The 68,357-nt window shown below is 40.7% G+C and overlaps 21 protein-coding genes across 21 annotated transcripts in view; 8 read left to right on the top strand and 13 right to left on the bottom strand.

Annotated features, from left to right (window-relative positions):
- Positions 1–42: 42 nt before the first annotated feature.
- VTP21DRAFT_10823 (uncharacterized protein) lies at positions 43–351 on the bottom strand (the record flags this gene model as incomplete). The annotated part of the gene is made up of 1 exon (XM_069390201.1): positions 43–351. The coding sequence occupies one exon, from the start codon at positions 349–351 to the stop codon at positions 43–45; it is 309 nt and encodes a 102-aa protein (XP_069252373.1).
- Positions 352–708: 357 nt separating this feature from the next.
- Positions 709–2,221, bottom strand: VTP21DRAFT_10824 (uncharacterized protein; the record flags this gene model as incomplete). The annotated part of the gene is made up of 3 exons (XM_069390202.1): positions 709–1,975; positions 2,041–2,083; positions 2,155–2,221. The coding sequence occupies 3 exons, from the start codon at positions 2,219–2,221 to the stop codon at positions 709–711; spliced, it is 1,377 nt and encodes a 458-aa protein (XP_069252374.1).
- Positions 2,222–2,650: 429 nt separating this feature from the next.
- VTP21DRAFT_10825 (uncharacterized protein) lies at positions 2,651–4,495 on the top strand (the record flags this gene model as incomplete). Its single annotated transcript, XM_069390203.1, has 4 exons — positions 2,651–3,486; positions 3,559–3,694; positions 3,757–4,074; positions 4,154–4,495. The coding sequence occupies 4 exons, from the start codon at positions 2,651–2,653 to the stop codon at positions 4,493–4,495; spliced, it is 1,632 nt and encodes a 543-aa protein (XP_069252375.1).
- A 1,023-nt stretch (positions 4,496–5,518) lies between these two features.
- VTP21DRAFT_10826 (uncharacterized protein) lies at positions 5,519–6,867 on the bottom strand (the record flags this gene model as incomplete). The annotated part of the gene is made up of 2 exons (XM_069390204.1): positions 5,519–5,724; positions 6,618–6,867. 2 exons carry the CDS (start codon positions 6,865–6,867, stop codon positions 5,519–5,521), a joined length of 456 nt encoding a protein of 151 aa, XP_069252376.1.
- Positions 6,868–7,174: 307 nt separating this feature from the next.
- Positions 7,175–8,479, top strand: VTP21DRAFT_10827 (uncharacterized protein; the record flags this gene model as incomplete). The annotated part of the gene is made up of 3 exons (XM_069390205.1): positions 7,175–7,255; positions 7,372–7,939; positions 8,061–8,479. The coding sequence occupies 3 exons, from the start codon at positions 7,175–7,177 to the stop codon at positions 8,477–8,479; spliced, it is 1,068 nt and encodes a 355-aa protein (XP_069252377.1).
- Positions 8,480–10,473: 1,994 nt separating this feature from the next.
- On the bottom strand, positions 10,474–11,280 carry VTP21DRAFT_10828 (uncharacterized protein; the record flags this gene model as incomplete). The annotated part of the gene is made up of 1 exon (XM_069390206.1): positions 10,474–11,280. One exon carries the CDS (start codon positions 11,278–11,280, stop codon positions 10,474–10,476), a length of 807 nt encoding a protein of 268 aa, XP_069252378.1.
- A 483-nt stretch (positions 11,281–11,763) lies between these two features.
- Positions 11,764–12,603, bottom strand: VTP21DRAFT_10829 (uncharacterized protein; the record flags this gene model as incomplete). The annotated part of the gene is made up of 3 exons (XM_069390207.1): positions 11,764–12,048; positions 12,127–12,414; positions 12,487–12,603. 3 exons carry the CDS (start codon positions 12,601–12,603, stop codon positions 11,764–11,766), a joined length of 690 nt encoding a protein of 229 aa, XP_069252379.1.
- Positions 12,604–13,264: 661 nt separating this feature from the next.
- Positions 13,265–14,008, bottom strand: VTP21DRAFT_10830 (uncharacterized protein; the record flags this gene model as incomplete). Its single annotated transcript, XM_069390209.1, has 1 exon — positions 13,265–14,008. One exon carries the CDS (start codon positions 14,006–14,008, stop codon positions 13,265–13,267), a length of 744 nt encoding a protein of 247 aa, XP_069252380.1.
- Positions 14,009–15,106: 1,098 nt separating this feature from the next.
- Positions 15,107–17,340, top strand: VTP21DRAFT_10831 (uncharacterized protein; the record flags this gene model as incomplete). Its single annotated transcript, XM_069390210.1, has 4 exons — positions 15,107–15,867; positions 15,943–16,306; positions 16,386–16,596; positions 16,691–17,340. The coding sequence occupies 4 exons, from the start codon at positions 15,107–15,109 to the stop codon at positions 17,338–17,340; spliced, it is 1,986 nt and encodes a 661-aa protein (XP_069252381.1).
- Positions 17,341–22,478: 5,138 nt separating this feature from the next.
- Positions 22,479–22,862, bottom strand: VTP21DRAFT_10832 (uncharacterized protein; the record flags this gene model as incomplete). Its single annotated transcript, XM_069390211.1, has 1 exon — positions 22,479–22,862. One exon carries the CDS (start codon positions 22,860–22,862, stop codon positions 22,479–22,481), a length of 384 nt encoding a protein of 127 aa, XP_069252382.1.
- A 2,068-nt stretch (positions 22,863–24,930) lies between these two features.
- VTP21DRAFT_10833 (uncharacterized protein) lies at positions 24,931–27,318 on the bottom strand (the record flags this gene model as incomplete). The annotated part of the gene is made up of 1 exon (XM_069390212.1): positions 24,931–27,318. The coding sequence occupies one exon, from the start codon at positions 27,316–27,318 to the stop codon at positions 24,931–24,933; it is 2,388 nt and encodes a 795-aa protein (XP_069252383.1).
- A 4,624-nt stretch (positions 27,319–31,942) lies between these two features.
- Positions 31,943–34,326, bottom strand: VTP21DRAFT_10834 (uncharacterized protein; the record flags this gene model as incomplete). Its single annotated transcript, XM_069390213.1, has 4 exons — positions 31,943–32,139; positions 32,197–32,881; positions 32,952–33,851; positions 33,940–34,326. The coding sequence occupies 4 exons, from the start codon at positions 34,324–34,326 to the stop codon at positions 31,943–31,945; spliced, it is 2,169 nt and encodes a 722-aa protein (XP_069252384.1).
- A 3,556-nt stretch (positions 34,327–37,882) lies between these two features.
- Positions 37,883–38,838, top strand: VTP21DRAFT_10835 (uncharacterized protein; the record flags this gene model as incomplete). The annotated part of the gene is made up of 3 exons (XM_069390214.1): positions 37,883–38,248; positions 38,315–38,690; positions 38,759–38,838. The coding sequence occupies 3 exons, from the start codon at positions 37,883–37,885 to the stop codon at positions 38,836–38,838; spliced, it is 822 nt and encodes a 273-aa protein (XP_069252385.1).
- Positions 38,839–39,011: 173 nt separating this feature from the next.
- VTP21DRAFT_10836 (uncharacterized protein) lies at positions 39,012–41,487 on the bottom strand (the record flags this gene model as incomplete). Its single annotated transcript, XM_069390215.1, has 10 exons — positions 39,012–39,695; positions 39,780–39,949; positions 40,014–40,275; positions 40,353–40,493; positions 40,550–40,655; positions 40,710–40,797; positions 40,862–40,957; positions 41,030–41,130; positions 41,192–41,294; positions 41,355–41,487. 10 exons carry the CDS (start codon positions 41,485–41,487, stop codon positions 39,012–39,014), a joined length of 1,884 nt encoding a protein of 627 aa, XP_069252386.1.
- A 2,211-nt stretch (positions 41,488–43,698) lies between these two features.
- Positions 43,699–46,223, top strand: VTP21DRAFT_10837 (uncharacterized protein; the record flags this gene model as incomplete). The annotated part of the gene is made up of 4 exons (XM_069390216.1): positions 43,699–43,826; positions 43,894–44,134; positions 44,197–44,431; positions 44,491–46,223. 4 exons carry the CDS (start codon positions 43,699–43,701, stop codon positions 46,221–46,223), a joined length of 2,337 nt encoding a protein of 778 aa, XP_069252387.1.
- A 701-nt stretch (positions 46,224–46,924) lies between these two features.
- Positions 46,925–50,282, top strand: VTP21DRAFT_10838 (uncharacterized protein; the record flags this gene model as incomplete). Its single annotated transcript, XM_069390217.1, has 2 exons — positions 46,925–47,027; positions 47,086–50,282. The coding sequence occupies 2 exons, from the start codon at positions 46,925–46,927 to the stop codon at positions 50,280–50,282; spliced, it is 3,300 nt and encodes a 1,099-aa protein (XP_069252388.1).
- Positions 50,283–51,414: 1,132 nt separating this feature from the next.
- On the top strand, positions 51,415–53,619 carry VTP21DRAFT_10839 (uncharacterized protein; the record flags this gene model as incomplete). Its single annotated transcript, XM_069390218.1, has 6 exons — positions 51,415–51,650; positions 51,738–51,999; positions 52,071–52,658; positions 52,725–53,016; positions 53,087–53,410; positions 53,528–53,619. The coding sequence occupies 6 exons, from the start codon at positions 51,415–51,417 to the stop codon at positions 53,617–53,619; spliced, it is 1,794 nt and encodes a 597-aa protein (XP_069252389.1).
- Positions 53,620–53,967: 348 nt separating this feature from the next.
- On the bottom strand, positions 53,968–55,525 carry VTP21DRAFT_10840 (uncharacterized protein; the record flags this gene model as incomplete). Its single annotated transcript, XM_069390220.1, has 3 exons — positions 53,968–54,992; positions 55,059–55,313; positions 55,390–55,525. 3 exons carry the CDS (start codon positions 55,523–55,525, stop codon positions 53,968–53,970), a joined length of 1,416 nt encoding a protein of 471 aa, XP_069252390.1.
- A 1,525-nt stretch (positions 55,526–57,050) lies between these two features.
- On the bottom strand, positions 57,051–61,351 carry VTP21DRAFT_10841 (uncharacterized protein; the record flags this gene model as incomplete). Its single annotated transcript, XM_069390221.1, has 17 exons — positions 57,051–57,898; positions 57,964–58,271; positions 58,339–58,481; positions 58,545–58,641; positions 58,703–58,881; positions 58,953–59,040; positions 59,103–59,321; positions 59,400–59,543; positions 59,626–59,792; positions 59,858–60,013; positions 60,071–60,186; positions 60,246–60,351; positions 60,427–60,676; positions 60,733–60,799; positions 60,869–61,052; positions 61,122–61,201; positions 61,258–61,351. 17 exons carry the CDS (start codon positions 61,349–61,351, stop codon positions 57,051–57,053), a joined length of 3,246 nt encoding a protein of 1,081 aa, XP_069252391.1.
- A 271-nt stretch (positions 61,352–61,622) lies between these two features.
- Positions 61,623–64,619, bottom strand: VTP21DRAFT_10842 (uncharacterized protein; the record flags this gene model as incomplete). Its single annotated transcript, XM_069390222.1, has 9 exons — positions 61,623–61,884; positions 61,954–62,048; positions 62,140–62,274; positions 62,338–62,901; positions 62,962–63,462; positions 63,519–63,710; positions 63,792–64,238; positions 64,304–64,349; positions 64,420–64,619. 9 exons carry the CDS (start codon positions 64,617–64,619, stop codon positions 61,623–61,625), a joined length of 2,442 nt encoding a protein of 813 aa, XP_069252392.1.
- Positions 64,620–65,883: 1,264 nt separating this feature from the next.
- VTP21DRAFT_10843 (uncharacterized protein) overlaps positions 65,884–68,357 on the top strand; it is a gene marked incomplete at both ends in the record, with an annotated part of 3,940 nt that continues 1,466 nt past the window's right edge. The window contains 9 exons of the mRNA XM_069390223.1: positions 65,884–66,078; positions 66,144–66,267; positions 66,340–66,483; positions 66,553–66,616; positions 66,680–67,119; positions 67,188–67,251; positions 67,310–67,452; positions 67,514–67,627; positions 67,683–68,357. The exon at positions 67,683–68,357 is cut by the window's right edge and continues 1,466 nt beyond it. Coding sequence (XP_069252393.1) covers positions 65,884–66,078; positions 66,144–66,267; positions 66,340–66,483; positions 66,553–66,616; positions 66,680–67,119; positions 67,188–67,251; positions 67,310–67,452; positions 67,514–67,627; positions 67,683–68,357 — 1,963 coding nt within the window. The remainder of the gene's footprint in view (positions 66,079–66,143; positions 66,268–66,339; positions 66,484–66,552; positions 66,617–66,679; positions 67,120–67,187; positions 67,252–67,309; positions 67,453–67,513; positions 67,628–67,682) is intronic.

The following is a 68,357-nucleotide window of genomic DNA, read 5'->3' on the forward strand; positions in this document are numbered from 1 at the left end:
ATTCTCCATCGCTTCTCTTTTTTCTGCTGATTTGGAAGGGGGTCAAGAAAAATAGTTGGTTTCCAGGCGCAACTTTTCATCAAGTTTGAGTCTACTTCTCTCCAAGTTCACCCGCAATTGGACCACGTCGATCTTGTTTGTCAGCGGAGCATTGTATAAAGAAACTGACCTCTCTATACCAAGGAATGTATTGAGTTTGCGAAACCAGGAGGCATCGTCGGGACGTGACACTAAACTCTTAATTCGATGACATATGTACGCCGCCAGCCATCTCGGCGGATGACCCCTTTCATCATACGGTAAACTGGCAAGACTTCTCGAAAACTCGGAAAGGGCCAGGAGGCGCAGCATTTTGTATGCATTAACGCATTAACGCATTAACGCATTAACGCTTTGTCAAGCTTGAAAAATGGCTTCGCGTCGATAAAGGACCCCAGTTTCTCGGGTATCGTCTCAATAAACCTGGGGACGTTCCGATAGTGGAGGCGATATTCAACGCGAACGCCATAATTTATATCTTTTGCCTCCTTCCATGCGCGCTTCATTAGGACTGTAATAATACGATAGTTTAGTTGTATAATTTTGACTATTGACCCTGGTTACTATTTGCGTAACTCTTGTAATGTAATTTGCCCATTGTATAATTTAATGGAACGTACACTGTAATAAAGATTATTTAGTTCTTTTCTGTGAATCGAGTCGTAACCACTACAAGGACTGCTCCATCGGACTGCTGTAATTCGGCACATCCTGGATGGAGAATTTTTTTGGGCCCTTTTGAATTGTCGTACGTATAGAGTCCCCTTTTTCGTTCATGTAGAACTGCATCTTCAAAAGTCCATATTGCTGCTCCACTACTTTTCGCGCCTCTCCTCGCATTCTAGCAACTTCTGAGGTATAGCACCAGCGGTCCACCTGTCCCGCCTTCATCCCACTACGCCGGAACATTTCTTTAACTGAAGCCGCCTTCCAGGGAAGGGTGCTGGAAACACCTCGCTTTTGCTGCTTCTTGGGAAATATCTCGACATTGGGGTCGAGATAAAGATTGCTCATGTCGATTTTGTCCCAATCGATATCTCTCAGTTGAGCTCGCAATAAGTCAAGCGGATGTTCTTTGGACGGCCGGTGAATCATCTTAAGGCCTTTGGCGTAGATGTGATAGAAGAAACCCAGGAATACACTAAAGTGCTCATTGCTTTCGCATCTCTTACGCGAAGCCGAGAAAACCTTGGCCACATATTGGCTTGCAATCCATTTGCCGCTAAAGTGAAAACCCCCTTTACCACAACTTAAACCCTGCGCAACACGATAGGACGAAGGGAACCGGGTGAAATCATTTTCTGGGAGAATCTTTTTGAGTACCGGGAGTATAAGTCCGTCGTAAAACAATTCGTAGTAGTCTGAATCAACAAAGTTAACCCATCTCCCTTTTTTGCGGCGTAAGTTGGGAAAAGATATGAGCACCTTAATGCAACCATGTAGTCCACAAACTCTCAGCTCAAAGTCGGGCACTGTGGACAGTTTAACCCGTTCGAGCTTGCCTCGGCCATTTCGAATTTCAACCGTGACACTGTTGTCGAAGCGCAGTGTCGCATTCCGATTCGGAAAAGGATAATAATAGAGATTCCCACGCACCGGTAGTGTGTCGCCTGTCCACAAAACGCTATCGATGTCTATGGTGCTTTTCAAATCGCTATGAGTGTAGGGCAAGCTCGATGCCTCGAAAGATATGGGCAATATGGCACCTTGATGAACCCCAGAAAGGATAATTTGCAAGAATTCGTTCCCGGACTTCGATCTGGCAATCTGCACCCATCGTGAAAGATCGACTGCTGAGTGAGCAATTCTCTGGCGTGCATCTGTTTCAGCAGAATTGCTCCAAGGATTTAAATCTGCTTGAACATTCCGCGCGGGCACAAGAACCCGATCCTCTATCGACTTGAACTTAAACTTTCCCTTGTTCTTTGAACCGGATCTAATGAATCAACGACGAAAGTTCATCGACTAATCTTCTACATCAGACTAGAAATCATCACTTACCTTTTTCGCGCTGAGGCACGGTTTGGCTCATATTCAGAGTGATCTGAATCGTCAGAAACAGAGATGTGGTCGGAGCTGGAGGCGTAGTATAGAAATATCCGCGTTAGTATGCACAGGGGTGGGGAGAGAGGAAAATTAAAATTAGGTAAGGCTGCAATTCAAGCTCCACGGCCACTCCCATACCTCTCGTCCGATAGGACCACCAGTTCAACACTTGGCTCTCGCTCCCCTCGGCCCTCAGGCCCAAAATAGTCAGTAATTTCCAGAGACTGAAAAATTTAAAGGCCTAAGCCTTGCACTCCCTCACCTGGCTTTGTCGGTGTAGGGTCCAGGGACTTGCTCACTAAAAATAATAGAAAATTTCCGCGTATTACTTGAGTGGATTTCAATCCTAAATGTTAGGGCAAATGATATTTCTATACACCTAGCCTGGATTAATAAGTATCTCGCGGGATGCAGTACTTGACAGTATAGGGAAGAAATTCTCTTCCCAAGAGAATTAGGTATGTCCAATCAATGACCACTTACAAAAGGACCTAAAATCAAGTAGAAATTTGGATAAATCTCTATTACTTGTATATAATACTCAATTGATTTCCTTCGCGCAGTAATGCACAATTTGAAATCATCGCCACCAGTCAATACAAGAACTCAATCTGCTCCACTTCGATATCCAGGGCAATTGCTCAATGCCCCAAAAACTTCAAATGACCATGATGATACTGAAGATTGCTTCCAAGATCCAATGAATGCTTGGCATCTCTCAACTGCAGATGCTTTGCGTGTTGAACTCCGATTAAATTCACTCGGAGATCTCGAGCGTCTTTTAAGTGCTCAATTTATAGGTTTAACCGCTTATCTGCACGAAAATCGATTTCAATTCAATTTTCCTGGGGATGGCGATAGCATATCTTCTCGACCCTGTACATTGTTTTTCTATAATCTAATCTCAAAGCCAGTCAAAGAAATAACATTCAAGAAGTCCGCAAAGACCCCTGCAGTAAAACGTAAACTTTTAGATTATCTCTTTCACACATACCTATCCGGATGTTTTGTAGGACTGATGCATCCCGATGAGGCCTCCTTTCTCGATAGCTATTATCGCAACGAACTTGAACCTGCATTGGTCTATACCGCCACCGCTTTCTCAGCTGTCCACCTTCTCGTGGCACATCCCCAGGCACCCATCATAGGAAAACTTCGTATCGTTATAGGCGAAATACTTACCCAAGCACAACAATCCTTAGAAAATATTTTCGATGTCCCTTCTCCACATGCGGTGCTCGCCTTTCTTAATATGGAAAATTGTATGCGCTGGCTTGGTCGCTTTGATGACGCATATCGCTTTTACTCTCATGCTGCTCTGATGTCTCTTTCACTACGATTGCATAACGACGACCCAGGTGAACACGATCATATACAAATAGAATTTCGAAAGAGAATCTGGTCAGTGTGGTTTACTAGTCAAGTATACCTAAGAGATCATCTAATTATTTTTCATTTTTTTTTCATTTAAAGGGCATTGATTTTTAAGCGCGAACTCACATATAGACTTAGCTTTAACAAACCTGCACTGATTAGTTTGGAAATAGTTAAGAATTCTTCTAAACCTACAGTTAATTCGAACGATAGAGTAGGGTTCAAGCTGTTTATGGTAACTATCTTCATTTCATTTTAAGATGAACGCACGCTAAACTAAATATTTAATTATGACAGCTACTTGCCATGATGGATGTTATTTCTGCAGAAGAGTATACATATCTACGTGATATTGATTGGTCACTTCCTGACCATCTTATCGTCCACCATGTCCTCAGTATTGCTATCCTCTTACAGAAAGAACTAGCTGAATTGAAACATTATTGCGATAATGAACTCCTAAACAAATATTATAATTTTGATTCTGAATTTTATTTTTGGCTTCAATGGTGCACCCTTTGGCAATGCTTTATTAAATCGAATGCACCTCCCGGTAGACTAGAAACAGACTTGATGAAGCAGTTGCGTGAAAAAGCTCTCAATGAATATATCAAGGTAATACGCTGGATATTTAAAGAAATATCCAGCGATACAACAGAGGCAATCTTATCAGTTATTTTTTTTTCTTTATCAGGGCTTGCTTCACAGCCTTATGTCTCTGAAGACCGCAATTAGCCGTCAAAATTGGTGCAAAGATTATCCCTTTGTAGCTATTCAAATTATATGTGAGAAATGTAAATTCATCTCGCAGACTCATCCTAATATTGCAATGCGACGCCTGGTCTTTCAGGAGTTAGCTCAAGTACACCGTTTACTGCTCTCGGTTAAATTCACAGGTATAGTGGAACGGTGTTTATTGCAGCAAATTGTAGAGACGCTAGAAGAGATGAGACCAAACGTATTTTCGAAGAAGGAGCTTGAAAATTCGAACATTTCTAAATTAAGGCCTCTTGCCATTAAACCAACCGCACTATGATCTAATATTGTTCTCTTCTAAGTGGGCTGATGTAGATTTTTTATCCTCTCCCATCACTAATCAAATTTACAACGTATTATTAAAAAGGTGCTGGACGAAGACAGCATAGCTTGTCTCTCATCTTACGGGACCGTCAAGTTGTGACTTATATGTAATATGATGTTTTATTTTTTTGTAACCTATGGAGTCAATTTTCAATTTCAATGATATTTGGCAACTTCAAACCTATTCCCCTTTTGAATCTAGAATGAACGTAGGTTCATTATCTCCCGAAAAATTGGAGTAACCATATTTTGAATGTAATTTGAAAAGACCCAGGAATGAAATTGTGAATTTTTACCGTAACTTGAAGATAGATAGGGCGTTTTTTTGGCGGAGGGAGGAATAGGTAGGAGGGAGTCGCATTAACTAATCATTGTAATACAAATGGCTCATTCTTGGCACTATATTACATACTGATTTGTTGTTCATATGATAGAAACTCGTGGCATTCCATTTACACTATATACAATTTAAAATAGACTGTGGGTTTCATCAACAGTCCACGCTTCCTGAGGATGAGACAGTTTTATTAACCGAAATGGGCTTTTCCAAAAGGATTATTTTGAATATAAAAAATAATTATGTAAAATCCTGAGGAGTGGAATTTATCAAAGGCCGATCTAATAATTAAATCAATAGCTATTTAAGATTCTTGTCTGGAATATGAATTCTTGGCCATTTTTAAGCCGGTGATTTCCGTTTGAAGATGGATTCCCGAACGATGAATTCGTGTACAGAACAAGGAGAGCTACAACCAGCACAACTCTAATTAACGTGACGACAAGTATCTGTGATATAAATATTAATATTAATTAAATACTTAAAAATATACGCAAGAAATCTAACTGTTCAACCAAAACAGTGCGTTTTTAATGACTGTGGATAATTCAGTCCATTCTATTTATTTATTGCGGTATCGTCGATACCTAAGTCATCAACTATTCCTTGTGCCTGCCGTATGAATAGGGAGGAGGGTGATTTTTAGGCACGAGTCACAGCAGTCCCATAAGCCAGGACTTCAGTCATGCCCTCCATAGTTTCATTAGCATCATATCGGATTCCAAGAACAGCATTTCCACCAGCTGCAGCCGCATGTTCCAGGAGGCGTTGAAAGGATTTCTCGCGTGCTTTTTCTGCCATTTCCAAATAACTAAAGTTTTCTCCACCGCTAATAGCGGCGAGTCCAGCTAAGAAAGCTTAACCAATCTAATCGTAACACCAGGTAAGAGACTAACATATACCAGTAGCCCCATTGGCTATGGGCGTTGTACTATCAGCGCATTGTTGAACATAATGGGGAGAAACTCACATTAGGATTTCGAACCGTAATTCCTCTCACCACCCCATGAACCCTGAGCAACGGTATAGCCAGGAAAATCGAAAGTAGTCTGATAAATTTGCGGTCAACTGCGTGAGTGGAGGTGGACATGCTCGTAAGAATAAAGAATTATTTGAAATTTCAAAGCGATTTCATCGAGGCAATAATAAGTATGGCTTTTCAAAGAGCAATCGATAATATAGGAAAATATTTAAAAGTAGTATTCGAATCTTCCACGATGATAAATTGGCAATATGCACAGCTCAGCCTCAAGTGTCTGTGGTAGTGTAAATTAGTTTAATAAGGGTTTGGTTAGGGACGATCTAACCTACTTTTTACTGCCAAAATGATCTACTAAGACGATAGTTTAGGAACCCATATTTGCACGTCGCATTCACGAAGTTGCTTTTGTGTTGTGATATTAAATTTATGTGCTGATATCAGATATCCGGATGTTTTCGAGAAGTTTGATATGGAAAGAGAATGATTAAGAAATTGTTTGCCTTTAGTTTGTTAACATAACATTAAGCAGATCAGTATATAGATCCGCTGTTTTCAGTATGATTAGTTTACCCCTTTATAAATAGTGATCTAAAATAAAATATCATGGGAACAAATAATCTGTAGGTATTTAAATCCTCTTTGAAAAGCAACCGAATCCTGAATGATTCCTGGATTCTCCAGCAGCTGTTTCAAGTTGATGAGCTTCTGGAAATAAGCGCATAAATGCTCATTTCGTACGTATTTTTTTTTCAAACGCACACTTCAACTCTCCCCAACTTGATATTGTCTCATTCGGATGGTCGTTAAACCAATCCTTGGCATCATGCGACAATTTTTGAGCAAGGGCGTGGATTCTTAAGCGGTCTGACCAGTTTTGTACTCTTGCAGTGAATTCTAGCTGCTCGATCCATTCATTCGCGTTATTCTGCGTTGCTCCCATGAATGGAGGAATATCTTGAAGGTCGGAAGTTGCTGCAAGTACATAGGCGGTATCTGTCTTGGGGGGCATCTTAGGATTCGATGCGAGTTCTCCACCAAATGTTATGGAGTGTTTGAGATAGGAGAGTAAGAGAAAACTCCGCTTATTATTCCAAAATGCAAAATGTCTTAACTATATACCCAAAGCAGAGTGATGTCAGCAAGTAGTCGCAAATTTAAGAATTATCTAAAACTAATTAATGTAACAGTTAAGTCAGCTATCCTAATGTCTACTCTTAAGATACGTAGGATAAACTCCATTATATGCTTTACCATTATCTTTGTTTGCTCACTTTTAACTCTCGCATTCACATTTGGTATCATTTCATTTTCTCACCATGACCTTCACTAGCCCTCCTAATCTCTACCAATCAGTTCTCGAGTCTAGCCGCAAATGTCGTGAGAACAGTAAGATCGAGGTGTGTTCTATAACATCATGCAGAGAATAATATTGCATTAATTTAGTGTGACAAAAAATCAAAAAAATCTCACACGGTGTTTATTATCATTGTATTGTTACCTTTCATCTGAACAGATTAAACGTGATGCAATCGTCCGATTCTTGACGGAGTTAACTGAAGAGTCATGGTCCCAAAACTCTGTAGCGAATGGTATGAGCTTCCCCCTCAAGTTCGAATCCTTGGAGCAAGAATGCAACATTCTCGGCTTGATTGATATCTTGAACACTGGCCATGGATTCCGCAAGGAATTGCACGAGTCGTGTGATCGCGGTGCATTTGAGACAATTGTGTTTGGTGTCATGTCATTCCATATTGGGTCGACATCTACAACTGCCGATTCGCTCTCTAGGCTGACTAGTTGGGAGGTTGCTTCACATTTTGGGTTAGAGATTGAACAGGATGTTCCCACAAATCTGCCACATGTCACAATGAGCAAGCCTACAGAGCTGGCTAAGCTCGCGAAGCAGATCCAAGAAGTGTTAAATGAAACCGGTCGTATTTTACAAGAAAAGGGATTCAAGACCTTTGGCGCGTTTGTGATTGATGCCGCTAAGCAAGCCAATAGATCCGCTGAAAAGTTTTCTGAAGCTTTGATCAATACCTTCCCAGCATTCCAAGATGCCACTGAGCTGGATGGTCAACGTAAGTATATACCATATAGATCATTGCTTCCCTTATACTGAAATTATTAGACTTTCCCGAAAAACTATCTTATTTAACTTATCCTGGTCTAAATGATTATGCTATATTTCATAAAAAACAGCATTATACGTGTTCAAGAAGGCGTTATTATTGGCATCGACATTGCAGCGTCGATTTGCTACCACTGAACCTATCTTTGATTTCAAGGATATTCACAAGAGCCCTATCTTTGCTGATAATGTGATCCCGACGATGTTGGTCCATTTCGGAATGTTGGAGATACCAGTGAACTTGAAGCACACGGTTATAGAGGGTGCTTCCACTTCCGTTGAGGAATCGTATCGCTTGCGTGCAGCAGCGATTGATGTGTGCCATGAGATTGCAATGATGGCTAATAGCAGTGAAATCAAGACCCAAGTCGACTTCAATGTCAAGCCCATGTTGGAAGTTGATTTAGATGTTTATCTGTGGCGTGTTGCCAAAGAGCCCCAGTACCGTAAAATCCCTCGTTTCCACTGCAAAGAGACCATTTTCTTTTAGATTGTCACCTATTTATTGTTGCTTGTAAACAAACTAATTAAATAGAGACAGTATCGTAACAAAGCGAGACACGAATCCTCCCGTGTTCAGTACGTGCTTTATTGCAACGTGATCTGATATTTAAAGCCTGAACCATGGCTCTGAAACAGCAGATAATATAAGGAACGAATGTTCAACTAAGTTAAAGTAGTCATCCATTATCATGCTTGGCCTTATCGTTGACCCTACCAAGAACGTCATCGATATGAACATGCGGAAATAGTTTGGTTAAGAGTTTTAATAGATCTAAGGGGTCCAGGATTAAGTAGGCCTAATTAATATAGAAAATAGGGAATGTATTAAGAGAAATTCATAAGAAATTATAAAACATTAACTATCCTCGCCTAAATTAATATGAAAAATAGGTGAGAATTCACAAAAAAATTAAGAGAACAAGGAATGATTGGAATTACATGTAGAGATTACTACAAAATAATAGAAGACATTTTTTACAAAGACAACCAACAATCTTATATGCTGATATACATACCTATTATAATTATGCCCGTATCTTCATTCGGATTATCGGCAACCCTGCACTTGAAGATTGTTCCATGGTGCTTATCTGCTATAATCTTATCGCTACAATATTCCATCCTGCTAAAATTTTGATATAAAGTCTTTATTCTCCTTAAATAGCAGAAAGATGAATGATCTACGAAATATATTCACGGATACCCCATACGAGCCCAAGATCAGTAATCTCGGAATTAGGTCCATTCTATTCCAGCTCACTGGTTTATTTCCTCTGCTTTTGTTAGCACAGTGAATCTCTTAAGTAATTTATTTGTATATACTCTACAACAATTGGACTGAGTTTTAATTAGTTAACTTTTTAGTGGTCAATTGAAATATTGAAACAATTAGGAGAGGCAGAAAAGCATTCTATATGAGTGTAAAATACTAACACAGTCTACTGGAGAGAAAATCACCGAGTTATTGCAATCACCCCTTCAGTAACATCCAATCTGATATCTTATATAATTTTGGCGAACCTGGGATATAGGAGTTAAACATCTGACGATGCTTTTTGAGCTTAGCACAACTTCTCTTACGAGGTCATTTCCTATTGATATCATGCACCTATTTTTTTAAGAATATTGGTGAGCTTTAGTTTTTTAATATTTTATTTATATATTCTGCATTGCATACCCTATAGTTAAACTCTCAAGTTCTCATTCAGCAATATTAATAATACTATAGCATATCTCATATATGCTCACTGGACTAATGACCATCCATTCCCAAAGTATAATAAGTACAGTAACTAATATGTATTTAATTTATCGACAATCGATATCGGATATATTTACTTTCGTATAAAAATTACTTGTTAAACACAATACGTTCTTACCGAATCTTAAATCGTATTTTCTACGAACCGATTTTACGTCTTTTTACGAACTTATTATAGTGCAATAAACATTAGTATTTATCGAAGCCTACTGGTGCTTATTTCAACTAGCATTAAAATTTATCCTCGAAAGAAATTAATAATTCCGCCCTACATTTGACTCTTTAATATACATCTATTATCTAATAAGAGGAAAATTCATGATGACGTACACAATGAAATCATGAATAGTAATAAGCCACCCCTCCTGTAGAAAATTTTTGAAAAAAAATTTTCGGCAGGAGGGGTGGCTTAAGATATGTGGCCCATTTTTTGGAATAAAAAATTTTTCGGGCATTTTTTCCTTATGAATCACCATTCCAATATGAAACTCCGGCTTGTCATTCATGTCTGCTGAATCCAAATCAACCTGCCTATTGCCGTTTTCCAAGCTCGTTCCTTTTGTCGGGCCCGAGGGTGGTGACTTCGCTAATAGAATCCTCGGTGTCTTCCATTAGCTGCTGCCTTTTCCCATTTGGTCTGCATGTGGGCAGTCGCTTTAGTAATGACCGTTTTGTTTACAGCCGAAATAGAATGGTGCCTCACCCTATGAACCTTTCTTTTATTGCGAAACTGGGGGCTTCTGGGCTTGCCCTTGTCGATATCGCGAGCTTGAGCGTCCATCACTGGCCGTATTCTTTTGCTCCTTGCTGTCTTTGTTAGGGTACCGGATTTTCAAACGACCATTTTTGCCAAATTTGGCTTCATCGTAACGAATGGCGGTGGATATCGCCTCTTCCAGGTTCTTCGGGAATTGATCGAGCACAAATCTCCTTGTCTCTGCCTTCAACCCCCCTACGAACTTGGTCATGTACATCTGTTCCGGAATCCATGGAAAGCGTGCCCACAGTTTGTTCAGCCCTTGCACGTAGTTTCTCACGCTGCTCACCTGCCGAGTATCCTCGTATTTTAGGAGCAGGTCAAACTCCTTTTCCATGGGTTCGAAAATTTCCAAGAACTCGTTTGAAAACTCCGCAAACGTATCCAAACACCTGTCCTTGAAGTGTGGCTTTTGTGTACATAACCGGACAAACCAATCATATGCCTCGCCCATTAACAACGAACCGGTTGTTGCTGTCCAGCGTCCTTTAGGTATCTCCGCCAGCTCTAAATACAGTTCGACACCACTTAGCCACATCGACGCGGGCTTTGATTCCCCTCCTGAAAACTTTTCAGGTTTTTCAATGTGGATATCGGTTGGCGGTTTAGCAGCTTCCGGTGATGTTGTTCGATTAGCCTTGCCTTGTAACAATTCGAATATCTTTGCCAGTACTTGTGGCGAAAGATTTTCATACGAAGCTCCCTCTTGCGAAATGTCATCGTCTCGCTCATGCGAAGCAGCTTGAGCTGTAGCTTGAGTGTTAGGCATGGTAGCTAGTGCCTTGTCGAAGAGAGATAAAAGAAAAAGAAAATAATTTCTTGGTCGTCGCTACCACTTTGTGACGAAAGTAATATTCGACTTTTGAACTCCTATAGTATACTATAGCAAAATAATAGTAAAAATAAAGAGAAAAATAGGAGTATTTATTAGTAATGTAATAAGAAAAACAATCTATATCTGATCCTTACCTATAGTAAAATAGTTGTAAAAATAAAAGATAAAAATACGAGTAGGGGTCAGAAAATAAATAGCTGAATTATTTGAAGGATAATAAGAAAACAATAAACAGGATTTATCATTTAATTTACAAACAAATAAGTAAATGTTGGATGCATGTAAAATTAGGTTAATTTAGAGCTTGTTAATGTATTCTGGCTCTATCTCTTTCCACACCTTTTCTGCTCTTTCCCATAGTTCATTCTTATTCCTTGGCATTTTTGAATAATTACTGAGTTTTCGCATCAACTCGCACTAGACATGCTCTATAATGTTCAAATCGGGAGACTTCGGGGGCCATTGTAGCACGCTTATTCTATTGTTCAACCATTCTTTGGTAACTTTAGCGGTGTGCTTTGGATCATTGTCATGCTGAAATCTCACTCTCGACTTATTGATCCCATAACGCTTCAAAGACCCTATGTAGTCTTCAGAAAGGATGGTACAATATAGTGCAGCGTTGAGCGCCCCATCGATACGGCGCAGATTTCCCACGCCATGATCAGTAACGCAACCCCACGCCATCACTCCATTTCCTGTCTGTTTCATTGTGGGTTGGATATGTCTGCTACGAAGCGGTTCTCCCTCGCGCTTGTAGTAGTATTACTTTCCTGTTACATTCGTAAACGTTAATTTAGTCTCATCAGAAAACATTACTCGTTTCCAATCTTCCACAACCCAATTTATATGCTTTCTTGCGAACTCCAGGCGACGTCTACGGTGCGCAGCTGAGAGAAGAGGTTTCTTTGGGCGCACTCGAGTCAGCACTTCTTCTCTTTGGATTACCTTTCTCACGGTATCAGCGGTCAATTCTCTGTTGTATTCCTCTTTAAGAAATTTTCTCACATCGGTTGAGTTTTTGCACTGACCCGACGTCATCAATGTCACTATCTTTCTCTCTTCTCTCTAACTCAAAATACGAGGGCAGCCAGCGGGTCGTCTATTAAGATCGGGGCGTCGCTTTACTTCTTCTCTTACAATCTTGGCTGCTGTAGTGAAATGAATGTCCAACGCATCGGCGATTTGATAGGTAGATTTTCCCTCCGTTGCGAGCTGAATTATGCTAGCGCGAATCTTGTTTGAAAGAGGCTTCATTTTAATTTTTGATTAAAAAACACAAGTAGTGATTAAGTTGTTTTAATAAACGAGAAGTGAGAGAAAAGTATCAAATATATGAACAAAGAGCATTCAAACATCAAAATTGTACCATAATCCAAAAAAACAGCAAATATAGATATGCATTTTTTTCAAATTCAGTACCCCGTTAAACCGGTTTTCTTTCTTTAAGCCAGGGTGGCATATACCTCTGAAAATAGTGTGGAAGCTGTAGATTTTTCTCAAAATATTTTCAGTGTTCCCTTGAAAGGAGCTACTGAAATATTTGGATTTTAACAAAATATATCCATCTGTGACTATGTTTTTGCGGTCGGCTGTAAATTCAAAATAAAATCCTGACACTTCCAAGTAAATTTTCCGATATTTCTTTTTCTTTAATCGAAGTTGTAAAAGTTAATACAAGTTGTTTGTATGTTGATTGTTGTTGGTTCGATGTCGGTTTGCTGTTCGAGTTGGAAGTTGTATGTCGTTTATCGGATTCGGAAATAATATTTAAAATCTCGTTTGGCTTTCGTTGTTCATGGTTATTATTTCGGTTGTCGGATTCATTGTTCGAGTTCGAGGTATCAATAGAAACCGACGCTTCTACTGACGATAGTCTATCGATTTCGGCGGGGCTGGTCTGGGGAATTTTGGGTAATTAATCCTCAATGCGTTCAATTTCGTGGCATCGTACGCAGCGTCCTCTCTTGTAGCGCGGAAAATCAATTAACTTTTTGGATTTCATTTTATCAAGTTCCACCGGTGTTGCGCCATCGTGTTGTTCTGTTGGCATTCTGTATATCGTAGGAGTTCTACGCATAATAGGAGGCTTGATTCGACTGAAATTATTATTGAAGTGAGTAGCTTCGTATCGTACGGCAATCTTCACAGCATCGTTGAACGTGGGTGGTTCTCTATATTCTAATTCACCTCTGGTCTGCGGCTTGAGTCCTCTAATATACTTATCGATCAGTTCATCTTCGGTAATATTAGGAATTTGTAGCACTATTTTCCGAAATTCATTAGAATATTCTTGTGCACTCCTCGTCTGGCGAGAGATGGCGAGTTTATCTCGAGCTTGTTTTTCCGTATTGACTGGCGAAAAGTGGCATATGAGTTCATTTTTGAATTCCTCCCATTTCTCGTAAGGTGTGTTTCTGGTAATTCTGAATTCCCACCAGACTGCAGCATCATCTCTTAGCAAGGCGACAGCATACGGGATCTTAATGTGTTCTGGAGCGCGGGTTACCGTAAAATACCTTTCTAATTGTGTTATCCAAGGTCGAGAGCTGGTGTTTTTTCGGCCGCTGAAAGTTGATGGTTCCGGCATTCGAATGCTGAAGTTGAGGGTCTCTTCTGAGCTATTGCTGAACGTTAGGTCGTTATTATTGTTTTCCTTCATAATTCGATATTGATTCGTTTTCGGTTCGAGAAAGATAAAGGATTAAAAAAACTTTCGCTATCACGTGAGATAAACACAAGTCGGGTTCGGATTATACTAATGTTTATTACGCGAAAAAGAGTTCGTAAAAAGATTCGTAAAATTTTCGGTAAAAGTTCGATAAAAAAATCGGTAAAAAGAATAGGTAAAAACCTGAAAGTTCTACAAGTGGGTTTTATAAGTAAAAAAATATCCGAGATTGGTTGTTGGCGAAATTAACAGATATTGGGGGTGTTCACGCTTCCAGCTTATTCGGATTATTTTGCTTATTTTTAAGCAAAATTCTACATTTTAACTGGCTACTAAAAATCATTAACCAATCACAATGCGCTATTTCGCTTATTTATGATCAAAATAATCAGAATGAGAGGGAGCGTGAACACCCCCATTAGTTACTCGTTACAGGGACTAAGCAATTTATTAAGATTTTTTATCAGGTTAATAGATTAGTTAAATAATTAAATGGTTAATAAAATATCATACCACGTATATGATTCGATGACCCTGTAATAAGTCCACATTTGGAAAATGCTTAGATTAATGTAACATAAAATAGTTTGTTAATGACATAGGGAAAATGCAGATTTCCCTATGTCAAAAAAATATTTATTTGGAAAACGCTCGTAGCTCCCATAATCATTTTATTGCATTGCATCTCGCACTACTACAGTTTAATACGAATAATGAAATTTTCACTTTACCTTTCTTTGTATTTCGTTTCCCGCAGTCGCTGTCTTTCTAGTAAATTTCTTGGCTCTTAGTTACCTATTTTTAGCAGTCTAATGGCCTATATCTCTATTAGCATATCTTGAACGACCAGAGAAAACAACGCCGCACAACCATCAAATCAAATCACAAATGAGTGAGTCATAAGAGTAGCACAACACCGCATTAGAGAAAGTTGACGTGTTTCTTGGACAAAAAACTTGGTATAGCACCAAGTAATATAGGATATTGACAGACTTACTCATACACCATACAATAATGCACCATAGTCAGAGTATAAATACTTGGTAATTCGAAGGTTTTATTTGTAGTCAAATCACAATCATAATATTAATGATAAGAATTATAGCTCTTCTAGTGTTATTTACTAACATATCCGCTGCGCCAAGCGCGGAAAAACTCGGTCGCATCTCCATTGCCACAGTGGATAATCTAGATCCTGCAGAGAAACAAGTGAGCTCACTACTCTTGCATCAGAAAATCAATGCTCAGAGTGCGTTGAATGCATGCCAGCATTGGAATGAGACGGTCTATCCGCTCGACAAAATAGACACGGCTGCGCGTCAGATATTCAAAGATAGGGCATATAGAGAATATAAGCCGTTTATCAATAGTCCATACTGGGTGCAGACTGCTTCAGATTCGAATAAACAAACATGCAATGCATTAGATCTGAGCAAATTCAAATTAGTTCAGATGCCCTGTTCTCAAGAACTACCTGTCCTATGCACCAATACACAAGACGTGAAGGTGAAGGAGCTTGACAAGGCCGGCGTGCCGCCACCGGCTTCCTCTTATGTGGAGATAGACATTACTGTAGGGCGCGTAAAGGGATACCGAGACTTGGACTCATTTCGGTTCCTAGGGGTTCCCTATGCTCAACCCCCTGTTGGCGAGCTACGATTTGAACCAACTTTGCCATTAGAGAGGCATAATGAAACTATCGATGCAACTGAAGCTGGACCATGGTGTCTTCAACGCAAATATAGCTTTATCCCCGCTCGACGTGAGAGTGAGGACTGTTTGACTCTGAATGTATACACGTCTTATTTACCTCAAGAGGTGAAAGAAGACTTGCGCCCGGTTTTGTTCTGGTAAATGGAGATAACAAAACGCATGTAGTGATAACAATACTAACCACCCAGCACACTAATACTGCTCTATATTAGGATTTATGGGGGTTCCTTTTCGATCGGAGCGTCATCTGATCCAGCCTTTGATGGTGCAGTGTATGCTTCGCGAGAAGATCTTGTTGTAGTAACCTTCAACTATCGTCTCGACTACCTTGGTTTCTTGACCATGAGTAAAGATAGTCAAGGCAAAGAGCTTAAGGGCAACCAAGCTGTGCATGATGCGCTACTCGCTTTGAAATGGACGCATGATAATATTGCTAAATTTGGTGGCGACCCTTCGCGTATCACGGTTGCTGGTGAGAGCGCGGGCGGAATAATGGCGGACGCTTTAATGATGGTACCCGAAGCAAAACAGTATTTTAACAAATCAATTTTGATATCAAATACTCCAGGGGATAAGGTGAGCTCTCCATATTCGACATGGAACCATTACGCTTTTGATAAGGCATAAAGTGATTAGATTATTGTATATATTCAAGTTCTATCGAAGTCCTGAAGTTTATCAGCATATCTCACAAGCAGTCGCAAAGGCAGTCAATTGCACCAACGATATCGCTTGTTTAAAGCGCGCAGATGCTAATCAAATCATAGCGGCATCACAATATAACGGGGTACCTTTTCCCACTGTAGATTCCTTTGTTACAAAGGAATTTACAGAGGTTGAATCAGTCGATATTCCTTTAGTATTCGGTGAGCTTTGAGACGAGATTTCATAAATTATACTGAGGGATAAAACTAAGTGATAAATACTAAACAATAAATGCTAACCCTGGCATATCGATAGGTTTCGATAAAAATGAAGCAGAAGTACTACTACAGTTCATGTCAGCGAAAGTAGATACGCCGCAAGAATACATCGCATATTTAAAAATATTCATCAACGAGACCTATATCCCTCAGATCCTTTCCTCCAAACTCTATGGTGAAACGTATGGACCCAATAATACTCAACGATGGCCACAAAATACCGCTGCAAACTCAATGGCGACCTTGATTGGACACCGCCTACTACATTGCCCAATGCTTCGATTAGCCAAGCGTTTTGCCAAACAGAGCCCAGTATATATGTTTGCATTTGAAAAGGGATACAATGAGTATTATGATGTTGTTCAAGGTCATTCAGATCTATGTATGGAGCCAGGCAAGACTTGTCATCAGACAGAGCTACCCTACTTTTTCGGCAGCGTACGTCGTCCTGAATTCCGTACCAGAAATCCGGATTACGCTTTTGCTCGGCGAGTTGTGGCCAGGTTCGGACAGTTTATGCGCGAGGGTAATATGGCGGTGAAAGGCTTAGAGCCTGCTTGGGATGCTTTGAAACCTGGGCAAGCGGCCGACGTGTATGTGTTTGGTGAGGAGGACAAAATTCGTCCCGACTATGGCTTGCAAGAGATATGCGCCTTTTGGGACTCTCTACTTGGCGACGCACTTTAAAGAAGAAATCAATGTTTTTTCTTCCATGCCTTCGACTGAACTTATAACTGAAACGATTCAAGAGTGCAAGACTTCTTAAAATAAAATTATTTCAATGTAGTGGTTCGTTTTGTAGACTACGGACTTAGGTTAGGTAAGCAATCCACGCCTCACGATTATGAGGCCAATTTATTGGATAAAATGAGTTGGTACAAAGAAATAGAGATAAAAATATAAAATATAAAATGGTATGATAATTTGAACGCGATTTTGCTATAACTATGAACTTCCAAGGAGACGTTTCCTCGGCCGTCCCAAGGAGAAGGGAGGGACAAAAGAAAAAAAAAATCAAAACAATCTTTTCAACCAAAAAATATACAGGGTGGGCAAAAATGGTTAACATACATAGACACGTTATCCATTCTTATAGGATAGATATTAATTTTTTAATATCTACCCTAGAAGAATGGATGGTAAAATTATTGTAAATACAGAATATTCGGCATTTACGCTATTTTTAAGAACATATGAAAGCCACAATTGAAAGAGGAGAAACTAAACGCCGGGAGATTGAAGTTGAAAAATGTGTTGAAATGTACTTAGTGAATATACCAATTACATATATAGTTTTGATAAAATGTATTTAGTCCTCACTGTTTGCTAGTACTTTGTGTGTCCTCCTTTTGCATTATATACAGCGCGCACTCGCTCTGGCATGCTTGAGTAAAGCTTGCTGACATAATCCGCGTCTATGCTCTACCATTCCTTCTCGATTCGTTCCCACAGCTCAGTCTTATTCTTCGACAGTCTTTGATAATAACTGAGTCTTCGCTTCAATCCGCTTCACAAATGATCCATAAGATTAAGATCTGGAGACTGAGAGAGCCACTCTAGTACCTCTATCCTGTTATTCCACAACCATTCTAGAGTGATTTTGGAATTATGTTTGGGATCGTTGTCATATTGAAACGTGATTTGTGATTTATTGATCCCATAATACTCCAGCGATGTAAGGTAGTCTACATTGAGGATGGCTGTATATAATACGGCGTCGAGTCCACCATCGATACGGCACAAATGATCAACGTTTCAATATTTCCTTGCAAACTCTATCCTCCGTCTTTGGTGCGCAGTTGTGAGAAGAGACTTCCTTGGTCGCACACGGGCAAGCGGTTCGTTACGTTTGACCGTCAGCCTTACAACGCCGACAGACATATTGAGCTCGAATTCGTTCTTGAGATACCTTTGAACTGCAGTTGTATTTTTACGCTGATAGTAGTGTTACTATCTTTCTCTCTTGCCTCTCACTTAGAATTCGAGAGCGACCACTAGAGGGCGTTTTGAAATCGAGGCAATGCCGCCTTTCTCCTGCGATGACCTTCGCAACTGTTGAATAATGCATATCGAGAAGTGTAGCTAGGGTTTGGTGGCAAGGCATTCCCTCTTTGGAATACTGGATTATGCTGGCACGAGTTAGCATTCTAGAACAGTCGCAGAAGTGACATAATGTATAGGTCCTTACCGAGTATTAATTATAAATGCGTGGCGCATATGAGAAAGATATTCCATTAGCGCTCAGCAGATGGGATCGAGGGTAGTGATACTTACCAACTATTTAACGTGAACACGATGGCACAAAGGAAAAGGTCACTCCATTAAAACCAATGAAATTGCACTTATATTGTAGTATAACGATACCTAGCGCCTATTCAAAGTAGGTGGGAGGCAGAAATTGCACAAATACTTTCTCAGCATGCAAAAGAACAAAAATGTATTCATCATGAATAAAGGAAATTTACGCACTTTTGGTGAGAATAAATCGCGCTAATTATGAAATAAAAGTTAGCAAATTGAATGAATGACAATGTGGCAGGGTACTTACTCTCTATTGTTAATGGATGAGACAATAGAATAGTAGTAGAATATATCAGAGTTAAATGGTATAATGGTGCATATATTGTAGACTAAGTATACTTACCGACTAAATACATAGCACAATTTGAGAGGTATATACTCGATGAGGTCGAGTATTTCATTAATCATCAATTGAATATCTGCTTAAGTGATAGCAATAATCTAAAAAGGACGGGCTAATTTTGCAATAGAATTTTAATGAAAAATGCATGGTAATCGTGGGGGTATGGTAAGCAGCAATTAGTTTCAAATTGCATTCATTGCGAATAAGGCTAGCGGTAGCCATGTGCTGGATGGCGCAAATATCCACGAAGTTGACGCTGAATCTGACGCGCTGCATGTTGGCTGATTTCACTACCTAATAAGTCTGCGGTTAATGCTTTGTCAAAGGGGTTAGAAAAAGAGATGAAGAGAACGGAGAGCAGCGGAATGCACCGCCGAGACCTTTATTTGCTTGCGAGTCCAAGAGGAATCGATTGCGCCAGGCGATATGCTGGATGAGTGCATGCAGGCAGTGGAGTTCAAACCTGTTGTGCATTTCTCCCTAGGAGAGGTGCTGATGGGCAATGCGATCTCCCGGTGCCCAAGCCATCCACCAAATCAGAATTCAGTCAATCTTTTTCAGCCGCAATCTCGGGACCATTGCGTGTATATTGGTCAACGACCAAGCCCTGAGTAGTGCGGCATAACCTTAATTAGAGTTGATGATCGCTGTATTTGCAAACCATCCAGGCACCCATACAAATTCTGGCATTTTGATTGAGCCGTTGACAGTCAGCAGGATGCAGCGAGGAGAAAAAAGCAAGAAAGCGACGCAGCCGTGCTGGTGAGGATGCAATCGTTGAATTATACTAGCTGTAGTAGCTTCGAGAGACTGCGGAATGTCTCGAAAAAGTCCCCGTAAGAAAAATAGGCTGAAATCGAACTGACGTTATTTTCAATGTTTCAAAATTTTATATAACATGGTCCAAAATTGGAAAAAATCTAAAAGCCAAAATTTTTGCTTTGAAAGTCAGGAGACCAGTTTCGGCCGTAATATCAAATAAATTCATGATAAAACCCATATTATCAGTTAAATAGTGTATATTTATCTAGAAAAGAAAGGGCTTAGTTTTAGCATCAATGCTCCGGAAATAATTCAACCATTCCAAATATTTGTCAGACTTTGTTATGCACAAAGCTATTATACTAGAAAACCATAATAATAATATAGATTTTCTGGACCTTGCATAATTTTTCGTAAAAATTCCATCAGGTTGTAATTTCCCAGGGCAAGATACTGAAACTGTTTTTATCCACCACGTAGATTCGTGATCCCTTTTGTATCCACATTACATATTTACCCATTACTTCGACGCCAATAAACTCCCAAGAGCTACGGGTTTTCTTATATCATATGCATCTTTGTGACAAACCACTGTTCAACGCACGAACGCCGGCATAAGATCTTCTTGAAATTTATGGTGGAGATAAAACTACGTTGGATAACGATTTGGTAAGTGGAAAGTTTAAAAAAATTCATCTTCCAATGCTCATGTTGAATAAGTAAAGAGTACAAAGAGCCTATAAATATTTCGCGGTGGTCTTCCAATTCCACCGCTTGTTGGGATCTCCTTCTGATATTTCTGCATTGAGGTGCCAACTTCTTCCAACATAGCTGTAGATAAAACATGCTCAGGTTTGAAGTCAGCTTCTTTAGGTAAAGGAAAATCATCAGACCAATGTGCGTACATAAGTGGGGCTACTACAAATTGATGAAACAGTTGACGCTGAGCTGTGCTTGAAGGAAATAATACTATGATATTCAATACAATATCTACTATGCTTACCAATGTTTTCGAAAACCAAGTGCACTGTGTATATAGGAAATGATATTGGGAATAAGGTAATATTGAGGTTAAAGAGGATTATGCTTGAACCACAAGGTAAAATAAAAAACAAAATTAACCATCGATTTTTACTATCCACTCCGTGGCTAATTGATAATCAATTATATATCATTTACCAATCCCCTTCATTAAAACTTTGTGCTCTTGGTTTGATCTTCTTTCCGCTGCGGCTAATTGCTGCAAGATATCAAGAGTCTGTCTGTGAGTTCTCAGGGCCGGAATTTGAATGTTAACTAGCGGAAAATAAAAGTATCTCGATTGAGGTTGATAGGTTCTTTGAATCATGCAGTAGTGGCATCCTCGATATGAAATGGTTCCAATAAGCCCTGCTAATTTCGAAATAGCACGAATATCGCCAGACTAAAACACTGTGTATGCATGTAGTGTGAAATTATTGTTGGTAGACCGGTTAAAACAAAGTACCCCATTTCGAGTTTAGAAAAAATAGAAAATGATATTGATACAGTAACTATTTAATGTAAACTAGTGAAATATATCGTACTTTGAAGTTGCTTTAACTTGTCCACTATAGACATCAATAAGGAGTTGAAGTCTTTCAGTTGTTCAGGGCCAGGAATGAATGTTGCAATATGGTTATTATCTTTTTTTTTTTGTGTGTTCTTTGAGTGACAAATTATGATTGACGAAAATTACTGCCCAACACTCGTGTGTTTTTCTATGAAAAAGAATGCGTCAACTATAATACTGTAGATGGTATGAGTAGTATACATATCCGCCAAAATAGCTGCATGCAGCGATTCAATTCCACCAGATTCATTATTGATGTAAAATTCGTCTGGAGATGAAACCTTACTGTTTGAAAATTTGGAACCCATCGGAAGATCCTGAAAATGCGACATCATATGGGCCCGTAAAAAATCCCATTAGAACAAGTTCCTTTTAGCGCCTGCCATCGAAAATATCACCATAATCTTTTTCGAGAGAATTATGGGTTGAAGTAATGCAGCTCGAATGATCTGTATACCACTTCCCTGTAGCTATGATAAGATATACTGTAGTTTATGCCAGAAATTTATACTTCTGATGTTTTATTATATTTCCATGACTATGAATAATTCACGATTTGTGCTTCGAAGGAGCAGATATCATCCAGGAAGAGAGTCTGGGGCACGATGCCTAAAGGGCATTGGCCAAGCCTGTGAATGCTTATTTCTGATACAGTACGTACTTGTACGTATGTCTGTAGCCAAATTTTACGTGAAAATGTTTTTAGCACTTTTCGCCATATGGACCTTTATTTTCAACTACTTTCTCAATATCATGAGGTTACATATTATCAAATCGAAGATATCATGGACATAATTATATAGAATATAAAAAACTGGAAATGGCCCTCTAATAGCATCCATCATGGTCACCATTTTTACTTCCCCATTTGTTTATACAGCACTCATAGAAGAGGCGACATTTTTTACTTCCTTGCAAACCATAGCATCTACGATTTCCGTGTACACTTCCTCCTACTCTGTCGCAGCAATCTCCGGTAGATTGTCCCCAGAATTTTTCTTTCGAGGGCTTGTAGCACCAAGAGCCCGATTCAGCAACGGCTTGACTACGTGGCTCATCTTCTGCTTGATTAGCAGCAACAGATTTATTCTGTTGCTGGAGGATACACTCGTTCTTTTGAGTATCGGTCAACGCAGACTCGGCACACACATCCACGGCTTGGACGGTCAAAGAGAGAGTTGCGAAAAGAGCAGCAATAATATAAAGCTTCATTTTCAATTATTTGCTTATTATCTACTGTAGATAGAGCACTTATTGGAATGAGAAAATTTTAAATGTACTAGAACGTGTATTTATACTTATTTCTGTAAAGATGTTGATCCTCGAATAATTGCTAAAATTTCCTTAATAGTTTCATCCAGGGGACAGATTGATGCTGTTTGACTCATGGGAAATCTTTGCAATTAAAGGAAGGTAGCATACAGCGCCCCTTTCTACGTTTCTGATTTTCTTAATTATGTAAGGCACTTTTAATATAATTGCTTATGAGAGAAGAATAAAAAATAGGATAGAAAAAAAAAAATGAAAGTAAATATGAAAGTAAAAAGCCTTAATTTCTCCACCCATCATATAGTCCCCTCTCCCCTACAAGCATACCTTATAGTGGCGCTGGTATTTCGTAATTTTCAGATCTTTAGAAAAATTACTACAGTATGTTTAATAATGGCATATCTATATTATTAATATAATGAGAACAGATATAAAGTTAGAAAGAATTAAAGATACAAAAGCTAATTTTGCACCTAATTTTCGGCAGAGTAGCTTATGTTATGAAAAATCCTAATTCTGACACTCATGCTATTCATAAACTTATAATGAACTTCAAGGGGAATATTTTTTATTCTTCCTTTAAAACTTGATAAAGCTAGTCAAGGGTTAAATGATGGAAGAGGAAAAATGCATCCAACTCAGAAAATATTGAAGAAATAAAGTCTTTTTCGACATCTTCTCATTTGTACATAGGTAGTGTAACCCGAATATGTGATGAGAACTTGAAGTCTACAATCGAGAAAAACCCATTTAGAGTTAATTAATAGAAGTTTTACCTCACCATTGAAGCTTGCTTCGAATAACGTGGGGCCAGTAGTATTTTGTCAAACAAATGCTCAGCTTAAATATCGATGTTTATTATATTACTAATCAATAACAAGAGTTGTCATTTTTGACAAAAAATTCGAGAATGGTTTAAATATCGTATTCAGATACTACATTTTCACTTCATGAAATTATATACATGAAACTCACTTATATGATAATTCACCATTTTTAGAAATGGATTGCTCTATTCTCTTTGTATACTACTGTTAATAATGTATGATATGCTATTATATGGGTTGTAGCGATGTTTGTCTATATTTTTTAGGTTATTGGCTGTGCTGGTTCTATTTCTATTATTCTTTTTTTGTTAACTCTAAATACAAAAATTACGATTTCTATTTCATTTTCCAGATCTCTAATCCAATGGTTTATCTAGTACGACGCGAAATGCGGAGGTATGTCAAAAGAGAAACTTCTAGCTTGAACTCGATCGAATAATTCAGCGTTTAGAGCAAAAAAAGCTAAAAAATAACCCAATGACTACTTTATATAAAATCACGTATACAAATACTTGGATGCTCATAGCCACGTGTTAGGCAGATTATTTATGATAAGATTATTGAAAAATTAAATTTACGATGCAAATTTAATCTACTAAAATAATATAACTCGGAGATCATCTACAATCACAACATTATCAATGCTCCTCTATCCCATCTAAAACAACGTCAGCCTTTATCTTGTTTCATACTCTTGTCTGCTCCATAGCCACATAGTCAACCATTAGCCACTGCATCATTCTTTTATCTGATACTCTAAATATGTATTTTTTATTTGATTTTAATAACAACAACTATAGTTTTTTCTCCTTGGTAATTCCTCGATTTTCCCACCGAACACTGACACATCAACTCCAGTTACACTATTAAGCCGTCGCGTACGCTAGTTTTATGTAAGAATTAAATACTATAAGTATGAAAGTAGTAAATATTCTGTCGTGTTACAGTATTCCAACTCTAACATCGCCCCGCCAATGTACTTCATAGGATGCTAAATTAAGAGGAATTAAAAATTATGAATATTTATTTTTATTCATCATCACTTCAATATATGATCCAGATCCATAAAAATAAATAGGAGCATTACGATCATATTACAAGCAAAATAAAAAAATCAACAAATAAATAAATATATAGAAGGGTATTGCAAATACCCTAGCACTGATAGGTAAAAGGATAGAATACTAAGCTATCAGTGGCTTATTGGCCAAGGGACAATACGCACTATCGTCCTGATTTCCCCACCAGTCTACGGTAATTGAATCCTTAAACTGAAATGCGAAGAAAATAAAAGGAAGACAAAGGCCAACACCGGCATCCAAACCAGCAGACAACAAGTAGTTGAAGTTTGACCACCAGTTGCGCCGGTAACGTTTGACGAGAAATTGGAAGATGAAGCCAACGAGGAACCAGGATGGATAAGAGACGGGGGGTGTTTGCGCGATAAAGCCGAGGGCGGCCAGCATAGCGGGGATATTGACGAAGCGCAGCCAAGAATTGGGATACTTCTTTCCGAGGTAGTAAAATGGGATGGGTAGCACCACACCGAGAAGGAATCCATACAGCAGAGGTCCATAAGGTGTGGTGGGGCCAAACAGTACTTTCGGGCCAACCAAGCCCCAAAGAACAGAGGCGCTATAGAATACGCGCGCATATCCGGCACACGACCACATGCCGGCATCTTCTTGACAAATGTTAGGGATGGAGCCCATCATGAAGTACGCAGTACTAAGATTGACCAAGCCGCCGACGAGGGTGGAGACGATCTGGGCCCAGAACATAGCACGAGGCGGGATCTTCATGTAATGTCCCAGCTTTAGGTCTGAAGTGAAGCCGAGCGCTTGGTATACGCTGATATATCCGTATGTTTTGAAAGTTTGGTTTGCAATAGGCTCGCCAGGATGCAGAAGACCAATGACGAATTCGGTGAAGATGTTGAGACCGACTTGGTAAGTTGTGACGGCTTGAACGATACCAACAGGCAGCATGAAGAAGGCGCACATTGCGATGGCAAGTATCACACCCCACCATGGCAGATTGATTCCGAAGACCACGCACACTACAAAAGCGAGAATAAGATTGATGACGAACACAATCAGATACCAGAAGTGCGGGACTTCGGCATAGCGGCGCATGAGCTTGCCATGGATGTCATCATCTTCTCTGCGGGCTTTGCGGAATTGGCGCACTATATCATGGCGATAGTGGAGGAAGACATGGGTCAGGACAGAGGTCAGATTGGCAAACCCCAGGGCGTAGTTGAAAGCAAACATGATGGACATGCGTGGCGCGCCGTATTCATCGAGTAGCTTGGGGTCGAATTTGTTATCGGGAGCGACCTTTGTAATATCATACTTTTTAGAAGCGTCCTTGGAGTTGAAAAGACTAACAGAATATATAGGGTATTTCATGGCTTCCAGGATGTTAGTGTAGTAGCCAGCGGGGAGGGCAATCCATGCAAAGATGATGAATCCGATGATGACATTGACTTGGACGTAGAACGGTACCATAAGTGGCGAAAGCAGAGTGGAAGTAATGGTGTTCCAGTCGAGAGAGAAAGCGCCGAGACTGAGGCCGTAGAAGCCGGAACCCAACTGATTTGCAATATGTGAGTTTGGTGCGGCCAGACAGATCCACGAAATGGAAGTAAGGAAATTGAAAAGAAATCCTGGAAAGAGATAGTATATAAAGCTACCCAAGGCGGCAAACAGAAAAAATTTTAGACGGTGCGTGTTTTTCTTATTAATGGAGGGAGCGGCAGAGGCGCGGGGGGAGGAGGTTCGGTCGGACTGTGTATAATCGACCTTCTTTTCGTCGTCGATAGATACGTCCTCGTCCACCATATCCTCTTTGGTATCATTCTCATGGAAGGAGCGGAACAACGCAATGTTGGGGAAGTTGTTGGGCCAAATCATAGCAGAGGGCCATACTAAGAATTCTCGGAGCATTCCGGCCATGCCGTATCCAAGACATTGAGTAGTTGTGACGAGCAGGAAGCTTGGGAAGAAACCCATATCGCTTTTATAAAAGAGTTTCTTGATGACGACGATGTCGACAGCATAAGCGGTGGTCAGGGTGACATTGGCCATGGAGACGATCAACACGTGCTCTTTGATGTTGAACGGGCCGGGGTTGAGGGTAAAGGTGGAGTTGGAGAATGGGATGTGGAAGTGCCGCGTGGGAAGTACCCACGCGAAAAACCGGCCGATCGGATAGCTCAGCAATTGCACGACCATAGGCGTCACCATGAAGGGCGGGTAGTGGAACTGAAACATTTGGTTGATGAATGCAAAGACTATCACGAAGAATAGGCCAATGAACCACATTCGGAACGTCATGCATGGCATATTGGGATCGTCGCGGTTGCTGATTGTATCCCGGACCTCTTTGATGGGGCTGTTCTCGTTTGGATCGGTGATACCAATTTCTGCGTCAGAGAGAGTGTGTAGCGGCTTGCCGTACGGGTTGTTGTAGCGGAAGAAGGAGAGCCATGATTTTTGTGGTGTAGAGACTTGAGAGGAGGTTTGCTTTTCGGCCGGGATGGCCGGTAGACTGTCTTGACCTTTCTCCATCTTAATCTTGGTTCAATAATTGAGCAAAAGGAGAGAGTAAAAGATAAGAGTTGGGATTTCTTGAAATGCAAGAGAAAAAAAGAGGAATACATAAAGCCATGAGGTCGAAGGCCTCGGTTTTTATTTTCGGAATGGTCTATAGACTTAATTTATACACTGAGGGAACGCATGACCCAAAGTTGCACAGCAAGGGGACACAGACAAGACAAAGCTACGGCAAGACTGAGCGTATAAGAATAAGAGCAAGCTAGGACAATTTAGGAACATAGCAAAGAGAACGGAGTATCATGCTAATTTCTATATCTAACATCATAGTAATTAATGATTATCTTGCCATACCCTCACTATAGCTCTGGTTATCACTCGGACTCTTTCTTATAATTAATTGTTATACATATGAAACTAATAGTAGAACTTTGGATGAAGTACGAGTATTTTTCCAAACTTTGATTTTATAGTAAAAAAACTTTTTTCTATACGATTCAATACAGTTTTTATTCCAATCTTGAAGCTTTGATCAAAGCTAATCGAAAAGGGAAAAAATTTAGGCGATAGGTCTTGGCTGTGGAACGAACACTAAAGGGAAAATGTATTAAAAATAAACCCGGAATTTGCGTTATCTAGATGGTAAAAGAAAAAAATTTTCAACTCACTAATCGCTGATACTCTGATAATCCACTTCTTTTCAGCTACCAGAATAGTAGGAGAAACGCAAAGCGACACCTCAATCTTAAAAGGTCAGTCGGGCGTCTTCTTGTTTGAGAGATAAGAGCTAGATAGTTACACTAATGACTTCTTGAAAGTGCAAAAATCCATCCAACGTGTGAGAATATTTCAATGGAGAATACAATAGAGATATAACAGCTAATACCACGAGGAGAATAGTCTAGAGAGAAGAGACACTGATTCGAGTGCCTTCAAAGAATTCTCTCCTTTCAACTTCGCATCGCAAACGAAATTGGAGCTCACGAAAAAGTGTTTGAATTGGATTGCGAAAGATTGGGAGCCGGCCTTGTTTTCCGATGAGACTAGTTTAGTGTTCATTTATGTGAAAAAAATAGCAACATTGCAAGCCAGGGAAGAACATTTTCGTAATAGATATATTCGACCTACACTGTAACAGCGGGAAAAGGCATCGACGACGTGTGGATACATTATCGACTATACCGTTGAACATTTGTATAGTGCCAATGAACTTATTAATGGTTCACGCTATGAAACAGTTCTTGATGAAAATTATCTAGTGTCTTCGTATTATTATAGGATCGAAGAGTACCATGTTGTATTTCTGTTCGACATCTCAATCTCAATCTTACTCTTAATTTCACAAAATGAATAAATGTACTAGAGTGGAGTGAACCCTAGAGTTTCCACGTTTGAACATCTTAGTGCATGTCTAAATTGACTTGAAATGTTGATAGCTCAATTCTTATTCAAGAATGACAAAGAATAAGAACAAATTTTAGTGGCAAGTGGAGAAAACATAGAACAAAACAGGACTGGAATATATGGGATACTATATAAATGTTCTGGTATTGTTACATGCTCTGATTTCAGCTAAGGGAAAGTATATATTACTAGGGTCAGCCTATCCTTTACTGTTATCTTTTATAATTATTTATACACTCGCCTCGGCAATTGTATAAGAAAATAATAGACTGCTGACTTTGCCTTGTCCATTTTCCTTAAGCCGTCGCACACGCTAGGCTCAAGTAAGAATTATTTTTCACTTTTTATCCTTTCATATCATCATATCAACCTATAACAAGTTGCGCTACAGACAGCAAACATAACTGCTTATGCTCCATTTGTTTTCCTCCATGGACTTGTAAAAAACCTTTTATATCATGAGTTATACGTTAAAGATGAAATTTCAGACATCGAAATTTCGCTTTGATACCCAGTGTAATATAAAAGTAAAAAAAAATTTTCACAATCTTTTTTAACCACTTTTGCTTTCATTATATCATCTATATTCTCTGATATCGTCTCTCATATCCACTTGGAGTACTTATTCAATTTTACAATATTCACTCTACACTGGATCACAAAATACCTGGGTATTGATGGATTTTATAATCGATTTTTTCATTTATCTATATATATTTTCCTATATAATCTCTTGGGAATATAATCTATAATATAATATAATATAATATAATCTATAGTCAAACGAGAGTTTAAGAATATAATCCAGTATCTCTATGGCTTAAATAACATTTGGCCTTTTCAGCGCACTGCTATCTTGGTATCATCAACCTGTGTGAATAAAACCTTATTTTTTCTAGACTTTCTCATCTGAGTGCTTATCGTATTTCTACCTAGTATATTCAGGTGGTCATTTACATTGTACTTCCAAGCATTCTGAAAGTTAAAATAAGTTTCCTGATGAGTGAGAGGTACTGCTTACTTACCCCTTTCTCACGTATCAAACTTTTTCTTCATTTAACGGATTCATATTGGATTACCTGGAGAATTGCAGTTGTATAATATTCTACATAAGCCAAAGGTTATTATATATGCACGTCTGACCACATGATTCAGTTAAAATCCTTCAAGGTCCTATTACAATATTTACGGGCAAAGACAATGGTGGGATAATAAGTCTAGTTTATAATGGAAAACTTTTACTACACAATCTTGGATTCACTTAGTTTATATTCAGTGTATGGCTCATCTCTATCGGGGATATATTGAGATTGTAATTCTTCTAGAGTTTTTAGTTGGCATCCAAAAAAAAAAAAATATTATTCTGGCCAGCATTGAAGTTTCGAACTAGGATCTTTTCCTGTCTCTTTGAAAGAATAAGTGATCTTTAGATGGCTCGATTGCATGAGATGCATACAAGCTTTGATATTTATCCACACAACCTCAGCTTATCCCAAGTGTACGCGAGATCTTTCTGGTGGTTAAGCCTTCATTACTTAAGGAGGCGACTCTAGTTGTGCCACTTCTAGGGAGTTTCTTCATTGAGCATGGCAACAAAGTATTGGCAGTAAGGAGAGCAATAGAAAGAGAAGCAATCAGTTTTATTATTGTTTGGATATAATTATGGTTTCTTTCACGAAAAATTCAAAAAATATTTGATTCTACGAGCGAGCGTGAAAATTGTTCATTTAGGTAATAATTTTAGGCGCTCATAACTTTTAAGAATGACATATTGGCGATTGCATTTAGTACAACAGATGAAGTAGGAGTAATGTGGTAAATACTACGTGACACCCTCTATTACGCTTCTATTTGAGGAATGGATAGCAATCCAAAGTTAAAATATAGAAGCTTTTATACAAATTCCAAGGCCAGTTTATGATCCTTGTTGGATTTTAATAAGAGTATATTGATAAAAGGAAAGTAAACAGACAAAAGGGATAACACAAATAACACACACTAGAGAATTAAAAAGAGAGAAAGCACATACTATATATATATCTGATGGGATAGGGTAGGAGATAAAAAGAAATAAAGATGGTGAGACGCATGCTCGTACATGTAACCCTAATACTTGGTATACCCTCCCTTGGCTGTAACTACAGCACGTATTCTCTCTGGTATGCTTGCATAGATCTTGTTGATATATTCGGGCTCTATCCCCTCTCAATTCTTTTTCGTTCTCCCCCATAATTCATCATTATCTTTTGGCATTCTCGAATAAGAGCCGAGCTTTCGCTCCAACGCGCTCCGGACATGCTGTATGGTGATCAAATCGGGAGACTGCGGAGCCCTCTCTAGCACGTTTATCTTACAGTTCTTTAATCACTCTTTCGTGATATTGGCAGTGTGCTTAAGGTTATTGTCTTGCTGAAATATAGCTTTCGACTTATTGATACCATAATACTTCAATTACCTCTGATAATCTTCAAAAAGAATGGTAAAATAGAGTGCAACCCTCCGTCGATACGATTCAGATTTCCAATCCCACGATCTGTAACACAACCTCTCACCACCAATAAATTTCCTGTCTGTTTCACTGTGGGACGAATATGCATACTACGAAGCATTTCACCCTTTCGCTTGTGTTAGTATTGCTTTCCTGACCCATTATTAAACATTAATTAGCCCTGCTGGAAAACACTACCCGCTTCCGGTCCTCCACACTCCAATTTAAATACTTTCTTTAGAACTCCAAGCGCCTTCTACAGTGCACAGCTGAGAGATAAGGCTTCTCTAGGCGCACTTGAGTCAGTACATTTAGTCAGTGTTATATTAATATCGAGAAAAATAGGTGAAAAGTTTGTAAAAATTTAGGGCATCGCGAACCCCCTCCATCTTTTCTACGTGCTCCTATACGTTTTCTAGCAGTTTTCACCAGGCGGGTTTTTTGTAGGGAATGTTCCACAATCTGATAAAGTAATGAATATTAAATAAGAGGAAATGAGAGATTTTAAGCAAGCTGTAGCATCGCCTCTATTGCCTGTGACCATTAAATCCATTCGGTGTAGTTTGGCGAATCGTCTAAGTTATTAAGCAAAATCTTTTGTCAAATTGAGTATTTGTTCACGGCCACATCCTCAACTCCTCGCTACATTAAATCAAAATAAAATTAAATGCTGAAAGTGGATATTAAAAGTTTGACTAGAAGAATGAAAAAAACTAGATACAGGTGTTTCGAATAAATCAGAGCAATCTATAGTCCTAAATATCTTCGATCATAATCTCTATACCGTTCACATACTGAATTATAATCAAGAAGAGGAACAGTAGAGATTTCTCGTTTTCTTCTTAATGAGCGTAAAAACTCCATATGGTCATTAGAGTTACCACGCACTTGTTTAGTACAATTGGATCCCGCTTTTGTATGTGATGTGCTCCCCGTATCTTCGGCTAAATTAGAATGTGTAAATGTGGGAAATATGGGGCCAAGGGTATCATCTGGCTTACCTGTTGCCTTCCTCAGATCCTCAAGAGCATGCTCTATATGAACCATTAAGATGGTTCTGAAGCTATATTGCCCTTTCCCCTGCGGCTTCGGGTTTTCACTTTTCAATGCATTGAACTCGGTATAAGCTTCACCCAGTTCACCTAGGTACATTTGCACACGAGCTCGTTCGAAACGCGAGAAGTAAAAAATGTAATGATCAAGCGCGATTTTGGAACTGTGTTGTATTACGATGTCAAAGCACGCCAGAGCAAGTTGGACATATTCATCACACGGATACGAGTTTGAGCCATTTTCATAAAAGGCGAGTTTAGAAGCGATGATCCCCTTAAGCATGTAACCGAGACAGTAGTCATCCCAATAATTAGCATATTCTTTTTTGTTAGCAGGAGACCCTGAATTGGGTGTTGAAAGCATATTTTTATGCATTAGGCGAGATAAGGTCGAAGATTGTGCACGTGATCGATGTTTTTTGCCCAAACAAGGTTCAATGACGTTTACAGAGACAATATTTTCCACAAGTGGCTCGAGATTCGCCAGCTCCGCTGCCACGAAAGCCAGGCTATCCTTCAATTGCGAGACATTCATGAAATTAAAACAGTTCCATATGTACATGAGCTCAAATAAAGGTAAGAACAGCCGGTGTCCTTGCGCAAAGAATTTGCGGGCCTTTCTTGCTACGAATTTCTAAGTTGGAGAAAAATTAAAATTGCGGTTTTTTCAATGAACCAATACATTTTGATGACAGTCAAATTACCTCTATCGGCAAACAAACTCTACCGTAGGGGCATACTAGATGGTTTACATCTGACATCACGTCAATTGCCTCTTGCAAACTCTCTTCTGTGCTTAAAGTGTAAGAAGCCGCGGCTTTATGGTAACAATAGGTTGCCTTGGACCACATACTTTCCGCTGCAAGAATATTAATCGTGTCTAATGCCTTTTTCCAGTCAAAGACGATGCAGTAGCACTGGAATAGGTACCAGCAAGAGCAATGAAGCACTTGCCTACACTCTTGTCTCGTTCCAATGGTAAATTCAAATATTCGAATGGCCGCATCTACATCGTGGGAAAGCATGTGGACTACCCCAAATATATCAAGAAACATAATGCTGTGCTCATACCGTGCCACTAGAGAATTAACAATCTTGACAGCGGTGGATAAATCATAGCTAGGATTAGGAACAAAGCTATTAACTACGACGTGAAAAATACAAGTGGTAGCATCACAGACGACACTACGTAATCCGCTGCAGCCACGTCCTGCTGCACGCTCGAAATGACTGAGCTTTGTACCCTGTTTCCACCCACCCGGAGCTTTAAGAAGCTCGAGTCCGTATTCGCGATCGCTTTTGAAGCCAGCAACTCGAAGAAGGGGGGCGTATTTTGGGTGGAGAATTTTAGCATAGCTGACACAGATCATCATCAACGCAGGATCATAGGCGATACCCGAGTAGAAATCTTTATCGATATTGATGCAAGTGATATCGATTCCCTTTTCATGCTCTTCCTCGATATTCACAGTGAAATTTTCTATCGCGCTGCAGATAACCTGACACCGTTTGGTATGCAGCGCAGCCTTGAATAAGGATCCATCGCTACCTTGTATGAACATTACCAAAGATAGCAAATAACTAGCCTCAGCAACTACAAGCTCCTGGTGGAAGTATCGATAACCGAATGAGAAAAGATAAAAATGTACTGTGTTTAGTTTTCAGAAAGAGAGAAGAACAAGATGGACTAACCGCATGCATTTGGCGAGATGTCATTTTTTTGAACACCCTTATCGAGGGTCCGCCTAGTAGAATATCGCCGAGAAGTGTCCTACTGAATCTTCGGAATCGAGTGGCTAATTTAATTGTGCGTTGCAAGGCCTTAGCGGCTATATCAATATCGTCTGGTTTGAAAGTCAATAAGGCACGAAATGTGAGAATGGTGCTATAACCGTGAGTGGAGTAGAGAGATTTGTTGTGGCCCTTTAACAAAAGAGCTTCAGCATCGCTCATGCGAGTGTTGCATAATAAATCTATTGCACGTTGAGTTTGAGCAATGTCCGTTTTTAAATCATCTTGTTGCGTCCTTCGCTGATGGCGGAGGAGCAACTTCTGTACAAAAGGCATAAAGTCACACATTAAACAATTCTCGACTGTTTTTTGGAGCCAATGTACAACGGTAATGATATTAGGTCGAAATAGATCAGGGTGACAAAGAGCCCGATTAAATAAGACATCAGATTGTGTAAGTGTGAATAGCCTATTAACATGATTCAATTGAAAATGAAGTTCATCCCCTGCTCTGAAGAGCTTTGACCAAGAGGCGTCGACATATACATAAGTTACGCCAAAAAGTAAGAGACTTTCCTTAGCAGTTGAGTTGAAATGAAGTCAAGCTGTACGTCTCCCACCTTCCTTTTTGTAATAATTTGCATGGCCAATCCGCATGCTAAATGCTGGCAATTAAAACCTGACATGTATGGGTCCTTAGCCACCAGAATAGGCCACTGTTAATGGATGATACTGACACCTGTTGTTATTTGAGCTCTGAGTTTAAACCATCAATTGCTGTGCCATTTCTATCCTGGCTATTTCTCAAACCAGGCTGGAATCATTTCGACCTTCACATGCAATCTGGCCGTATACTATATATATTCTTATTCGTACCGCATTTCAGCGCATTCAAACTGGATTGATTATACGTATAACCTAATACTCTTTGTAAATTTTCTATAGTTTTTTCATAATTTCTAAGCTTTTTACCCGTAAAATAAATTTACGGGAAAACCACTGGAATTTATAGGGAAACTGACGCATTCACCTAGGTTTCCACATTATTCTCCCATATTTTTTCTAATTTTTCTTTAGTATCTTTTTATAGGTATAGTGAAGTCGATTACAAAGGTAGATTGCTACGTCTAAATCTGTAAATCGACACAATAAAATTTAGGACGTTTAGATATAAAACCAATAAGTTTTCTCGAATCTACTCTGGATTTTTATTATTATAGCCAAACTTCAACCATCATAAATTTAGATATCTAGCACTGCCAACCATCGGTCCTACAGTTGATACATATGCTATTTGCTTGTGCTCTGTAATCATAGCAGCATTCGTTCCTTTTTGCCATGTACAACACCGTGCCTTGACAACCACTACCGTTGTATATTTTAACATGCTGCCCGCCATAGTTAGTAGTGTAACTATGCATCAGTGGACAGGATTGTATATTGTTATACCCGCACGCAGATGTTGTCCAAACAGTTTTTGCCCCACAGTCGGCCAGTTTCTGCCCATCTACAGAAGTTGCGCTGACACCAGCAACTGTAAGAACTAATAATATCATGAACTTTTTATACATTTGGTTACAAGAAGTAATACTGAAATGGAGCTCTAACTGAGATAGGAATTGCCAGCTCAGAAGATTAAATCATAATAGGAAATTTTTTGAGCTTTTAAATATATCTACTATTTAAAGAAAATGAGGATTGTTATATAGCTAGATGATGTACAGCCGACCGCAAAAACATAGTCACAGATGGATATATTTTGTTAAAATCCAAATATTTCAGTAGCTCCTTTCAAGGGAACACTGAAAATATTTTGAGAAAAATCTACAGCTTCCACACTATTTTCAGAGGTATATGCCACCCTGACTTCAGAATATCTTATTTTATACCATTGCTTTGTCATATCAATATTGTTAGGTATATAAGAGTATTAAATAAACACATCATTTAGTTATGAAATAAAAAATATTAAGACAATTTGTCGTCATTCTATACATTATTCAGAAGAATTAAAGTCGAATGATAAGCCGGCCACAGCCTATTTTGTCCAATTTATGATAAAATAGACTATAGCTAAGACTTAATCTCTGTTTGTTGATATTGTTCTAATTGACATTTAGGTACATATTTTGGCATCTTTACTCTTATATTTATGATGCATTCAGGATTAATGAGCACTTTTGTAAATTAAATAATATTTTCTTTTCGCTTTGTTGGATTTGGCTGGCGTTTTCGTCTGTTTAACCATGTTCTCACTAAAACGAGCAACAATAGCCATATTCCAAAAAAAAAACTCCATCATAACTCTATTAATTCCAGGAGAGGGCATGTCTAAGCTGGGTGTTCCTGAAAGCAAGGAGAGCAAATAATAGGAAGGTTTCCACCTGTCTTAATGACTGAAATTAGCCCTTTCTAAGTAGCAATATAAGTTCTATGAAGAATTACTTAAATGTGGAGCTTAACAATGTTCACCTTAAATAGATCCGACAAATTGAGGGATAGCTATTTCAAGCAACTCGTATCCGGCTGGAACACCAGCCTCAGTAAGGTCGCATGACAGTTTTGTAACATTTCGAAGTCCTTCGTTGATTTGAAAACTTTAAATTGCAAATATAATTCTTTGCTTTTTTCAGTATATCTAAGATTTGTGTATTACCTTCCAACGACGCAGGGATCATTAAAAATATCTTTCCATCCCACAGTTGTACGCAGTTGTTCAAAGTAGGTGCACAGGTAAAATACCAGCTATTTTTATAATCTTTCGCTTTATATTATTTGCTTTTATGTCTATAGGACTTACTGCCTTAGCATACCATATACTTAAGTTGCTTCTAATTTATGAGTGAAACATTATCCTGCGACCACAAATAGTCGATCGTCCTCTCTGCAGGAGACCTAAACCCCTTCTTTGCGGGCATTAATCTCTTTTTTGGATAACTGTTGTCTAAAAATAACTTAATATGCTTTAGAGTACAATATTACGAATTACCAACGGGCATTCTCCCTGTGAGATTCGGAGGAGAGGAAGGGGGAAACCAGAAGGTCAGAACCAAAGATGCGCACGCTTAACATACTTGAATATTTGTAGGTATATTTTCTTCCATTCCTGTAATACACCCCTGTCTCTAATGAAAGTGAATGCTTATTTTAATTAACTAAAATCTCGCTAAACATCAGTGTTTAGTTTATAAAACCCAAAATGGAATCGTTTAAATATTAAATTAAGTTGGTCAAGTGTTATTTTTCTTATTAGGACTCGTTTATTATTAACACAAGAATGAAATAATCATAGGATGGCGATTAGTCATCAAAAGTGACCATCACACTATAATGTATATTCACAAATTATGCTGAGATTGACACAATCTACAGATATTTTCACTCAATGCAGTACATGAAATAAATATTGTTCATTCGCATTAATGCTATTTATTATTAATAAAAGAGATATCCAGCCTTTTTCACTTATTTATGTTTTTATTTTTATAGGTTAGAGTATTAAATAGCCAGCTCGATCAAACGGAATTAACTTGAATAAAAGCTACATAATATTTTACTACTGATAGTGAAATGTTATATAATCAGTGAAGCATTTGGGTTCGACTCGGAAAAATATCCTCTTATGTATGTATTGTATGTTTATATAACTATTTTAGCTAGAGTGTAAACTAGGTTTTAATGATAGGTATTCGCATAGTTTTCATACGAAACCTCTAATTACTAAATACTAGCAACCGTAATTTAGATGAGGTTAAACAAAATTTCTGTCGCTATGGTGACCTTACATCAGCATCTCAGTTTTTTTTAATATAAAAATCGTAACGAAAATCATTAAAAAATAAAAGACAAAATTGCTAGCCAAGTATAACTGTCTTGCAATTCCTTGAATTTGAAAATCCCTGTTATGAAAATCTATTATTCTTTCTTGGTATTGTTGGGCGCTAGTCTAGTAGCTGGTTTTCCAACCAAACCGATAAATGAAACTGATGAAGAGCTACCCATTCGTGCACATGTGGTAGGTGGAACTAAGGTGGATCAAGGGGAAATGCCTTTCGCTGTATCGGTGAACATTCGAGGTAGTCAAGGCGGTGCATTCTGTACTGGTTTTCTCATTACAGAATCGATCGCACTAACAGCAGCTCACTGCGTGGAGAATTGGCAGCAAGTATCCATCAAGTACGGTGATGTTGCACTCAACAATCAGAAGCAAATTGCCGCGAAGAATGTCGTGATACACGAAAAATATCAATCTTCTCGGAAAAATTATCTAGTAAATACTATTCTCTTGATTCTCTACACAACTACTTACTAGGATTATTTATAATGGATGCAATAGCACGACATTGCGATTATCTTTTTGAAGGAGAAGATTGTAACCGGCCCAAATGCTAAGCCAATCACTATTGACACCATTAATCCTCAGCCCAATCAACTTGTGATATCGGCTGGGTGGGGTGCCACTAGCGATCCGGGAGGTGGCCTCTCTTCTCAGCTCTTAAAGGTGAATCAAAATATTGCTGATGCCGAAACCTGCAAGAAGTACGATGAGAACTTCACCGGATTCGACGGTCCCGATTTCTGCGTTTTCCCTGTTCGTGGCAAATCCATCTGTTATGGGGATAGTGGAGGTCCTCTTCTATCTGGCGTAAAGGGCAAATATAAGCTGCTTGGTATCACATCTCATTGGAGTCGGACGGGTCGCTATTGTGCAGGTGAGTAGTTTTGGTCTTTATGTGCTGAATATAAATCCGAGTAATGATCCTTTCAAATCTGTGTTTAGACGGTACTATGTTCCCATACTTCACTCACGTTAGTTACTATTTGGATTGGTTGAAGTCTAAAGGTGTTCCTCTAAAGTAGCGAGGAAGAGCACTTCTTTTAATTTCCATGATTTTCGTCAAGTTGAATGAAATTGGAGTTCCATTATACTTGAATAAAATTCCAAGCCACTTCCCCACATTATTTGAATTTACAAAATTAAATTGCACGGTTATCCAAAGTTATATTTTAATTATCCTCACATTGTCCTGCTACTATCGTATTTCGATATTTAATATCTTGATATCTTCCTGCGGTCTATCGGACTTATCGGTGCGGACTCGCTCGATTGCGTGGATAACATCCATTCCAGCTGATGCTTGCCCAAAGATCGTGTGCTTGTTGTCTAGCCAAGGAGTCGGTACAACAGTGATAAAAAATTGGGATCCATTTGTGTTGGGTCCCGCATTGGCCATACTGAGACGATACGGGCGGTCGTGTCGTAAATCACGATGAAACTCATCTTCAAACTCGTTTCCCCAAATGGACTCACCGCCAGTCCCATCACCAAGAGGATCTCCTGTTTGAATCATAAAGCCTTTGATAACGCGATGGAAGATCACATTATCATAGTAACCATTACGGGCATGAGTCACAAAATTCTCTACAGCCTTGGGTGCGTACTCGGGGAATAATCGTAAATGGATATCACCAGCAGTGGTGCGTAATATTGCGGCAGTTCCCAATTTTTGTTTCGAAGTAGCTGTTGCTGCGACAGTCTGTTCCTCACGTGAAGGTTTTTCGTTGAAAATATCACGTTCACCCTTATGTGAGTCTTCTGAATCGGGTTCTCGTTGTGTGAACATGAAGAAACGATTCCGTTTGAAAGCGGTGCAAAAGAGTGTGGGGTCAAGAGATTCACTTTCCTTTAGCAAAGGATTATCTGAAGCTGCCATAGCCTAATGGTGCAATGCCGTGTGAGTATATATGTGAGATACTACTAAATGAATATATGAAAGTCCTCTACTCGGATATCCTCTTACCAAGGTCATCATTGTTTTTTTTCTTGGCTGACCCTGATAGAGTGACAAGTTCAAAAAACGGTGTGTCTCATCTTTGCCCAGAAGCCGCGCAACCCTATTTGAATGAATGTTGACCACTTTAATCCCCAAAAGTGAAGGATAAATGATAAAGTGTCCGCTTTCGTCAAAAACTACTCAGAATTAAGACGGTTAGATATATTATATTGTTTTTCACAGAGATATTGCACAACCCACCAGCATTGACAGTAGCGCTCTGAGGAGATTTGCTCAACTCGCGCTCTAAGGCAAGTCGTCGACCAAATTCCATGTCATCAAGCCGATACACCGCTGTCCCTGCCTGTTGCATTTCACTGTTTGCTTCGAGTGACTCATCATATTTACGAATGAGCTTGCCCGTTAAGAATTTGAATACTCGCACTTGGCGGTCATCCATGCTCATCGAAACGAAGTGAGTAAAATCGGGAGAGAAATTGATGGAGGTAGGAGTAGCTTTACACTATAAATAGTCATATAAAGAATAAGACATTGCTCTACCCAACGGGTGACAGTAATCAAATTCCATGCAAGGCATACTTTTTTGAATTCGTACAAATCAGTTTCAGATTTATACTCAAAATTAACCTGCTTCGGAAGGTCGAATGGCTCCACTGGTTGCCAATACTCAACCATCCCAGAAGTATCCGCTGATACAACTGTATTGAAGCGCGCATTGAACTGGTGGGAGAAAAGGTCAAAATGTGAAATATTATTTTCTTTTGAGTGTGTAATACCTCAATAATATGCACTGGTGCTGAGTGTAGTTTTGTAATTTCATGCAAAGCCTGCCCGTCTGCTCGCCCATCATATATCCGAATGGTGGAAGACTCTTGGTCGGAGCTAGTTAAAACTGGTCAGACAAAAACCGGATGGAATAACCAGAAAAATTCTCACCATGCTATTAAAGCTTGTGCTTGTCCAGGTTGGTATATCCAGCATACAGTTTGTGGGACATAATCCAGCTTAATCATGTTAATCATGTCTAAAGGTTGACAAGTATAAAATTAAAAAAGAACCGGCGAAACGGGGAAGTTCCAAGGATATACCAAAATTAATAATATCAAACACCTTCAAAGACTTGTCGACAGAAATGGTAGCAAGCAACTGCCCATTATCTGATACCGTTATTCCATTAATAGCACCTACAAGATAAATTCACAGACAAAACATAAGATTACCACTAAAACTGAGATAGACCTGTACTCGATCCTTACCTAAGTGAGCTCTAAAATGTTTCACAAATTCAATTCCTTTCTCCGTTTTCTTCCAAAACTTAAGGTGTCCGTCGGCGGATGTTGTGATGACAAAATCCGTTCTATTTCGAGATTAAATGTATATTATTGTGACTCGATATATATTTTAACCATTAAACTTACTTTGTGATAGCAACGTAACTTAGAACATCCCGATGCATATAGCTTATTTCGTACATGTTAGCTGAAGGAAGTTTTTCGAGATAGAGGCGCTCATGGGCAAGTACTAAACAAATACAGGAGAATTAAGGATCATGATTTCGTTTACAGCAAAATGATCCATTACCTCTTTTCTTCTTTTTCGGTGCGGCATCAGCCGATGAAGGAGGTAACGGCCCAATATCAGCTTCATCGCCGTCTTCTGATGCAATTGGTCCCGGATCGCGTTCGTGTTTGCCCAAAGTTTGATGGGTTGGCATTATAACTGTGCATGAAAAGATCTATTAAAAAACTAACTATATATAACTGCGCCATTTCAACAACATTTAATGCAAATTTCAGATTCAAGTTGAATTCAATAAATTCTGGAATTCTATGAAAAGCCATTGTAAAAAGTAATAATAATGCTAATATGCTACCCATCGGTCAACAGTCTGTAAAGCACCTTCTCATTTGTAAATATTCAATGCATCCGCTATTCTTATGAATACATGTCCATTAATTATTCACTTGTATTTTGAATAGTTATTATTTTTTTAAAACTATGCTTTAAACAATTAAAACACTGATACAAAAGAAATAAAATCGCCAAGTCACCACCAATAGTTGGACACATGTCCAAGGATTTATGCTGCCTATATTATTATAGTGCGTTGAAACGTTAAATAGAAAAGTGACTCAACCTATGAGCAAGTGAAAATGCTAACGAGCTCAGCAAACAATTCTCAAAATAATAAAAGGTCTTTATAAATTTTGCAGCCTCTTCATTTAGCCGTATATACTGTACTTGGCAAACGGATATTTTTACAAATTTTTACCAATTAGGAGCTAGACTTGCATGGCCATTTTCTTGGTGAAGTCGCACAACTTCATTTGATTGCCTTAGCCGAAAGGCTAATATGATACGATCGAATAGAGTAGTCGGTGAGAGCATGCACGGAGTTTCTTAGAGGGTAGAATTGTAAAACCGAAACTCAATCCTTTGAGGTGTGCATCAGAGAAATCTCCAAATCAACTGTTTGATAACATCTAAAAAAAATGAAAAACAATTACATACCGCCATGTGAGAATATCTGAAATCAAACCCGAATTTTAGATACCGCTGCAATTCTCCCGATTCATTCCCTCCAGTTCCCGAACTGCCAGCTTCATAGCTAACTAAGGATATTGATTAATCATCAATTATTATAACCAACCAGCTTAGAGACGAGCCTCTAGCTTTTCCCTGAGATTATGGTGTTTTGGGTTAGTTTTTATGAGCCCTGTTCGTATAAGAGTTCGGATGATGGTATCTATAATGTTAGGAATACAGCTAATTAAGCTCTATTTGATGGCGCAAAATAGATGTAAACTTAAGTCCAATAACGGCTTGTAGATCTATCAGTAATCCATACTACCCACGAATTTTCCATGTTCTATTCCATATTTGAATGTATAAAATACGGGAAATATTAAATGATTCAACAGGCGGAATTCCTCAACTGTTGGGCTATTAGGCATAAATAGGTGTATCGAAATGCTACGGTATGGTCGATCATCATATGCCCAAGATAGCCATCTGTTGTGCTTGTCCCTAGGAGGCTTACTCCATTATTACTATACAGGAAAGAGTATTTGCCATCACTTCCCTATCTAGATTTACATACAGATATTGATACTATACCAACACTAAATAGCAATATACAAGCGTGTCTCCTCATCCCTTTCAATTGCGTAATTTGAGAGAGATTGGCAACCTCGACATGACCCAAAGAAGTCAAGGCAATTGCAGTCTTGAATATACACAGCAATATGACTATTTTATTTTGCTCTGCATACTCAAATTCTCATCGAAATGGATGCTGCTAAGAAGGCAGGCACGCGGCTAAATGCAATGAGCGGTACTGTGCTCATAAATTCACTCAATTTCCCGCCCCTCTCATTGTTGCCCATTTTCTTGGGCAATATTATCCATAATCAAGCTCCGTGCGTTAGGGAGAAACCGAAAAAATTGAATTTACGTCATATAATTTGCAATATCCGATTCTATCAGGTTCAACAATAAACACTCGTTAACTTGCACAAAAATTCTCCGTGTCAAAGAACAAGATGCACCCTAATCATCATCTCGATTCTTGATCATTATCCCTTTTGTTTTTCAATTTTGGATTTATTTATTATACTCCTTTATTTCATTAAAGTTTAGTTTTTCCTCTCTTTCACTGCTAACTTTCTCCCCTTCGTGCCTATGCATTTTTCGCCTCTACTCCTTTATTCCCATTGAAGCTTTTCAATATTATCTTGACTAACCGCTTCATTTGCTCTTTCAATAGCAGATACCACCCCCTTTGCTATTGATATTCTTTCTATATTTTCCTTCAATCGTCACCCCCTATTCAAATTTTCCTTCAATTTTCTCACCCACAAAAATGCGTATACTTTTTTTTCTCTCTTTTGTTAATTTATTGCGAGCAGCGCTCGCTCAGAGCCTTATGCCTCTACCCAAACTCCAGTGGCTCAACATCAAGGTGACAGATACTTCTCCCTCTCCCTCTCCCAGACGTGATTTCGCTATGGTATATGATGCAAAATTTAACATGATTGCTCTATTTGGTGGGAGGTATGTTATTTGTAGAACAAGTTGACCAAATGATCGATTAGTAACAGTCTATACTTTATTCTCCCAGATCTGAGGCCGGGATCCCATTAGGCGACACTTGGCTTTTTGAAACCAAGCAGCTTGTTTGGTCGAGGCCTGCTCCATCTGGTTTATCTACGGATGGTGATCCTCCGGCGCGATGGGGCATGGCATATGGGCTAGACAATCCACTAGACAACTCTCGTAATAACATGATCATCTCGATGGGACAAGGTGTAAACAATGTCGCTCTGAATGATACTTGGGCATTTGATTTCAACTATAAAACTGTAATATCTATTTCTTTTTTGAATCTTTCTCTTTTAACTCATCCAAATGCATATTTTTATAGTGGCACAGATTACCTACTTCTGGAGATGCCCCAACACCTCGTTGGGGTGTTGTGAGTGGCATCGACATCAGTCAAGCTAAAAACCCTAACCAGACCATGCTCGTGAGTCATGGAATGGATTCCAAGAATACCTATACCGAATTGTATAGCTTGACGATATCTGGCCAATTTGCAACAAACGTCGCATCCATGTCTGCCACTTGGAAGAAGCTTGAAACTTCTGGAAATGCTCCTGGTAAACCTATTTACGATTGTAAATTCAGATTGCATCGTAACTTTTCTTTTCTTAATTAGGCCGGAAGTTTACTGCTGGCACAATTCTATCCAATAATCGGCTGACGCTCTATGGTGGATGCATCGGCAATAATCTGGATACTTGCCCCCTTCAGGATGGATATGTTCTCAACACCTCTCCTAATGGCAATACGTGGACAAAGGCAGAAAATTGCTTTGCTCCTCGTGCATATGCTGCCATGACTTACAACCCTAGCACTAAAGATCCACAGTTTAGCAATCAGGTTTTCGTGTACGGTGGGGTAGGATTACAGCAGCTTGACAATGGGCAAGAGGGTGAAGTGGGGGTGTTGGATGTCGGCGGAGGGAGGTGGAACATTATTCTTCCTTCGGGTGACCCGCTGGTACAAGGTGCTTCCAAATACCCTCCGCGTCGCGCTGGTGCTGCTCTTGTTGCATTGGATCAGCCTCTTGGTAACTCGAGCCTTCCCGCGTACGACATGTTTCTCTTCGGCGGGGAAGATCTTCCCGCAAAAGGATCAAAGCGCACAGGCATGTCAAGTGATATATGGGTTCTGAGGGTGTACAGCGATGCGTACTTCGAAGGGAATAATACAGGGATGCCGACGACTGGAGGTGTAGCCGCAACCGGCCAGGGAGTGAATTTACAACTCTTTCCGTGCGTCTCCAATGTTCCAGAAAACTCGGACACCGGATCATCGACCAAAGTGTCAGGCATAACGTCAGAGTTGGGTCAGCATGCTACCCTGATGGCTTTGTCAATGGTGTTTCTCCCTCTTGCCACTACTGCAGTACGCTTTTTCTCAGGTGAACACAAAGCCGCTTTCAAGTTTGGGGCATTATTGTTGTACGCAGCCGCCATTGGTACTGCTATTGCCGGTGGACTTCAAGGCCACTCTGATCAATCGAGCATATCTACACATGGAGCGCTTGGCATAGCTGTGCTCGTACTCTCGCTTGGAGTAGCGCCCTTATTGACTGCGTTTATGGTGTTGATCCATTCTATTCAGCGCCGGCGTAAGGCCAATCTCTCCCCTATGTCTTTTGATGTATCCAATTGGCTGTCCTCTTTACGCCCATCCCACCGAGCACCACAGAAATCTTTCGAGGTATCGCGTCCCGGAGGAACTGGTAGCCTGCTCCCCGCAAGTTCAACCAACACTTCTCGAACAGTTGCCTCCCAGAATGGAGCAAGAAAAAGTGTGAATTTCGAGGATTATTCCGGCCACCAACGAGAGACCTCGGCTAATCAGAGCGCAATCTCCGCCTACTCCGTATACTCCTCTCAGCTAGATCCGGGTAGTTCTGATGTGCTCTCGACCCCGTGGAAAGTAGCGCGAACCATAGTGAAACTGATCGTGTATGCTTCGGTAGCTCTCGCCATTTGCTTCGAACTCTATTCTCTGTTCGTCCTTCATGCAGACCATACTTGGTTCTATCTATATCTTGTATTTGTGCTTGTCATTCTTGTTGCGTGGTTTGTCGCAGCATGGTTCGGATATCCCCGGTTCCAAGGATCGTGGCTTGTTGCCATGATGGAGACCTGCGGAGGGAGAGGTCAGGGCAGAGACCAATTTCGAGGTGAAGAGATGAGCGAAGCAACTGGCCCATACACTCGTCGGGATTATGAGCCACCCCGCCGAGGCTATATGGGTCAAGAGCCAGAAATGGATGAAGAAGAACAACAGAGAGAACTTGAGGAAGAGGTGAATAGCAGAGATGTCGTTGTGATGACGATTCCGAAACGAAGATTAACAGTGGTAAATGCATGATATCAAAGATGATAAGTCGTTCGGTGTGTGTGCTTGTTAGTGTGTTTTTTAACGTCTTATCTAACTTCGATGACTTTTTCTTCTCATTGTTTATTTCTTTTTCTATCGCCTTTTGTTCTATTTTATTCCATATATATATAAATGCGTATATATATTGGTTTTGCCTTTTGTCGAATTTTTATTTTATTTTGATTTCATTCTCAAATATCGAGTACAATAGTCTCCGACGTTCTAGCTATATATCTTTACCTGTCCATTTTATGATTTCCGTGCGTTAATTGAACTTTTCTTTCTCACGCCGTTCCAAATGTAACTCTTCTAGATAATTCTCAGCAAGAAAAACTCTGAAAATTTTTCAGAGTTTTTCTCCATTTAATGGAGATAGATAAATTTTGAATTTGCTCTTTTTTATGTATTTAGTCATTTCTATTCCAACAAGTGACATTATTCAATCTACTTCAACGACCGTATAATTCCATTATAAATGTAAGATATCAATTCTATCCATACATTGAAATCCAATCACGGATAATATATTTGATATTGCAGACTTTTTTCTTACTTTTACTAATAATATAAGGTTCCTGTGATAACGCTGGTGAACCGTAAAAGGGTTTAGACTGTAATGAGATCTGCCAGAATCAATCCACGCGAATTTACTAGATTTCATTGCTCATGAATCTATTAATAAATCAACCAACATGCCATCACAAACAGCACCTGTCGACGGAAGAATAAAGGTACTTGAAGGGGCGGTCAACGCAGGAAATATGTATTTTGCTAATAATAAATCTGTTAATTTCGGTAAGCAAAGCTCAACCCTGATGCCTGACCCTTTCATCTTATTCTCCTACATCCTCAGGCTGTACCGTTATCAATAATGTTAGTGAAGTCAATCTGGAGCTCAGGGCGAAGGATCCCTCCTTTGGTGTTCCCCTTGAGAATAAACAATTCGTCGAACGTAGGGACATCTTCGACAGGATTCTCACCGTTTTCGGCGAGGAAAAACCAACAAAAGGGTGTAAAATTGTGGCACTGAAGGGACTTGGAGGAATGGGAAAGACACAATTGATGCTTCGGTATTGCTACCACCATCGCAAGGAATACAAATATGTATTCTGGCTCCAGGTGGATAGTTGGATGGCGGCTCTGGACTCCTTCCGTAAGCTGGCTATCAATTTAGGGATTGAGGAGGGGAGGCTGAAGGAGAAGGATGCACAGGAGGGGATACTGGAGCACATCCGAGGATGGCTTAGGAAATCGACAAAGTGGTTATTACTCTTGGACAATGCAAACAAAGAGGTGATCCAGAAGGTGTTTGATCTGTTTCCCGGACTGAGCGGGGATATCATCCTTAGCACGCGAGAGCCTGTTCCTGAATGGAAAGCTAGGATCATTGAAGTTGACAAGATGTATAGGGACGAAGCGCTTTCACTACTTTTAATGCAAGAGAAGGCTACGATTGACAGGGAGAGTGCGCGATTCCAAAATGCTATCAGAGTTGTAGAAGAACTTGACTATATGCCACTTGCAATTGGACTTGCAAGAAGCTACATTGATAATACGCTCCTTACCTTCCAGGAATATTTAAGCCGTTTACATCAACGTCGCAAAATTATACTTGAACATCAAGATGAAAACAGTCCTGGAGAATACAAGCATACCCTTGCAACTGTATGGAAAATATCCTTTGAACGAATTCAAAATGTTTGCCCACTGGCAATCTCCATCCTTGAAGTATGTGCATTTCTCCATCCGGATACTATTCCAGTTCACCTTTTTGAATACCAGCGTTCGATTCTTGGATTCGGTTCAGTTTCTGCAGACCCATCATCCAATATACTCGATAATGAAGATATTAGAAGAGCGGTTTATTTATTGAAAGAATTCTCGTTTGTATCGCTTTCATATCACGAAACGGATGGAACGGATGATAAAATTGCGAGTAACAAACTGAGAATCCATCGACTTGTTCAAAAGGTAGTTTATGAGAACATCACCATACAAGAGAAACAAAGATGGATTAGTAACTTAATTAGCGCCTTGAACAGCGAAATAAACCCCATTGACTCTCATGATAGCTTTCACATTCGCACTCGGTCTATCATGGAAATATATCTCCCTCACCTTCGCTATTTGGTTGGACTATTCGACGATTTCAGTAAAACTTGTTTCAACTCGAAAAGTTTGAACAATCTTTTGAATTATACAACAGCCTATTTACTGCATAATGGTGAGTTTTTTGGAACTGAAACATTCGCGCAGCTTTCCGTTTCGCTATCCGAGTCCGTAAACGGAGCTGAGGACCAGCAAACTGCAATTGCTCTTAATAATATGGGATATCTCTACAGTCAACAAGACAAAATTGAACAGGCTATTGACCAATACGAGCGTGCTCTAAGAATCCTGGAAAAATGTCTGGGCACAGAGCATCCTGATAATGCACTCATTTTTGATAATCTCGCATCACTATATGCTGATTATGGCCGATATGATGATGCCGAGCTATTATATCAAAAGGCTGTGTACATCAATGAGAAAGCTTTGGGACCGGAGGATTCTCTTACAGCTCTTTCTATAAGTCACCTGGCTGCACTATACGTAATACAGGGCAAATATGATCAGGCTGAATCCTTACATTGGCGTGCACTGAAGATTAGAGAGAAATGTCTTGGACCCGAGGATCCAGTCACTCTCCATTCTATACATGATCTGGGCGTACTCTACCAGCATCAAGGGAAGTACGATCAGGCTGAATCGCATTACCGAATTGTCTTGGAGTCTCAAGAGAAAGTACTCGGTATTGATCATCTGCACACTATAAGTTCTCTTATCCACCTGGCTGGTCTTTACGAAAAGCAAGGAAAGTATGAGCAAGCTGAACCACTACTGCAACGCGTGCTGAAGGCGCGAGAAAACAAATATGGGACCGATCACTCAATCACTGCAGATGTCTACAATAGTATGGCTTCGCTCTATGTCTGCATGGGCAAATATGAACTAGCCGAACCACTATATCAACGCGCATTGAACATCCGAGTAAAAACGTTTGGATCAGAACATCCAGAAACAGCCACTTCATATAACAATCTAGCGCATTATTTTGAACAGCAGGACAAATATGATCAAGCTGAAACACTGTATCAACAAGTATTGATAATTCGCTTGAAGACGGTAGGCTTCGAGCACCCACTTACCGCAAAAGCATTTAATAATATGGCTTCCGTGTACGAAAATATGGGCAGATATGATCAGGCAGAGCTGCGATTTCAATCTGCTTTGGAGATCCATAAAAAAACGTTGGGTACCGAACACCCGGACACCTTGAGCTCTATTAACAATTTGGGATATATTTACTTAATTCAAGAAAAATATGACATGGCTAAGCCGTTATTTCTACACGCTTTAGGGCTTGGTGAGAAGATATGGGGACCTGAGCACCCTAAAGTGCTTCCAACTCTTATTAACCTAGCCTCATTATACTGGCATTGCGCCAAATACACTGAGGCAGAAGCGCTGTATCGACGTGCATTGATAATCCAAGAAGAGAAATTAGGACCAGCACATCAAGACGCCGCAAACACTTTGTGTCATCTAGGCCGTCTCTACATAGATCTAGATAAATATGATCAAGCTGAATTCATGCTCCAGCGTTCACTGGCGATCCGAAAGAAATCGTTGGGTGGTGAACACTCGGATACTGCAGTCACTCTCTATTGGCTTGGGCTTCTCCAAAAGATCCGAGGCAATTTCGATCAAGCCGAGTCGCTCTATAAGCGCGTTTTGGAGATCAGAGAGAAGGTGTTGGGGTCTGATCATCCCATCATAGCTCAGACACTCACCGAATTTGCTGATCTTTATTCACGCCAATGTAAATATAACCTTGCTGAGACTCTCTATCGCCGTGCTCTAACTAGCTATGAGAACGCTTTTGGATTTGAGCATCTTGAATATGCTCGGACGCTCAAAACCTTGGCTGAGCAGTATGAAAAGCAAGATAATGCGATCAGGCTGAACCGCTTTTCCAGCGCGCACTGGCAATCTTGGATACGCTTTTAGGAGCTGACCATCCTGACACTATTGCTGTTCAAATTTTGCTATCTCAGCTCTACGAAGCTCGAGAAAACGCTATGCAAGCCAGACTTCTCTATCAATATGCACAGACTAGCTTGAATCATCTTACTAGAAATCCAAATACCCGCTGCTATAGATTTTTCATACTGGATTATCGGTTTATTTCACTCTTCGATCTCCTCATAATACCCATACTCTATGTCATAAAGAAAGCAAGCTATCATGAATTTATGCCCAAGTAGTTTTATGTGCTATATGTTGATATTTAAACCATAGTCAATAGTTTTAATTCTAAACAAATACGAAAGAACACATCGTCTCCCAATTATGAATTATTACAAAAGCATGAGGCGATGGTAATAAAACCCGCCGGATAAGCTATTTTATATAAAGCTGCCCCTCGCCAGTAACAAATTTTGAAAACTTTTCACTAGAGCTCCATTTTAAACCGTGATTGAAATATTATTTGGATACATATTCAGGTTTAATGTGAGACTTTCGCATTTTCTGAGTCATTTCTATTGAATACTAGTATACAGCGTCCTATTTTTGTTTGTCAATATTGCCTTCCTCCGAAAACGTCCTGGTTACTCCTCGTCATTGGTTAATTTCTATCAGATCCTGCTTTAGTCTCAGTAAGCATCTGTTGATCACAAAACGGCCGAAAAATTGCGAGCTGAATATGAATAAATCCAAATAAAGTAAAGATGATTTTCACCAATAGTGCCGACATGGCTATATTTCCTCTAATTCCCTAGGATTGATTTCTACAGAATTACCCTCACTCTAGAGATGACAATATGAACGCGTTAAAGGATTGGAAAATAAATGGAAGATTGTATCGAAGATTTGCTATATCAATTGTTTTTATTCTATTTAGACCCTGTGTACCCTCTTCAATGATTGAGGTGGAAAGAGGATGATTACGTGGCTCTCGACTTTCCATTTCCGTCCACAACTGGTAATAAACTGATAAAAGTGGGCCGATTTTGTTTATTATGTTTGTGTGATTGGAAATCCAGGCCGAATTATATGCATTATATATGAAGGTTACACCCCTTTGTTTCTGAAGGTGATTGTTTACTTGTACCCTCTAATTCTTAGTAATTCAAGGTTAATGTCGGAAGGTAAGGACGAGAAGCTGGCGAGACCAGCCCTAGAATCCGCAAGCGAAAAGGAGGAGCATACACATGAAGGTGGCGAATTACAAACTAGGACTCATGAATATTCAACAGAGCAGCTAGAGAATGGAGGAGAGCCACTGGAGTCGCACCTGGCTGATCAAAGTGGAGAACTCATTGGCGAGGAGGAGCCGTTTCGACTTACCACAAGAGTATTTCTTGCCTATATTTGGTATATTGATAGCCTCTCACTATTTTTTGACGCAGGATACGTCTTCAATTGCTCGAACTTTTATCTGATAATATTTTGCCTTAATAGCCTCTGTCTATTGATTTTCGTGGCCAGTCTTGATGATTATATATTTGCGGCTTCTCTACCCACCATTTCAAGTGTGTTCAATGCTGCTTCTAAAATCGGGACTCTCGGGACCGCCAATTTTCTTGTTCAAACAGCTTCACAACCCCTCTACGCGAAGCTCTCAGATAAGGCAGGAAGAAAAGAGACCCTAATGTTGTCCCTCCTCTTTTTCATCATTGGAACGGCCATATCTGGAAAGAGTGAGAACATGGACATGCTCATTGTAAATAGACACGGGTGGAGCCCGTTGGAATCCTTGGAAGGCACAAGCTTGACATTATTCTTTGACTTTAGGTTGGCAGATGCATTACTGCACTAGGCAATACGGGTATAGATGTGAACGTACTAGTCATTATCTCGGACATATTCCCGCTCCTCCACCGTGGAAAGTGGTTGAGCTATTTCGAGACCATCTATGTGATCACGGTCGGGATTGGGCCGGTTATCGGCGGCTCGTTGGTCGAAAAGGGGGAATGGCGATGGTGCTTCTACCTTCAACTTCCTATATGTGTCCTGATCCTTATTGCCGTTTATTTCCTCATTGAGAACAGAAAACGAAAGACGCGGACGCAACTCAAGGATCTCCTCAATATCGATTGGGCAGGCAATCTTGTGCTTCTCATCTCGACCATCTGTCTTTTGCTTGGTCTCAATTGGGGCGGACAAGGTCTTCCCTGGAGCTCTCCCACCATCATTGCACTTCTCGTAGTGGGTATCGTGCTAGCAGCGGTGTTCGTGTTGATAGAGCACAAATTTGCAAAGGATCCAACCGTGCCAATGCGCCTCCTGAAGATTCGAAATGTAGCGTCTGGGTACGCCACCATCTTTCTCTTCGCATTTACTTCCATGGGGCTATTCTATTTCCTGCCGATGTACTTCCAGGTTAATCTCATATTCAATCCTCATCGCTCGCCCCTCTCTAATTCTCACCTTTATATAACCCCATAGATCGCTAAATCATATTCTGCCACCGTCGCCGGAATACAACAACTCGCCTACAATGCTGCCGCAGTCCTCAGCAGTATTCTCGGTGGAATTGCAGTGGCTGCTACACACGAGTATCGTCTCTATGTCCACGTTGGTCTAGCCATTTATGCAGTGGGAATGGGCCTCACCATTCTCATGAACCAGAATTCTCATGCAGCGGAAATCGTCGCATACCAGGCCATCATTGGCTTTGGGGGAGGATTCTGCACATGCGCATTGTTGGTAGGAATTCAGGCGGCCGTTTACCAAGAGGGTAACATTTATTGTATTGCCCAAATCATGTTGAATGGGCCGTCTGAAACATGGCTTCTATTCATCCATAGATATCGCCATTATCACCACGCTATTTTCTTTTTTCAAATCCATCGGTAGTACTCTGGGCACCTCCATTTTCAGTGCCATTTGGCTTGCCACCGTGCGCAATAGCATTCTATCCTCCGTTCCCGCAGGTACACCCGAGGACCTAGTTGAAAAAGCGCAGAATTCCGTGCAATACATTCTCAATTTGCCGCCAGACTTGAAACCCATTGTGGTTCAAGCATACGTCAACGCGATGCGTATCCTGGCCATCCTGGCCACCGTCGGGGCGGGACTCGTGTTTTTAGCATGCTTGCCCTTGCAGCGTTACCGGTTGAAAGAGAGCATCGGTAAGTAGATCCTCAGTAGTCACACCCACCCTATGTGACCGCTTTGGCTGTGAATTTGGGTGTGATGGGGCGCGACTCTCTATCGAGAACGTTCTGATTGATTCCTATGCATTTTAGGTGGTGCTCCTGAAAAGCTCGATAGTGAAGAGGGCCATTCCGAATGGAGCCTTATTAGGCGCCTATTCCGCATCAAGAACAACGTGCATTAAAACGGCATTCCATTGACGCTCACCTTCTATTTTTACCGCCTACCTTGTTTATATCTATTTAAGCAAACCATCCACTAATGTAGCCGATACTTGCCCCATTGTATTAACCGTATTTCCGTCAATCCAAAAATATAATTTAGAGCTAAACCAGAGGATCTCCTGTAAATGCACGATAAACTTCTATTGTTATTGTATGAAGAAGGAAAAAAAAAAGCACATGTTCATCCAAGTGTATATATAGTTAGATAAGCAGAGGGAAGATTAAGATATTTAAGTCGTAAAATAGAAAAATACTGTCTGCTGGGGAAGGGGGTTAATCTATGTACAGAATCAGAAAAAAGAAAAGCACTAGAGAGTGGAAGCCAAGACCTGTGCCCGCGAGGCACCCCTAAGCCATGTGTAAAAACCAGGCTGCTCGCCTACCTCTTTCCACATATCCACCCGTGCAAAGAAATCAAAAAAGAGGGGGAATGTCGCAAGTAGAAACGCACTCGTCCATAACCACCCTATCACGCTCAAGAGCATGCGATTATCTTCACGGTTCAACCAAGTTATCCGCCTCTTGAGGAAACCTCCGATCGTTTTCTCCACTGCCACACCCAAGCCGTGTAGGATGAAAAACACTACCATTAGCCAGGGGCGTCGGGCATGCGGATGGGTCAGGGTGACATACTCATGCAAAAGCCCGCTGGCAATAAAGACCCCAAGGGTGGGAAGCAATAGCTCGAGCGCATGGAAGCCCGAATTCTTTCCGAAATATGGAATCATGCGCTCACGCACCAGTCGACGCAGCGGATACCAGCCAACGCCCATGAAGCCAGAGCGGAAACTTTGATGCCATCTCACGCTCCAAAAGTCCGTTAGGCTGGTTGCGGCCCAAGGGGCCTTGAATATCGCTGGAAAACGATCGATGTCGATGAGTCCACGATTGAAAATGAGCGCGCCAACCATCTCGATCAGCTCCACCATCCACATCAAGTTCGAAGAAATGCACAGCATGCAAGCTATGCTGAAAAGAATGAATTGGGCCGGGGTTAGGTTAGCATAACGTTCGTAGGTGAATGTAGCGAAGTAGAAGCGAACGAGATCCGCAAACAGATAGTGACGAACGAAGCGCGGTAGCAGGGCAATCCAAGAAACCACGTGTTTATCGCCGCAAGCCGGCTTCTCTTCCTTGGCATCCGAGTTACTTTCCCGATTTCGTGAAAGCGTCATTCGATACCGAGGGCTTTGAAACATGAAAAGTATCTCGCTGAGAACTTCGTCCCGAGTATACTGCACAGGCCGCCGGTACATCAGCGGGGTGATATAGAACAGATCCAGAAAGCGGTAGATCAATCCTAGCCCAAATGCGCTAATGCCAAAGATAAGCGCTACAAAGAACAAAGCATATTGTCGGATCAAGAGAAGGCGAGAGGAAGAAAACGAGGATGGCTTACTTATATAGTCGCAGCGGAAGAGGATGGGCACGAGGAATTGAGCACAAATCAGGACCGCAGCCACCAGATGCTTTGTCCTTTCCGGGACGAGATGAAGCGGGGCGAGAAGGAGAGCGAAGTTAGCGGCGGAGCAAGCATAAGCAAGCAAGATGAATGCAATGGGGCTCAAATGCCACATAGTAAGCGAGTAGGCGGATAGAGACAGCGTTTGGGGGAAAGCGGAAAGAGGGGCGCCCCACCACAATAGCCTGGCGTCTGGCGGAGAGAGAAGAGGAGGTGAGCGCTGCACCGAGAGCGCTCGAGAAAATTTAAGGGGTCACCCGCCGGTCACCGGGCGACGCAGCCGAAAACCTAATTTGATGGAGGGGTTTTTCTTCAGGGAAAACTGGCTCATCCCTCGTCCGATAGGCCAATGCTTCTAGAAGCCCGTGGATGGGAGCTTTGGCTTGTTCCAACTGCGGCAGCATCAAATGCAATCAGCGCGCGCGGTACTGGCAAGCTCGCTCTCACCCCATCGTAGGCCCGGCCGCTTCCCCCTCCCCCCTCCCCCCCCGGCCAATACTCTGCGCAAATGGCTCCTCCCACATCGGTTTAAGGGTCTAGCGTGAACAAAATAGCATCGCCTAATATTTCAAAAAATGCCCGTGATCCTCTCTATCTATCAAATCGTTCGCGTATCCCCGCTGAGACACAAGAGGAATATTTGCCCTTCTCTGCGATCATATCGGACGATTGCCTCAGAGACGGTGTTGAATGTAGAGTGAACAGTCTGGCCCGCACGAGGGCAATAGCATCATGTGGCCCAGATGATGTCATCTAGTATTTACACGATACCTCTCTTTAGTTAGCCTGGAGCCCTCTGCCGAAGCATCCGTAGCAGAGCTATAAGGATGGAGAAACGCACCAAATGCAGCATTGACTCTGTTGGGCCGATATGCTGTGTTGGGCTCAGTCATGAATCCACTTCCTGAAATACTAACTGGGAATTTGCGCTTGAATCCAGAGGTGAAACCCCAAGTGCCCTAGGTGCCAGAAACAATCCTAAGGGTTTTTGACGGTTTTAAATCCTGGGCAGGGTGACTGGCAATCCCTCCCCAACGCCCATGTTAAGGAAATCTCCAGTGGCCCAGTCTTAAAAATGGGGATACTAAGGGTCTACTAACCGCTGGATCACGTGTCGAGTGTGCTGAGGATATTAGCGAAGATTCTCTAACTGTTTCTCCATACTAGATACCTATTTTTTCTAAACTGCCTCAGCACGTCTTACTATCTTAAAAAACTGTTAAAGCTATACTTAAAAAATGTAGAGTCCTTCTCCAGCAATTGTCAGTAAACAGTATGCCTCAGCCTTTTATATTACATAAAAATTAGATTTTGCGAGGGTAATAAGCAGGAGTAATTAAGATACGTTTGTTACGGAATTTAATTGGTATAATGAATTTGAAGATCCTTTTTTGCCAAAATGGATCCGACTAGTAAAATATCAATCTGATTAATGCACTCGAGAATAAAAAACCCTACTGTTATTCCGTTGTCCATACGAATGGTTATGTTTCGAGATAGTTAATGTAACGTATGTCGGAATATACATTCGGGTCCTTATCGCAATGTTCATTTTCTCTTGGAATCAGCTCAAGAAATTGGTCTCAGCATTTCTCATGCTTCTATTAATTACATCCCCGCTGGCTCTTTCCGACTCAGCTCCCAGTTGCTTTAAATGCCATAAAGATTATTCCTTATGCTTGGGGATACAGATTATTTGCCGGGAGATGTTATCTGAATGTTTGAAGTCATGCTCTCAGAAATGAAATTGGGGTAATTTTGAAAAAGAGGGCCATTTTTTTTTTCATGATTATTTATTCACAGTGAAGAATTTACCACCGTTTTTCTTCATTCCATGCACCAATAAACATGCCTTTGGAAATAGCACACCATGGGGCAAAGCAAAATGAAAAAGCATCCATCAAATATAGCTAACTACCGAACGTAATTTCAAACTCCAAAAAATGTACTCTCCAATTTCCGCGCCAAATCTTTTACCTCGGACTGCGCAGTCTTATCTTCCAAGACAGCCTTCGAACCCTTCTGTACTAGCACTACTCGCCATGGCATCATCAGCTCAACTACTACCTCCTTCTTAGCGAGAGCTAGTATCGAGGCTAGCCATTTTACGGCACCCGAACGAACAGATAGAGGAAGATGCGTGTCAAAAAGATGGGCAAGGGTATCAGCAATGTCAGGTGCAGGGAGTAAAAGGGGCACCTCAGGCGAAAAGGAGGAAATAGGTTGGAAGAGGTGAAATAACAATTGGACACAGGCTGTTAGCGCCACTCCTCCGCTCCTACCGTTTCCTATATCAGCTATCTTCAGGTTCGCAATCTCCAAGAGTTTGGGCAGCACTGCATCAAAAAAGAAACGAAAAGACTTGGAGTCCCCCGCCCCTTTTGTATTCTTTTTGGCTGCAGCACGTTGTGAATGCAAAGACGAAGTTTCGGCCGAGGATGTCGTGCCTCGGCCTAATCGCTGGGCGGCCATGATTAACACATTTGCCATGCAAGTCTCCACCTGTTCGCCTCCCTTCCCGCTCAATTTTGCAGCACCGACCAGTTCAGATACACCTGAGCTGGGAGGAGGCCCAGTGCGGCAATGAAGTAGCCATAGAACACCTTCAAGCAAATCAGAAAAGAAATCGGCAAGGGACGGACTCTCAGCCTCCGCGAAAGAGGTCTCCTCGATTTCTTCAATAACGGGGCGCTGGTGTCTGCTTGCAAATGGCGCAGTGATGGTAAGGAGAAGAGAAAGCGTGTCTATCGCACCCATCTGGAGCTGCTGCAAGACCTCTAGAGAGAATATAGATAGAGTGGTGAGTTCGTGTTTGAACAAGCACACAAGCAAGGGATATTACCGCCAGCTTCCCTCCAGTAGAGCACTTCTAGGACACACTCTCGAACTAATCTTTTGATCCACTCCAATTTTTTTTCGATGCTTTCTACCCCGCGTTCACTGGCACTCCATCCTCCGCTCGCCTCGACTATCCATGAGCAAAACGCAAATAGCCAGCTCTTGATCAGTGACAGGTCCTTTTTTTCTGCTCTAATGGCCTTCAGCAATTTATAATGTGTGATGGGGAGCGCAACAGTGTTGTAAAAGAGACGAGGAAAGAGCGAGAGGGCGACCTGGCGGACTTGGGGAAATTCCACGGGATGCTCACACCTAAATCAACATGATTCCGCCTTAAAATCAAGTAGCCTGTAAAAAACCTAATGCATCCAATTCATACCGCTTAACAATTTCTTCTAAGAGTAGACGTGCCAGTGGCAGTCTCGTGTGAAGGAGCTCTTCACCGTCGGAATAACATCCGACGTTTTCCACCTGTAACTCCCCCATCTCCAATACCTCGATCCAAGCTTCAAGTGGGAAGGTCTAATAGTATAAACGGGTTGAAATGGCGTGTTCTTGTTCAAAACATTAATATTGAAAAACAACCTTAAGGACGAGTAATGGGAATAAACGCTCAAATAGCAATCGCTGTACTCTTAACGTACTTTCCTCATCTGAGGCGTCTAATAGCTCTTCTGTCAAACTATACATATATACGTTTGGTAAAGGTGTGAATTCAATCGAATCAAAAATTGGAATCATACCGATCTTGCTCCTTCATTAGATTATATACTAACTCTATTATTTTATGCATACTATCAGGGTTCCTCGATATTGATAAAGAACATATACTCCAGAATCGAATTAGGAGTGGATCCGAGGGTGAAGCATACGTTTTATCAACAAGGAGAGGAAGCATTTGGCACCAGTTTTGAGCCGGAGTCTAAGTGGATCATAGGAGTAGGAATGCAATCAAACCATTTTGATACTCTCATAGATCGTCAGAGAGCTTACCTCAGAGGCCCACTCCGATACCACCTGAAATAGCTGCTCCTGACTGATTGTTGAACCTCCGGAGTCTTTACTTGAATGGCTAGTATCTCTATAAAATGAACATATTTGTACTTGAATCGAGTAGTTTCACTTAGAGAAGACGACCGTTACCTTATAAAATCCAGTAATACCAAAATCCCATTGGCTCCCCAAGCATGCATTGCTTCTATAATTGCAGATTCTAGAGCAAGTTTCGCACGAGCGTCCAGGTGAGGGTGAGAATTAAAAACACGGGGGATCATTTTGTCAGACGGTAGGGAGGAGATGCAGTTTATAGCCATTCGACGGGTCTCGTGATCTTCATCAGAAAGACATTTGAATAGGCGATCACTAAGAGAGTTAGGGGTTATAGAATCCCAAGTTAGAAAAAAAAATTAGATAATAGAGAAAAACGTCATAAGCACTTACAGTATATCAGGGTATGTATCTAAGAGCTTTTCGCGGTGCATGCGTTCTACTACCGATTTAATGATGACCATTGCATTTTGTCGAGTGCCGGAGTTGGTTGAACTAAGCTTCCCAAAAACAGTGTCTAAGAGCTCTGGATATGATGTATTTTAAATAGGCATAGTTAAAGATAACGCTTCAACCATATTAAATACTTTGGATCATATCCAACAAACAAAAAGGATATAGTAGTACTATTTCTGAGAGCGCATCAGAAAGCTCCTCGGCGACTTGGCCAGGCTCATCCAGTATTGAGGTTAGTGCCTCTTGATAGCTACCGGCTTCGTCGTCGATGGTGAGTTGTCGTAAGAGAAAAAATGCAGATTTAAAGCCAAACACTGATCGGCTCTTAATCTAAAATAAGGAGAGCACAGGTTCAACCCATAATGCTTCATCATGGATAGGAAAGAGTTACGTACGTATTCTAGAGTAAAAGTGTACACCTCCTCCGCTAATCTTCCATCATCTCCACTAGTAGTTAAGTGCTTTATTACAGGAATAGACGGATCTCGACTTCCAAGGAGTAATAGCATCGACACCAAGCGACAATATTGGTCACCCACGATATCAGAACCCTATAAAACTTCACAATTAATTACAATGGATGAAAATGAGAGATGGCTCAACCCTACTCCTGTCAAGATAGCGTGGGTTCTCTTTCGGAATCTAGTAGGAGAAAGCTGTGTATTTTTGGAGAGTAGTGCTTCCGAAAAGTTACGCCAATACAGGCAAATTCGTGACAAAATTGCTAGTAGGAGTATTGCCATGAAATGGAGACGGAAATTGCAACCATGGTGAAATACTTACATTCGGGTGGAAGTGGCTGATCTGACTGCGATAAAGGGGACAATTGCTCAAGAAATTTTGTAACTTCTTGGAGGCCCATTTCCATCAGGTCGTGTCCTCGGCGCCACTAACAAAAATCAAGTTGCGGAAAAAAAGTTAGATTTCGATCCTATTTTGACACGTTCTAATAAAAGAAAACTACCTCACGAAGTTCACGCACTATCTTAAGTAGCCATTCTATGCACTTTAAAATACCTCTCATGGCGTATTCTACGGAAAGGTCTCCCCCTAATCCATCATATTCTGCAAGAATGGTCGCAGCCTTTTTTTCACTGGAATTCGCATTTTTCTGAGATGCAAGCACAGCGAGGCGATGTGATATAGTCAGACAAAGATCGGCACATACACTCGTCAGAAGGGTGGGCTGTTTGGTACCACTTTTAGATATGGCACTAGACTTAATTATCAATGAAATTGTTCAAGCAGAGAAAGAAAATTCGATTGCCACCTGTCACTTTCTATGCAATAGGCCAAGGCGGAAATCAGTTGCTGCATCTCAGCAATCGTCAATTCACCTAGTACACGAAAGGATCACAGGAACAATTAATATAATTCAAATAGGCCTAGCATATCGAGGTACACACCACTATCGCCTCGCTCGCTCAGAATCCTCTCCAGGACTCTAGCAATTCCCAGTTTTCTTCGCTTATCACTTCCCTTCAGCTCACGAACAAACATATTCAGCATTTTCGCGCGTTTTCGTTGAAACAGAAGACGCATTATGTAAATGGCTCTATTTTGCGATTTCGGATCATTGCGCTTAAGGAGCTTTGAAATAAAAATAGCGTTCTTGTAGCCAATGACTTTCTTATGGATATGACAAACGATAAGATTTACCAGATTCCAGATTGGTTGAATTTCCTCTTCATTTTTATCGAAATGGTCGGCTAATGCATTGGCCGTTGAGTTTAAAGTGCCTAGGCATAAACTTGTGAGTGTATAGCCATAAAATGATATGATAAATTGCATTTACTTGAGGGATTTCCGCGCAGGAGAAGTTCCAATGATTTATCTGATGCTTCGAATAGTAATGATAATGCAGTCCCGAAGTTCCCGTTGCTGCTCATTCCCTATAGAGATATATAGAAAGGTTGGATGTGAAATGACATGCGTGACGGCTTTTTAGTTATGGCTTTAAATATTTCAACTGCCATGTCTCCTATATGACATTGAAAATTTTTCGTTCTATTATGTTTAAAGAGCGATAAAAAGTTTGAGCAACTTAATAGGTGAGGCGGGTATTTATTTTTCATTAGTCTTGTTCTCATAAACTAAAAGAAAATTTCAAAACAACAGAGCGACTTTCAATGATTCATCTTTAAATAAAGCAATTAACCCTTATTGCTTATTCCCAAAGGATATTCCCATTCCAGGATGCCATGTGCCCCCAGTCCCTTGTCTCTGTGGCTGTTGTTGCTGCTGTGGTGATGCTGATTGTGGTTGTGATGATGCACCACCTCCACCGCCACTGAATTGGATACCTAGTGCGGGGTTCCAGGTAGCACCGCTACCATAATGCAACGAAGGTTTAGCCGAAGCATCGGCTGGGAGAGGCTGCTGTTGGTTTAATGACATGTTTGCGACGGCTGAATTCAACTCACTGTCAAAATACGTTAACAGATATAAATATAGACAAATGAGAAAGTAATTGCCAAAGGAAATTCCTTACTTGATGAGGTCTGTCGACTCCACTTTGCGTGCAAAGCGGAAGTCATTGCAATTATCCCGGAAAGCAGCGAGAATCTTCTCAAAATCATTATAAAACTATAGGGCGATAATATAACAACATGAAAGAGTGAATCAGCCGCTGAAATTGTTTTGTTAATTCGGAATCGTTACAAAGAGTAACATATACCTTGATCCCCTCTCGTAGGTTGGTTTGGATCTCCTTGTATTTCTGGAAAGCTGTATCTAAGTTTTGCAGCGCCTTCTCGCGCTGCACGATATTGCTGCTCGATCTTCGCGCTGCAACGAATTTCTCTTGTTTGTCCTACCAAATTATGATGGGTCAGCCTAATACCAGGGGCAACCTGGAGGAAGAGACACTAATTACCGCAATAGTTGCAAGAAGCTTTTCCTGTTGCTCCTCCTCTTCTTTCAACCCCCTTCGGAAGGGCTCGTACTTCTTTAGCTGCTCCTCAAATAAATCTTCAAACTGCGCTGGTTCTATCTTTACCGTTGGGGAATTCGATGTCAATTTCGCCGTCTCTCTAATTAGAGCCGGACCAATATCATCCATCTCGGCGAGCTTTCGTAGCTCTTCCATCTTTGACTTTCGTCGCTTAATCATCTGGTCGACCTGCTCTAGTAGCGCACGCATCTGGCGCACGTGCTGCTCGTCTTTAGTCTTCCCTGCCCCGAGACTGGTGGAGGGCACGGATCGTTCAAGTTCCTCCTCGCTTGCGCCTAGGAGCTCAATGAATTGGGCCCAAATGTCGAGCTTGTTTTTGACTATCGAGTCACTCTTACGAGCAGCGTCTAGAGTGCGACGATGCTTCTTTCCTTGCTCAACTAAATGGTTAGCAAGCTTCTCAGATGGAGGGCGTTTCCATCGATCACCATATTCGCCACGTAGCGCTTCATCCTCCTCCATCTCCTCGTCGAGTGCTGAAAAGGCCTGAAACAAGCATACATTTGGTGAGGATTTAAACCAAAAAGCATAGTTCCTATTCTTTACCTCGTCTAGGAGAGCCGAATTTGATTTTGCATACTCTCGTATATCTTCCAACAATTTGTACAAAGAGTTCATTCCGCCATCAGCTCGAACTTGATTCGCCTTAGCATACAATGAGGGTGGAAGACCCACTGGTTGTTCAAGCGCCTGAAGTGCCCCAGGTAAGTTCAGAGATTGCAATGTGCTATGGCATAACGAATTTAAATCCTCAGCCTCTTTGATTAACTCCTCTTTTACCACACGGTCCCTGCGGTCACAATATACACTTGCAGCCTGGTGCACTGCAAACGGAACCAATTTCTGGAACAACGGAAGGCCAAGAAGAGAGTGCTCACTATTCATGAAGCGCAAGGGGTCAGATACCTCGGCTGGCAATTGAGGTTTAACCATTTCAGCGCGACCGATCGCTGGAAGCGTGTGAGAGGAGGGTACATGCTCGAGATAGATAATGTCATTATCTTTTTCAGCGCGCTGTAGATTTTTGCTGATAATTTCTTGCAAAGACTAATAATAAAGCATTTAAGATATACATCGAATAACAGAGGAGAGGAAGGATTTACCTTTAGGTCGCTTACTACGCTCTCTCGCAAACTCCGCTGATAATCCAGCCCCTTCTTCACGTAACTCTCTGCCAGCTGTAAACGAGCAATCTCTTCTCCATACTTATTTTGGCTAATACATTCACAGGATTTGCGATACTGAGCGGCGGCATTGAAGTGTAGCCCCTTGACCTGCATCTGTACTATCCATGGCTAACAAGATATCATAGACGTGAGATGGTGTTTTTTCAGCCACTATTTCGAACTGAAAAGCCTTATCAGAGATTTTTCTACCTGCGTGAAGAGCTGCGATACTGCTGAATTGGTGGCACCCTCATAAGCAATCTCATAGAAATCGGCCACTTTCCCCGCAAGTTTTGCAATCACTCCATCTTTCATTTGGCTCATTACGGCACGCTGCCAGTAGCACTCCTGAGCTTGTGCCAACATCAAATTCACCAGCACAGTCAGGGTCGTACCGGATAAATCTTGCGGGGGAGGAATGCGCATTTCTGACACAACCACATCCTGAAGATATTTGAAACATCCCGCTGCATATTGGAAATATTGACATGCTCTCTTGAGTCCATCACTCGTAGCGCGGTTTTCGGCATTGCCTAATTGACTATACATAGACCCGATATTGAAAAGAATACATGCTTTTTCATAATAGAGATTGCGGTGGGATATTAGAGTCTTGCGCGATGAAAAAGCGATTGTCCATGGGAATTCGATGCCGATCTAATTGGGAATCAAAGAAATGAGGGCCGGCGCGCAGTACATGTTGAAATAATAAAAATACTAACATCGATAGGAAATTTGGAGCTTACAAACACGAGTTGACCAAAATATCTATGATTAAAAAAATCACGAATAAGTAAAGAAAATTGAAGGCATTAATCCTAAGTCTAGCCCATCTCACTTTAACAGTCGATTGAGAGCATTTTGATGAACTTCTAAGTGAACACAATCTCCGCGTAATTCGTCTAGCACGCGATAGTCGTCTGTGTAAAGATCAGGATGTTCGGCATATGCATTGGATACGTACTGCCGTAGATATGGTGTAAGAGATATACGCTCTGTAGTCTTAAAATCAATTGCTAGGATATTATTCTCGGTCATTCTGGTAGAGAATGCTTAAGGAGAATGGCCGTAGAGCTTATACCAAGATTTATGTGACTGCCACGGAACAATTTCTTTTAGCTAATATGTTGAAAAGCTGTACTTTAACTTCCTGCAAAACTCTTCATGACAATTAACGTTAAACGTAACGGTTTAAATATCCTGTTACCAAAGCATTTGGCGACTATATATAATGCATCCTTTATAAAGCTTGAAATTCAACTAGATCCGCCCTGAAATTCTTACAAAAAAATTAGGATTTATAGTATCTTGGTTGCATTGTTAGAGGCAAAAAAAAAAAATGGTTCTTTATCAGTTTTTCTCCACAAGCCATTCTTGGGCATCAACATGCGCTAACAGCCACCTCTCTCTTACTGCTGGCAACATGATAACCTTGATGGATATATTTGAACTCATGGTATATTATACAGCTTGGATATTGCTTTATTCACTATCAATGATGCGCTCAATACCTCCTTGAAAATGTTTGGATTCGAAAAGAAGTCAGTCAAATTTCTCATATCTCCAAACTAGTCTCTAATGATCAATTTCTATAAAATCAAGGCGCTAATCTACTTTCGCCTAAAAACACGACAAATTCAAAAGTATAATATTTCGAGAGAATATAAAATTTTCATCCAACTTTAAATCATACCGATATTATTAATGCCATGGATATTTTGTCTCAACGAAAAACTCCATATTGTGGTGTACTCTATATGAGAGTGAAGTTAGCACTTAGTTTCACACTTTGGCCGGCCCAAGCAGAAATCCCATAGATATTACTTTGTAAACGCGCAGCCCAAGCATTTTAGCCTTGGGGCAATTTTTTTTCTGCGCAGAAGAAATTTTGGCTACTTGGCTGATGCTAAAATATTGCTCAAGGCTAGGTGATTGATAGTAATTCACGATTTGACAGAAGCATAGAACTCGTGCAAATATTCCCCATACTTTTATACGTTTTGGGGTACCATTCTCTCTTATATCTGGTAGCAGTTCAGGGACGGGCACTCGAAGGTATCTCGAAAAAGGCCAAGGCGCAGCATTTCAATTAGGTGAGGTCATTTACGGTTCCACGACGCGAAAAAGGAATTGTACCAACCTTTAAAATATCACAGCTCTCGGCATCTGAATAATCACCCTTTATCTAATTCCTCCTCACTCCCGTCATCACTCGATTTCTATTGAACGCTATCTCTTATTCTGCTTATTTTTGCTCATCAGCACTATTTTTTAACGGGGGACCTGCAATCCTTCGAGCGAGATGTCTTCTAATAACTTCAAACTCCAACGACCGCCCGCTGGTGGGAGTGGCCCAATAATGCTCTCCCTTGAAGAAAAGCAACTCTTCGGACAATTGTGGAAGCAAGCAGCCAAGGATAATAGTGGTTCGCTTAGTGGCCAGGATGCTGTGCCCTTTTTCTCAAAATCTGGTTTGCCATCCGATATATTAAGTGAGGTAAGGTATACGATGAAGTGTATTTTCCCAGAGCATGCCCTTCTATTTCTTATGTTACTCTATAGATTTGGCAGATCGCAGACGTAGATGGGAAAGGAAGCCTGGATCCACAAGAATTCAGCATCGCTCTTCGTTTAATTGGACACGCACAAAACAACAAGATGCCGAATAGGCAACTTATTCATGTTGGTACGTATATCCTCCTCAGAATGGTCAAATTCAAAACTAGAAAGAGAGTAATTGTATATCCTGATGATGCAGATGGACCGCTGCCCGTGTTGGATGGTATTAATCTTGAGGCGCGTTCCTCTAACCGTGACTCAACTCTATCCGTATCGCCTGAAGAACGTGCAAAGTATACAGACATGTTTACCAAAACTAGCCCTGTAAACGGCTTGCTTGATGGTATAGCTATAGATTTTACTCGTGTGCGTATTGAAATTTGGAATCTTAAGCACATTGAATACATGATAGGTGAAAAGGCAAGAGAGATTTTTATGAAGTCGAAATTACCTCTGGACGTTCTGGCACAGATATGGTGAGAATACTGCTAGCACATATTCGCTTCGGTTTATAGGAGATCTAAACTGTGAACTATCAGGAATTTGGCGGATGTGCGAAAGGCCGGAAATCTTAACCAAACCGAATTTATTATCGCCATGCACTTCATCTACCGCATTCTTGATGGAACAATTAAAAATCTCCCTCCACAACTCCCCAAAACGCTTTATTCCTCCGCACAAGGCACTCCGTCCTCGCCCACCGTGGCTGCCTCGCCTAATTTTCCTCGTGGGATTAGTTCGTCCCCTCAGCCGGTTGTGCGTCATATGACTGGCACCCCTCCAGCTGTAGTGAATCGTCATTTTACAGGCTCTAATACTGGCCTGCAGCGCCACATGACGGGTGGAGGCCACCCAGTTTCGACAGGAGGATACACGGGTAAATTTGAGCAAATGGAATGGGATGTAACCCCGGAGGAGAGGCAAAAGTATAGCAAGATTTTTGAAAACTTGGACAATATGAAGCAGGGTTACATAAATGGTATGAATGGTTTTCTCATTGAATTTACGTCTCTCTGTTAGTAATCGTATTTCATTCTTCTTCTAAAGGTAATGACGCGGTTCAATTCTTCATTAGTTCAAAGCTCCCGGAGTCAGATCTCTTTCGCATTTGGTGAATTGAATACAATTTCCATATCTCGCCTCTTCTTATACTTATTTTATTCCCCTAGGAACCTATCCGATATTAACAAGTCTGGGCGTCTGAGTCAGGAGGAATTTGCAGTAGCAATGCACCTGATCCACAAAAAGTTGACGGGCTCCGAGTTACCAGAGAGCCTCCCTGAGAGTTTGGTTCCCCCATCTCTACGACAAAGTATGCCCATTTAATAGCCCCTTTATTTGTGTATTTTCCTAACAAACATTTTTATTTTCAGCTGGGCCACGATCATCTATACTGGGTCGGTCTGTTTCAGCACGCTATAATCGCTCCATGTCGGGTAGTTCCGCGTTGGATTTTTTCTCAAACGAAATGGCTCCACAGTCGACAGGTATTATATATTTAACGATAATACTGGCGAATCTGAGGCTGACGCTTCAACTTAGGCCGCAATACAGATTCTTTAATTGATGACACCCCTCTGATTGGGGATTTCGACGTGAAACCCAAGACTTCAACTATGGACACATTCGACTTCCCTAACCCTGCAGCTAGCGTTGATCTTTCCAAAAATTTTCCTAGTAGTTTCGGTTCTTTTGATTCGCAGAAACACGATCTTTCCCAACGTTTATCGCAAGTGCAATCTCTGCATGACTCTGAGCGTAAACTTGTCCAAGGAATGAGCGAGGCTCTTTCAAGTGAGCAACAGCAACTGCTACAGCTTAGACAAGAGCTCGCAGAAAGCGAGCGAAAATTGATGCAAGCGAGACAGGAAAAGAGCACACTCCAAGGAAACTTGGATCGAGTACGTCAGGAAATTGAACAGCTGAAGCAACAAATCCGAATGGTCAACGAAGAAACGTCTCAGCTCCGTGAGCAAGCGGAGAAACTGAAAAAGGATGAGGATCGGCAAGTGAAAATGCTAAATATCACACGGGGACAACTAGCTAGCTCTGAAGCAAAGCGTGAAGAGGTGCGAAGAGCTTTAGATCCTTCCACGGCAAGCTCACCGCCCAAATCCTCTGAGCCCTCTTCATTTTTGACCTGGGCTAATTCATTTGGCAGTAGCCCCTCAGCTCCAGCTACTCAAGCGACTGGCAATACTAATGCCGATTCTTTCC

This window comes from Calcarisporiella thermophila (genome assembly GCF_041956535.1).
Source record: "Calcarisporiella thermophila strain CBS 279.70 unplaced genomic scaffold VTP21scaffold_8, whole genome shotgun sequence".
NCBI classification, from domain to species: Eukaryota; Fungi; Calcarisporiellomycota; class Calcarisporiellomycetes; order Calcarisporiellales; family Calcarisporiellaceae; genus Calcarisporiella; species Calcarisporiella thermophila.